This window comes from Amblyomma mixtum, chromosome 4 (assembly GCF_055824585.1).
Source record: "Amblyomma mixtum isolate Tamu chromosome 4, ASM5582458v1, whole genome shotgun sequence".
Taxonomy (NCBI): Eukaryota; Metazoa; Arthropoda; class Arachnida; order Ixodida; family Ixodidae; genus Amblyomma; species Amblyomma mixtum.
The window spans coordinates 26,045,529-26,106,476 of NC_143015.1; the positions used below are offsets into that span (position 1 = coordinate 26,045,529).

The window sequence follows — 60,948 nt, forward strand, 5'->3', positions numbered from 1 at the left end:
AAGTGAGGGGATTCGCAGCTAGTGGCGTTCTTAATTTGGGTGCTGACCCAGGGCTGCACGGCTTTAAGGACCGAGTCAGTGACCTGGGCCATAAGGTCGGGAAGTGCTTGCGTTAAAGCTGCCCTGAACATGTCCTGGAAGGACTCGCGGACTGCTGACATGATTTGATTCGGGAGGGCCGCCACTTGCTCCTCCAGTTGCTCGGTTTGGCGCTGCAGTGCCTCTACGCCGGCGACGCGACCAGCAGATCAAACTACCGTGTCCCCGCTCTGCCGCGAGACGCTAGTGAGGCAAGATGTTACGGATGATTCGTCATCCTCGTCATCTGGCTCAGCTTCTTGCATTGGTTCGGATGACCCGGCCTGTTTGGCCTCTAATTCTTGAATTTTGAGCGCTAGAATTTGGTTCTGGCGCCTGAGCTCCTCTACCTGCTGCTGTAGGGCGGTTTCGGTAGGGGAGGGACGGGTAGGGGAGGGACGGGTAGGGGGCCCGGAGACTGCCCTACTCCAACTTCTCACCTGTGGTTGGACGGGTGCCAGGGGCGGGAAGTCCCTGGCATCGGGAACCTGGGCTCCGCAGCGTTTGCAGCATCCCGGCTGCGGTCGCGGGCACGCATCGGCCCGATGGCCCACTGTGCCACAGCGGTGGCATGCTGGCACTGTTTTCTTGTACAGGCGAACAGGTAGCCGTTCGTAGCTGTACAACACCGTCCGTGGCACCTTGGTCCCCGCGAAGGTGATCACCGCAACCGGGGTTCCCCCTAGCTTGCGCACAGACACCACATTTTGTTCCGCACTGAGTTTTCGTTTAACGCTTTCAGACGTTTCGTCTGGCGAAACAGTCACGACGCCTCGACAGAACGCACCGGAGAGTTTAGGGTGTCCCCGGAACGGTAGCTCGCGTTCCCCTACCGGCAGCGCAATATCCCGGAGTAGCTTCTCCGCGGCGTCGACTGATTTCAGTGCACATACAAGGACGTTTTGGTCCCAAACGGGCCACACCGCAAGTCCAACATTTGCGTCGTCCACGAGGATGCTGCGGACTGCAGCGCCGGCTTGTCCAGGACCAAAAGTTGCCTTGAGGTCGACCGTGGTTCTTGGTTTCAGCACTACGACAATGTCATCTTTTTCAATGCGCGGCGTGTTCTGCGGCCGCCACCGGAGTTGCTGGGAGCTCTTCGAGGCTGCGTTCAGCGCACTCCCGCCCTGCGTGTGCGCAGAGCTAGCCGGCGCCCGGTGCTGGGTGGCACCAGCACCAGCGTCCCTCGATACCGCCGCCGCGTTCTTCTTTCCGCGCCAGACGCGGACCATATCTTGTAGGTAGTTGTCCTCGGTTGGTAGAGGATCCTCGCCTTGAGTCGTATCCTCGGATTGATGGGTATCCATTGTTACGATCTGCAAGGACTGCGGGTCGTATCCGGTGACTTTATTTGGAGCCGCCAGAGCCGAGGGATCCCCGACCGGGGCCATCGCAGGCCCCGGCGCCGTTAGGCTTAGCACCACCGCGGCGTGACGAAAGCTTCAAATGACCGAAAAGTGGTCAAAAATTGGCCCCACCTTAGCAAACGTGGTGTAGACGGGTGCCGCTGAGGTTCCTGGAGACGATAATGCCAGGCTTGCAGGGGAAAAAGTTGGTGTATCGCAATTGATTGCGATTTGTCACGGAGCCGACGCGGTATGCGACCGCTCCCGTCACCGACGCTAGGTGGCTCCCCCGTTCTGAGTCTATCGATAACATTGAAAAATGTGTTTTTTTAGAGGCAATAAAGATGAAGAAGCAAGAAATTCATGACTATTTCTCTCGGGAATCTGCGCGTAGTAAGTGTTTATCAGAGAAACTTTTTTGGCTGCGAAAGCACTGCCTCACGAGGTCAAACGGCTCACCGAGTTTGTGTAAACCTTCACCTTGGGGGTGGCCTTGGTCAAAACTAGCATAGAAACAGCCCACGCAGAAATGATGTAAATACTGACACGACTGGGATTCGAATCCTTGGCGGCGCGAACAGATCAGCTTCGCTGGCCAGTGCACGAGAGCACTATGCTATCGCCGCAGCCGATCGCGCCTCGTGTTAAACTGCGATACACTCTCAATTGCATTGCACTGCAATGTTCATTGCAGTGCAATGAACATTATCGTCTTCATCAACTAGCTAATACTACTATTGTCATGACTCAGCTTGAGACACGTCGTTCGACCAGTCGACGACCCCAAAGAAGGATGTCATGCTGAAAAAGCGCCTGCGGCATTTTCTCGCGCTTCGCGGGGCGGGGATGACCTTCCTAGAGAAGGATGCCTGGGGACAGCGACCGACGACGGACGGAACCAAGGGTGCTCGTTCGGGGAATGAAGGGACGGAGCCATGAAGTAATTACCCGCTTCCGTCAGGAGCCGGCCCCACCGTAGAGAGCTCACCTCAATTGAGGGCCGCGGCGTCGCAAGGATCACATGTGTTTTCGGTAGCCGCGTGCACTACTGTTGCTGCACTACAGGAATTAGCAGCGGACTTGCAGTTTCTCCTCTACCGTTCCCGCGAGTCGACTCTGCAACGAGTCACTCCGCCTGCTACAGTGCTGTGCAACTTTGGTTCTCACCTTGGAGAAATGTGCCTCGTGTTGGAATGGACAGCGCCTGATGGAGGGGCGGAACCTTACGGGATTTAAGGACGGTGCTGAGTGTGAAAGGACGCTCTTGGCCCTGGCAAAAAGGCTCATCCAGCCGCTCGACGCTATGAACTCATTCTTTATCTTTGCTCTTTTATCTTCAGTATGTCAATAAATTTCGTAAAAGTGCCATTAAACCCGCTTGTTTTCGTCTTCCCAAACTTCGAAGCTTCAGCCTTTCCTCAGCCCACCGCGGTTGCTCAGTGGTTAAGGCGCTCGTCTACCGAGCCTGAGTACCTGGGTTCGAACCCGACCGCGGCGGCCGCGTTTCGATGGAGGCGAAACGCAAAGAAATTCAGAGAAAATCCAGGCGCTAACCAAAAACGACACAGCTCCTGGATTTTTCACAATGAACGTATACCAACTAGCTCAGCTTTCTGCCCTGTTGCAAAATTCAGGGAGGCAGTTTGTTGACCTGTAGTGCAATTCTGTCAGTTGCAGGCGGTAGCAGTGTAGCTGGAGGTCCCATTAGGCTTGCGCGCTCCAGAATCGAGAGCGTATCTCAAAAACTAGGCTGAATTGCAGCTTAAACTTTATCGTCGAAGCAACGTAAGTCATAGCGAAAAGCAACAACACCAGTAGTTGCCGGTAAACATGCCGACCGGAATCGCAAGGACTGCTGAATTGGCTGAAGCGGGCGGCTCTCGCTTGGAAGGACGCCGCCATGTTTTCACGCTAAGGGCGCAAAAGCCGCAACTGCCGATTGCGTTCGTACGCTAACGCTGTTTCCCCATTAGCGTTCTGCGCATGCGCACTCTGGACCGACCCGCTATTCCGCTATGCACGCAATTACGCAAAGCCCGCAATACTAAAACTCTCTAATGTTCAGTTGTAGGTTTGTAAAAGTCGTCGCATTGCTTTAAATCCTCTTTGGCTCGTGCAGACACTGTTTCGTTGCACTAACGTGTATTAAAACGCCTTGAAGGGTCATGTAGATGCGAGCGCAAGCGCTGCCAAGGCCATCTCGTCGCAGCGGGCAACGTCTGCTTCGTCGTCTGTTTACGACGGTGCAAAGTAAGTTCGCATGACGAGTGGCAGTCCGGCTCAGCAGACGGTAGCCACAGTGCTGTGCTCTTCGACAGCCGGTAATGCCGCCGACAAGATTCGTCGGCCGAGGCAAACTGGTCGCGATGTCCGCGGACACGCCACTGTTCTTCGCAACTCAAAAACCAGGCAAGGAGAGTGGGATGCATGGCGTCTAGTATCAATTTCCTAGCCCGTCGCCCGCGCGAATCGCTCCAGCGCATTCCGTTGTTCGACTAAGCGTAGTAAATTGGGGCGACGTCACGATGACGTAGCAGAAAGGCGGATCCGTGTCGTCACGCCGCCGTTACCGCGGCTCGAGCCAATCAGCGAAGAGTGAATGCGACATGTCGCAAAAGGCGACACCGGGAGAATACCACCCCTGGTTCGACTCTGAACTCGACCAATTTCGCACTCGGTTTTATTTATTTATCTGGTCTGACTGCAAAAGTTAATTAGGCTGATTGGTTAATTTAGTAATTAACTGAACTAAGTCCCACTTACTTGGACCATCATTATACCTCCCTTCCATTGGTAGCATGGTTACTAGCCGAAGTACAATCGGCCACGTTTGAAATTCGCGCGCTGTGACGTCACGACCATTCCGACCAATTGAAAAATTCAGGGGGGCACTTTGTTGACCTAAAGTGCGGTGAGGCGAAAGCCTTAAGCGTGGTGTTGCTGCTTGTGTCACTGAGGTGTTGTTAAGATGTTAGGCTTCGCCTCTAAGAGTGAAACGCGACAGCGTCTTGCAACCCTGCCAGATCGCCCGTTCGGTTCTAATCCTTGCTCGACGGTAAATTGGTTTTTGAGGAAAGAAAATGTATCTGTCTCTCATATCTCGGTGGACACCTAAACCTCGCCGTAGTGGGAAGGGAGGAAGATGGGAGTGAACGAAGACACCGTATTCACTAGACGCGCCTTTGTTCATTCCAAACCATCGAGCTGGCATGGCGGAGAACACAATTGAAATCCGCCAAAAGAATCTCAGTGCAGATGACCGATCAGGCTCAGCAGTCACCGAAAGCGAAAGTGCTGTTTTCTTGAAAGAAAACATTCAAAAGTATTCACTTCAAGACGTAGCCCAGTTTGCAAATGGCGGAATGAGGCGTCATTATACACATTTTCAAGGGCGTAGTCATGCTAGGTTAGATAGAGCTTATGTTTCCCTTGAGCTGGCGGAAATTTGCGATAACTACATCGTCGAACCGGTTACATTTAGCGATCACTGTTGTGTCACGTTCACCATGGGAAGGAACGTGACACCTCAAGTGAAATTCAGCTGGGACTTGTGGAAGCTCAATGCAAAATTATTAAAGGATGATGCGTTTCTTTTAGAAGCAAAGAACGTGTTAGAAAAAGTTCGGTTGAATTATGGAAAAAGTTGGGCAGAAAAGTGGGTGGAATTTAAAGTTGATGTCAAAATGAGGGCTATAGAAAGGTCCGTAGAAATCAAGCACGCTGAAAAAGCGGAAAATAAGGACCTAAAACAGATGTTGAAAGAATTAATTATAGAGGAAAATAGAGCTCCGGGACTATACACTGACCTTATCAGCGAAGTTAAAGCAAAGCTTGAGGTTATCGATGTGACATTGTTTCAGGGAGCTGCAATCCGTGCACGAACAGATCGCTTGCTGGCAGATGATATGCCCAGTAGGCGGAATTTGACGACAGAAAAAAGATACGCTAGAAGAAAAGATATCGTAGAAATTGAAAACAAAGGCATTCTGACAGACAATCCCAAGGCGATAAGGGAGGCTTTCAGTGAGCATTACCGTGATTTGTTCGCTTCCAAACCGGCGGATGTACAGGCCTTTCAGGATGAATTTTTAAGTCTATTGCCCCGACTGACCAGTGAAGACACTGACATCCTGTCTGCCGACTTATCAACAGCGGAATTGGAATACGCTATTGATGAGGTTCACTTGGGGAAATCGCCAGGTCCTGACGGGATAACAGCATAATTTTATAAGGCGTTCAAACGCGAAACTGCTCTCACTTTTAAAACGCGTTTATGAAGAGTCATTTAGAATTGGTATTTTACCACCGTCGTTTTCCCGTGCACATACAGTACGTATACCGAAAACTGACAATCCTGCTCAGCTTAAGCAAGTTACTGGTTATCGGCCGATAACGCTTACTAATGTTGATTATAAAATTTTTATGAAAATATTAGCCAAACGTTTACAATCAGTTATGGACATCTTGGTTGGCCCCACGAGACGTGTGGAATTCAAGGGCGGACCACGTTCACGATTGTTCATGTCACTCGGAGTATACTGGAATGCTGTGACGCTGACTTTAGGCGAGTCGCAATGTTGCAAATTGATTTAGAGAAGGCCTTTGAGCGTGTATGTCACGACATTCTTTTTAAAATTCTCGAACATGTCTGTGTTGGAGAAGTTATTTTAAAAGGGGTTAAAATGGCCCATAGTAACTGTACCACGAAACTGGTTGTTAACCGAGAGCTCACAGACAGCATTGCCGTTAGAGCATCCGTGCGGCAAGGCTGCCCATTGTCACCGCTATTTTCGCTCTGTACCTGGAGCCACTTTGTCGGAATGTAATAAATAACAGCTGCATTCGTGGTTTCGAACTGGAAGCACGTGAAATTAAAGTCGGCTTATGCCGATGATGTGGCAGTGTTCTGTAGCGACTACAGCAGCATAGAACATGCGATGTCGGTTGTTCGCAAGTTTTGTGATGTAACCAATAGCGTTGTTAATCTGGACAAGTGTTCGGGCCTTAGGAATGGGAATTGGGCATCAGCGCCTTTGTTTCATGCAAGTGTAAAATGGTCACATGTTCCTTCCAAATACCTAGGTGTACCTCTTGACAAGTATCGAGATAACGATGACTTTTGGAAGGAGAAAATTCAAGAACTCTCCACGCGTCCACAGAAAGGGTCGGGAAAGGAACTGTCTGTATTCACGCGCGCAAACATATGTAATGTATACCTGGTTTCAAAAGTGTGCTATTTGTTGCAGGTCCTTTCATGCTCTCGACTTAGCGTCGTCTCTTCGCAGTTTTTGTTTGGCAGTCCTCGTGGGAGAGGACTAAACGTGATAATTTATTTCTGCGTTTGAGAAAAGGAGGTCTTTCCTTGCCACACTTGTAGTACCTGAGGCAGGTGGTGTCAAGGTTTATGTTCCTTCGAGATCAACGCGACCCTTTCCTGCGGACATTTATTCAAGTGAGGCTTTCTTCGGCTTTGCCAAACTATGTTATTTCCAGTGTGGACGGGATGAGATACAGTGCAAGTAGGTTTTTGAAAAGAGTGGTCTTTTCTTTCTGGTTTCTTAATGCTCGCTTCAGTTTGGAATATCTTTCTAATGTCACGCGCAAGAAATTGTTAAAAGATTTGCTTGACTCTGTCTTCCCGGAGCCAATATATCGATCTCTTTATAGTGGATGCCAAGCAGGAAATGTTTTAAAAATAGTACGAAAAATGGTGGTGCCAGCGGGTGTGACGACGTTTTTCTTCAAGTTACACACTGGGACGTTGCCGGTTAAAACATGGATGGAGGAGAAGGGATTGTTCTTACCATGGGGTGCTGACTGCTTGTTGTGTCACAAACCTGTGTCAATAGAACACGTCTTTATTGACTGCTGGGATGCGCTGCTCTTTTGGGACGTGCTCCAGCGTACAATAAAGAAAGACTTACCCTTGACGCCGTATGGGATACGAGTCCTGGACGTTGAGCCGGACCTTTATAAATATGATGTAATTTTCCTTCTTGGCCTGCACAGTATTTGGCGAAGCAGGATGGCTGTACGACACTGCGATGAAGATGCGCGTTCTGTCCGCGATTACTTCAAAGCAAACATATTTAAGCTTCGTGAAGTGTACAAGGAGCTATGTTTTGCAGATGAAGTTATCGAGTTGATGGGAGAGTTGTGTTCCCTGAGAGACGCACCCCACATCGGCTCCGCACAAAGACAGCGGAATTCGCCAATCGCCAGCATCATCAGCAAAAATTTCACCACCCACGGATCTGCGAATGTGAGCGCTGCGCGCCATCAATTTTTGGCCCGCCTACGCCCTTTTTCGGGCACCCACGGCCCTTTCTTCTCTGTGACCTCTCCGCCTGAGCTAGGCCTACTCCGACGGACGCTTCCGCCACCAACGCCATCATGGAGGTGCAGGTGCAGGGAGAGGTTCTTAACCCCAACGACTACGACCCAAGGGACTGGACGCACATTCTTAGTGTGCCTGCTCGCTCCAAGGACGTCCTTTCAACAACCCGACGCCAGGAGGGCGCAGCCTCTGCTACCGGTACCCCAAAGTCTCCATGCCTTGAAAAGTCAGCGCACCTGCAAGCAACGCGCACAGCTGCGCAGCGTTCGCGGCAGCAGCCACCGCTTCCTGCTGCAGATTACAAGATCGTTTTTAGATCACGAGACGGGCTGCAGCTGGACCTGCTTCCACCCCGACAACTACGAGAGGCCATCCTCCAAGCGGCGTCCCAGCTTAAGGAGCCAGCGCGTACCCAAATCAGGGTACACCCGGTCAACAACACCTGCACCGTCAGCACGCCCCTAAAGGATGACGCGCTCGCTCTGGTTCGGGTGAACACCATCACACACCAAGGCAAGGAATTCGCCGTAGCACCTTACATAGCCCCGCCGGACGGAGCAGTACGCGGAGTCATCTCCAATGCTTATTGGAATGAGACCCCGTCAGAGCTCCTGCAAGACCTGCTCACCGGCAACCCAGACGCCCTCATCGTGGACGCCCGCCGAATGGGCTCCACGCGTTCCATCTTAATAACTTTCCGGGCTGGACCTGTCCCACGCGCCGTCCTTTATGGAGGAGCCCTCCACAGGTGCACACCCTATCGAGGGCATATAGACGCCTGCACTAACTGCCGCGTCCCTGGTCACCGGGCAGACGTGTGTGTCCACCCAAGATCCCATAAGTGCCCCCGCTGTGGGCAGTCCCACCCAAAGGAAGATGTGCCCTCATGCACCCCCAGCTGCATTCTCTGCGGAGGCCCTCATATGACCGGCACCGGGAACTGCAAGGGACGGGGCCGCAAACTAGCGTCCCCGAAGAACGCTCTCTCTCCTCCGGGTGCATCGCGGCTTTCCCGCTGCGATCAACCAGGCACAGCCAGCAGACGCAGCTCGACGGCTTCCCGGTCGCCTTCTACAAGCCGGCAGAATGGCAGCAAGAACGCCACGCGTCTCACCTGGGCAGACCGCGTTTCCGGCAAAACCACCCGTCAACCCCCACCACCCCAGTCCTCCCAGGCAGACCCGACAGACCAGGAACTCAAGGCCTTGCGTGACGAGGTAAGCCGCCTTTCCTCTCTCCTAAGCACCCCCGCCCCCTCCATGCCCCCTCAACCCGCACCCCCTGTCATTAATTCGAGCTCATCACCCACAGACACTTCGAGCACCCCTCCTGCAAAGAAACAGCGCACCACAGACGCCACACCCCCTCCCGTGCCCCCAGAAATAGACGCTAAATTAGCAGCACTCGAAGCAAAATTTGGCCATAAACTAAAGGAGCTAGACGCCCGCCTCGAGGCCAGATTCAATCGCCTTGCCGCCGCCCTCACCGAAAAACTTGAGCAGCGCATGGACGCTATGCTTACCAAGATGATGGAGCTCTTGGAGCATAATCTTACCCATCGCTTCACCCAACTTCAAACCCCCTCCACTCCCCCCATCCTACCTCCACAAGCACAAAACACCTTCCCTGAGCCACACATACCAATTGACACCCGTCTTAATACCCTCCTCAATCCCCCCAACATCCAATATGGCGGGGGGGAACACTAATTATCTCCCCATTATAACTTGGAACTGCCGCGGCTTCCGGGCAAAGCGCGCACCTCTGCAACTTCTCCTTCCCACCATCACACCCACGCCCCACATACTTCTTCTCCAGGAGACTGCACACCGAGCAACCCTCCCCAGCTACACATCTACACACTCGGATACCACTAACACACCCAGGGCGTCCACACTCATCCACCGCAGCCTCACCTACAAAACTCATCACATTACATCTGAGACGCCCTGCGTGATCACGGAAATTGTACATCACACACATTCACTTCCTTCTATATTTATAGCAAACATATACCACCCCCCGTCCCTGCCGATGGCCCCGCTAGAATCACTTCTGCGAAAGCTACACCATCTAGCAGGGAAACATCCCCTACTCATCGGTGGGGACTTCAACAGTCAGCATACTGACTGGGGATACACAACCACGACACATCGAGGTCGCAGGCTCTGGCTGCTCCTGCAGAACCTCCAACTCACTGTGCACAACACGTTTCAGACGCCTACGCGGATCGGCAACAGTGTCAGCATGGACACCAGTCCGGACCTGACGTTGAGCCGCTGTATCCGCGGCGTTACCTGGAACAGAACACAACATACACTGGGCAGTGATCATTACATTATACAAATCACTGTCCCATACAAACCACCCCGTCACGCAAATATGACACACGAACTCATTAACTGGGATGCCTTTCGCGCTGCACGCACCGCCCTCCCAGACACTCCCATCGCAGACATCGATGCATGGGTGCAATCACTCAAGCATGACGTTCACCACAACACACGACACATTGACACTACAACCGAAACACCGACCCTTGACACACGCCTAGCCCACCTCTGGGAGGCTTATCACAGCATCCTGGAACGCTGGAAAGGCAACAAACACAACAAAACGCTTAAGAAGCGGCTGGCCGCGCTGCAGACACAAATCCAACAGCACTCTGAGGAGCTCTGTCGATCCAACTGGGGACAGATATGTGACGGCATCGCCGGAAACCTGTCCACCAAACGTGCATGGCAACTCCTCCGACACCTCATTGACCCCACACGCACCAAATCAGCAGCACAGCACCACGTGACACGCCTCACACATGAACACATTGACGATCCCGACACCCTTCTAGACACACTTCAAACCATGTACACATCTCCAGGCGGCCCCATACCTCTACCGCACTACACAGGACAAGCAAATCCAACAGTCGACACCGACATCACGGAGACGGAAGTCAGAGCGGCCCTCCTGACTTTCCGCGCCAACTCCGCACCTGGTGCAGACCAAATCACAAACTCCATGCTCCGTAATCTGGATGACCAATCGATCACCCACATTACGAAATACTTCAACCAGTGCTGGAGGGAGGGTAACCTCCCGCAGTCCTGGCGCCACGCGAAGGTAATATTTATACCAAAACCCAACAAACCACTCACCATTCAAAACCTTCGCCCGATTTCGCTAACCTCATGCCTCGGGAAGCTCCTCGAGCATGTTGTGTTAGCGAGACTCACAAGTCACATGGCGGACAACAATCTCTACCCGCATAGCATGGTGGGATTCCGCCCTCATCTATCCGCACAGGATGCCATGCTGCAACTCACACACGACCTTTTTGACCCGCTTCTTCCAGGTCACACCAAGGCAGTCTTAGCTTTGGATCTCTCCAAAGCTTTTGATCGCATTGAACATCAGGCGATCATGACTGCTCTATCCCCATTGAATGTGGGTGTGCGCACGTATGCCTACATTCAAGCATTCCTGACTGACCGCACGGCTGAGATACACTTCGGCCCTCTGTCTTCCACCTCCTACACACTTCAGAGTATCGGCACCCCTCAAGGGTCCGTCCTTTCCCCCTTTCTCTTTAACATAACCCTCATCCCCCTCGCCCGAAAATTGGCCACTATTCCCCACCTGAAGCACACTCTTTATGCCGACGATATCACCCTGTGGACCACCCACGGCAGTGACGGCGACATAGAGAACACCTTACAGGAAGCAGCCACCCTCACCCAAAATTACGCACGGACCATCGGACTGTCTTGCTCCCCAGAGAAGTCCGAACTGCTCCTCATCCGGCCTAAGAACCACCGCTGTCCCCGCTCCCCCATTGCCATTGAATTGAATGGTTACCCGGTACTTGAGGTTGGCACCCTCCGTGTATTGGGCTTGCACATCCAGAACGATGGCAAAAACACCACTACCCTCAAGAAACTCAAGCAGGTTGCAGGCGCGATATCGCACCTCATCCGCAGGGTTTCGGGACATCATAGAGGCATGAAGGAGCGCGACCTATGTCGCCTCATTCATGCCTTTGTCCTCAGCCGTGTACTGTACACTACCCCATACTTACAACTATCCAAACATGACATAAACGCTTTGGATGCTTTGATTCGCAAGGCATTCAAGGTAGCACTTCATCTTCCCCTCAACACACCCACAGACAGATTACTAGGCCTGGGCCTCCACAACACGATCGGGGAACTGGTGGAGGCCCACCGACAGGCCCAGTACATCAGGCTCACAAAAACTTCCACAGGTCGGTATATCCTGGACTCCCTGGGAATCAAAATACCGGCCAACGACCCAACCCTTCTCGCCATCCCACGATCCCTTCACCGAGAGCTTCTCATCAGGCCGCTCCCGAGGAATATGCACCCGTCCCACCATGAGCAGCGCCGCAGAGCCCGTGCGAAGGCACTCCATCGAGCGTACGGCCCCCAGCCGGACGCCGTATGGGTGGACGCTGCCTGCACGGGTGATGAAGCGACAGCAGCTGCGGTGGACTCCTCTTCATCCACCCTCTTCACACTACCTCTCCCTCCAGATACATCCCCAGAGGCTGCAGAGGAAGCCGCCATTGCACTTGCTATAACCCGCACGGAAGCCCGGTATATTTTAACTGACTCTAAAACTGCGATTCTAAATTTTGCTCGAGGCCGAGTTCATGTCCCTGCTTTTGGCATACTGGACTCGCCCGATGCACCCCCGCCCCGCCAAGTGGAGCTGATATGGGTGCCTGCGCACTCCGGGAATCCCGGAAACGAGGCCGCCAACCTTTTAGCCCGAGGTTCTTTAAACCGGGCTCAGGTGGCCTCGGATCGGGGATTCACGAAGGATCGCATGCACTCATTCAGTGAGCTGACCCAGGCATACAGAGCCTCTCGCCAGCTCTACCCCCCGCCCCACCCCTCCCTAGATAACAGACACGCAACACTCTGGCGCAGATTACAAACACATACTCTCCCCTCGCCCCTTACCCTAACCCACTATCATCCCTCCTTCCCCACTCCTGCTTGCGCCCTATGCCCAGAACCCTTCGCTTCTTCCCTCCACATCCTTTCCCTCTGCCCGGCGGACCCTCCCCCGCGGGACCTAGAGAACCTCAAGACCTGGGAGGACTGGGAGACCCTGCTGCATTCGGAGGACCCGGCCGTGCAGACCATCGCCACCGGCCGTGCTGCCAGTGTTATGGACCTCAGGAACATAAACACTTGAGTGCAGTGGGGTCGTGCGGGGACCCTGGGGCGTGCCCCGAATTCCTTTGTAAATAAAGTTTTCTCTCTCTCTCTCTCTCTTCCCTGAAACAGTTTTGATTTTCTCACGCGAGTGAAACACATGTCCGCTCTTGATGTTTGAGAGTGCAGCGCAAAACATCTGTTTATGATCTGTTGTAATCTGTCAAAACAGGCAATAAAGACAAAAAGAGCTGGCATGGAGGAGTGGTTAGCATGCTCGTCTCGCACTCCGCAGACCGGAGTTCGATTCCCGAACTCGGCCAATTTCTTTCTCGGTTTTATTTATTTTTCTGGCCAGACTAGAAAGGTTAATTAGATTAATTTGGTGATTAAGCAATTAACTAAACTCAGTCCCACTTATCTGGAGCATCACTATACGATCCCTTTAATTGGTTGCCTGGTTACTAGACAAAGTACAATTGGCCCCGTTTGAAATTCGCGCACTGTGACGTCACGACCGTTTCGACCAATTGAAAAGCGTGACATTTCTGTCGACAATTCCTGCTTACAACGATGAGGCATTAAAGGCTTCCGCCTTAAAAGCGTGACATTTCTGTCTGAGGCATTAAAGGCTTCCGCTTTAAAAGGCGCCCGTGTGCTGTGCGATGTCTATGCTCGTTAAAGATCCCCAGGTGGTCGAAATCATTCTTTCACACTTTCTTTCTTTCTTTCATTGTTTCTACCTTTCATATTTTGTGCTCTGACAGTGCTGCGCAGGCCGTAGCACGCTAATTTCAATTTATTGCGAAAACATCGATGCGCCTTCGTTTCTTACTCTCTAGCAGCTCCACTACGGCACCTCTTTCTTCCTGTCTTCTCTCACTCCCTCCTTTATCCCTTTCCTTATGGCGCGGTTGAGGTGTCCACCGAGATATGTGAAACAGATACTGCGCCATTTCCTTTCCTCAAAAAAACAATTTACCTATCTTTCCTCAGCCCGAAGACTCAACACGCTACCATACGGAACCCGGCTTCGAGATAGCCTGTGCGCCATGATGATACTACCGAACTAATACCGTCTCCAGATGTGCCGACGACCCAGCAAAGCAAAACCATGAGCCAACCAGGCTAAACGCATGCTTTCGCACGTCTACTCAGTTTAACTACGTTAAAAACCCTACCAATTTCTTTTGAAGCGATTCACTACAAGGGTCGGAGCCGAGCTTCGCGTAAACGCGACCGAGTGACGTCACGGAAAGGAACCGACGCCTGTCTCTCATGCCTCGATGGACACCTGAACCGCGCCGTAAGGGAAGGAAAATGAAATGAAAATTGGTTTTAAGGAAACGACGATCTCTCATATCTCGGTGGACACCCGAACCCTGCCGTAAGGGAAGGAAAACGAAAAGAAGATTGGTTTTAAGGTATGAAAACGACACCTGTCTCTCTCGCACCTCGGTGGGCACCCGAACCCCGCCGTAAGGGCCTTAAGGAAGATGAAATGAAATGAAAATTAGTTTCAAGGAAAGGAAATCTTAGTGTACACCCGAAAGGAATGGACACCACAGTACGTCTCTAAAGCACCGTTCTGAGACAGCTGGTTGGTTTGGTTGGTTTATGGGGTTTAACGTCCCAAAGCGACTAAGGCTATGAGGGACGCCGTAGTGGAGGGCTCCGGAAATTTCGACCACCTGGGGTTCTTTAACGTGCAACTGACATCACCGTATTACTAGACGCGCCTTTGTTCATTCCTGCAGCCGCGTGTTTACCACGGCTACTGCGCATGCGCGATGACGGCTATATAATGCGCGTGCGCGGGAGGTGGTGACGAAGCGCGGCTACGGCCGCTTATCTGTTTTTTCAGCCTGCGTCCGCTTCGGCAGACGCGGTTGTTGCTGCGACGCGCGCGTCTTTTCTTTCCTTTCTCTCTTTCTGATCTTTTAACTCTCCTCTATCTGCACGTGGCAGCGGTGGTGGCTCGGCTGGAGGCAGCTGGCAGGCCCGTGCAACTTTCTTTTCATCCTTCTCTCAGTCGCAACAACACAACAACAATAGGCGTGCGCATTTACCATGAAAGGAGAAGAGAGTGAGGCTGCTGCTAGACGACGCAGAAAAGCTGGGAGTTCGACCGCGCCGATTTCCGTCTCCTCCTCCGCCTCCGTACAGGCAGTGTGTGGACGGCCGATAGGATAGGATAGGAAAGCTTTTATTGTCCAACAGAAAGAGGGTAGCCAGAGGGCTACCCGCCTAGACGACGGCCGAAAGGTCTTGACTCTCGGCGGCGGCTTCGGCCAGTCGGACGAGTTGTAACTGAGTCGCCGGGTCGGAGCTCAGTAGTAAGGTCTCCCATTGATCTTTTGTGTTTATACCTCGTCCCTCCCGGGGAGCATGAGGACATTCCCATAGTATGTGGTCCAAGGTGTCCCTAAGTTCGCAGTTTGCGCATGTTTCTGAAAATTGCCCTGGGTACATAAGACTCCAGAGGGCCGGGTTTGGAAAGGTGTAAGTTTGTAACCGGCGCCAGTTGATGGCTTGGTATCTGGACAAGGATCTATCCGCTGGAGGAAGTCTAGCTCGTTGCAAACGATAGTGTTGTGTAATTTCTCTGTAGGTCACCATGCGATCCCTGTCTGTAAAGACCACCTCGCTCGGGTCCGCCCGGAAAGAAAAGCCTCGGGCGAACTCGTGGGCCGTCTCATTACCAGGCAGGGATGCATGTGCTGGTGTCCAGACTAGTGTAATTTTCTGGTCTATTACATGACGGCTTAGAATTGTATTTGTTAGAGGGGAGACCCGGCCCCTGCTGAAATTTAGTATGGCGACTTTGGAGTCACTGATGATGTATCTCGCTTTTGTGCCTACACAGGCCAGTGCTATGGCAGCTTCCTCTGCAGTCTCTGGGTTACCCGAGAGTATGGAGGCACTTATTTTGAGGAGTTGTTTATTATTGACGACCGCGACGGTCATCGTGTTCTTGCCATACTCAGCGGCATCCACGTAGACCACGTCCTCGTCTTTGTAGGAGCAGAAGCGTTTCTCTAGCTCCTCTGCCCGCTTGGCCCGGCGCACTGAGTGATGAATAGGATGCATATTCCTGGGTAATGGGCGTACAACTATATTGTCTCGAATGTTTCCGAGCATGTCAACTTTGGCTGTTGTTCTGTTATCTCGGCTCAGATTGAGTTTTTCTAGAATGGCCCTGCCGGTTGTGGTCCCGGCTAAGCGTTCGATTTGGGACGTTCTCACTGCTTCCGTAATTTCTTCCAGGGTATTATGCATTCCTAGCTCTAGGAGGCGGTGAGTGGATGTACGGATGGGCGATCCTAGAGCTTGTTTCGTGCATCGCCTGATAATTCCATTTATCTTTTCCTTTTCTGAAACTTTAAGATCAAGGAAGGGGGCAGCATACGAGATACGGCTTACTACGAACGCCTGTACCAGCCGTAGGAGATTCTGCTCTTTCATGCCGTGTCTTCTGTTGGCAATCCGCTGTATGAGCTGCATAGTTTGTTGCGCGCAGTTTTCCATCTTAGTTATTGCATCACCGTTATACCCGTTGCTTTGTATAATCATTCCTAAAATTCTGATTTTTTCAACATGAAGAATCTCCGCCCCTTGAGTTTGTAATTTGATGTTAGGGATGGTTCTAGTTTGTCTTTGATGCAGAGGTCGATAAAAAAGAAGTTCAGACTTCTGCGGCGAGCATTGCAAGCCCCTACGGTTGACATAGTTTTCGACCTCATTTATGGCCTTCTGTAGCGTACTTTCGATGTGCGCGTCGTGTCCACGGGTCATCCACATGGTGATATCGTCCGCATACATGCAGAAATTTAAGCCATTTATCCCCTCCGGTCTCTTCGGTAGCCGTATCATGGCCACGTTGAAGAGAAGAGGGGAAAGTACCGAACCCTGAGGGGTGCCTATGCTGCCCAAATGTATGTTTTGAGACTGACTTTCACCAAAGTGGATGCGCGCTATCCTGCCCGAAAGGAAATTGGCAATGTAGTTGTATGTGCGCTCCACGTTTAAAAAAGCCAGGTTTTCTAATATCGCCTCGTGTTTTACATTATCGAAAGCTTTAGTGAGATCAAGTCCCACTATTACTTTCGCATCCAGCGACTTAGTGTAATATGTCATGTTAGAGCTGTATCATGACATCTTGCGTGGACAAATGCGATCTAAAACCTATCATCGAATGGGGGTATAAGTCATTGTCTTCCATGAAATTGTTTAGTCGCGTTTGTATGACATGTTCCATCAGTTTTCCAACGCAAGATGTGAGGGATATAGGCCTTAGATTTTCTAGATTGAGCGGTTTCCCTGGCTTAGGTATGAAAATTACCTTAGCAGTTTTCCATTGTTTGGGAATCTCACCCTTCTCCCAACATTCTTGCATGAAATTGGTCAGCGCCATTATAGATTTGTCATCTAGGTTTCTAAGCATTTTGTTGGTTACACCATCGGGTCCGGGGGCTGATTTGGTTTTCAGTTTTAGTATTTCTGCTCGAATCTCAAATTCGTGAATAGGGGCGTCTAGTTCGCTGTTGGATTTACCCTCATAGCGCGGTAAGGAAGTTTTGGTGGCGGAGCCTATATATCGACAACGAATTGCATCGAGGAGTTACGCCTCCACCGTTATCGTGGCGCTCCCAGGGCATTGTGCGCGAACTGCGACAGCCATGACGTCAAACCAAGCATTTTAGCTTACCGCCGTTAAAATGCGGTGATCTGCTAATACAGGCCAGCTTCATTTTATCCTTAGTGGCACTTTAAAAGAATGCACCAGACCAGGTTAGTCTGTGTGGAGCCTCCACCTCAGGAGGAGTAGGGAGAAAGCATTGCTTGGGAACAGCAACCTGGGTCTCGCCCCACCAGTCACTTCCTCCAAAGGCATCAACAGCTTCGAATGCCATCACATTGCCAACACATAATAGAATCAGGTGTCCGTTTTTTTTTCTGGTTACTGGTTTGGAAAAAAAATTGGCCGAGGTTCAGCCCAGCTAAGTAGACGAGCGAAAGAAAAGCAAGCGGTATTTGTAGCGAATGGTGTGACGTCATCGCATGACGTCACATATGGTGATGCGAATCTCAGCTCAATGGAGGAAGGAAAACGCAGGAGAGGTCACATGGAGGAAGGAAAGAACTCAGGAGAGGCAGTTACGTCACATTTTTTTAAAGCCGCTCCCCCCTGCTCGCCTCCCTACTTGGCCGCCGTTTCGGCGTGCTTGCGCAGCAGACGACGCCGCTGCACCCAGCGTTGCCATTGGCTGCGCAGTCGGCCAAAGACTCCCAGTAATCCTTGCGAAAGCGCGACTTCCGGCACACTTTTTGGCGTGCAGCTCGGATAGCGAGGGCCTCTCCTGAGCTTTCTTTACATGGAAGAGGACAAAGTCGTGCGACCCTCCGATTGACTCGGAAATAGAGTTTTTCCATCCATCCTCCTTGAGTCCATGTCTTTCCTTCCTCCATGGGAGAGGCCCTTCCTATTCCCATTGCACTGACAAGTGTGGGGGAAGTGACGTCAAAATTTAGGCTTTAAAAAGTCGGGTCACTAGCAACGTTGTCGTTGTTGCTATGCATAGAGGATAGGCGGTTACCTCACATTTTTTGAAGCCGGCTCCCCTCTGCTTTCCACCTATTTGGCCACCGTCGCGGCGCCGAGTATTCGTTCCATGGTGGAAGCAACATGGCTACATAGCAACATGGTGTTGCTATGAAAACCCGGGCCACTAGCAGCGCACACGGCGTCGTTGTTAATAGGGGCCCGAGTGTATTCCTTGGTGGCGGTGGATGGGCATGGTGTGTTCGGCCATGCGTCATGCTAGCGTTTTGAAGTCTAGATGCCTCATTTTTCCCCTAGTTCCAAGCATGGTTCTAACGACTGTGGCCAACATAATGTGGAAAGTCTTGATCTTTGCAATGCATTGCTTAATATCTTCAATTGTCAAAGTAATGCATTAACAGCACAAACGCATTTTGGTCAAAAACATTTATTAAGGTTCTCTCGACCATTATAAGCAGCCACTGAACACACAGGGAGTGTATTGCCACAATAGCAATATCTCACTATAAACACTGTACCCCACACTGAAAGCAGAACAAATGTTTTGGCTAAAAAAGTGCGATGTGTGAATGTTAATTGTTGGCTGTCATATACAGATATTCTGGTCCTGCAGCAGAGTGTGTTCATAAGAGTGGCCTGCAGACATTTCATACATTGAAGAACAAAACTTGCTATGGTCGGATACAACTTAAAAAAACAGCAGTTGCTAACACTGGGCCGTAGTCTGCGGCATCTTGTATTACACCACTGTCCAATCGCAACAGTAAACGAAATCAGATTTTTAATGTTTGATTATATCAAACAATCTACATATCAAAATTCTAGGGCTCATAATTTTTTTCTTGTGATAAGCTTCTTGTTTAGGTAACAAGAACTTTTAAGCAACTGACTACTTTTCCGTCGTGGAGGAATTCTGTGTGCACAGGCTGAATGTGGCCGGAGCTTCACTGGAGATTTAAGTTGTATCCGACCATACCATCAGCAAATACAGCATGCCCTGCTGCTAACACAGTTTGAAAATATACACCATGTAAGTTTCATGCAGAGAGGACATAAATAAGCGCTAAAACTAAATATGCAGTGTACAATCATGCTATGGAACCAAATGATAGTGCAGAGTGAAAAATATGTACAGAAAAATGTCTCAGAAAGCACGTACATAAATGCATTACTCTACATGAAAATGTGGAGACATTCTTCACTTTGACAGAATAAATCTTGCTATCACCTGTAAACACAGGATGACCTGCTACTAGTGCAAGACAAAGAAACCAAGCCCATGTATACACAGAAAGGAAATGAATTAGCACTGTGATGAAATATGTGAAAGTGTACAGACATGAGAAAAGCAATAAAATGCATGTACGTGGTTCTATTCACCATAATTGCTCGAAATGCTGCACAAGACTTCTTCACTGGCTGTGGTGATGCAGAGGCTACAGCATTCAGCTGCTTAGCATGAGTTGCAAGTGTTATCTCAGCTGTAGCATTCACATTTCATTGGCGAAAAAAAGCAAAAATGCCCCTGTGCTGAGTGACAGTGTTATGAATTGCAGATAGGTGACATCAGTTGGTGACAAGTGTTCAGTGTGGTATCTATTGTAGCTACAACACAGCTTCAGGACATGAACTCCACAAAAAAAAGACTAATCATTACTAATATCAGGTTAAACATTGGCACACATATCAATTTATGTGTGATCACAATAAGTCATGGAAGAGAGTGGGCAGGTAGATGGGTTTCCTGACAACACAAAGTGAACAAGGCAGGATGTAGCCTCAGGGTGCTTGCGAGCGTTTAGACAAGAGGACTTTTCTTTGCCCGAACGAAGGTAAGTCCTCTTTGTCGAAATGCTGGCAAGCACGCTAAGGCTCTTTCCTCCCTTGTTCACTTTGTGATGATCACAGTCATGCCATGCTAGCTGAAAAGAATGTACGAGTGTTCTTCAAGCATTCTACATCACAACATAAAAAGCACACCTGTAAACATATGAAGAAAGCAACATATCTGTAATGTAATAGCAACATGTGTAAATGACATAAGATACCCATGTTCAGGTTTCAATGAAGAACCTGAATAATTTACATAGAAAAACTTGGAAAAATTTGGAAAAAAAATGGAGTCAGCCTGGAGATTTATGCAAAATACAAGTGTACAATTGTTTAACTGAGCAAGCTTCAAGAAATTTTTCGATAAACAATTGCTATCCAGTTTATACTATGGTGCATGTACTCCTGAAGCTGCCTGAATCACTTCTCCTATCAATCATTGCTCAATCAGTATCTAGCACGAGCAAAGTAGGACGTTATACAAGGTATGAAAAATGTATTTGCATCGCGATGTTCCATAATGCACTATCAGCATACAGATTTCTTACTAATAGCCTGTTTAATGCTGTGCTTAATCGCAGACTCGGTACATGCATGCTACACTTCAGCTCGATGTCAAGCTTGTCTTTCACCAAGAGTGTAAGTACTGCATCACTCGTAAGTCGGACTAGATGCGACGACGCCAAGGGTGCAAGGTGTAGGCCCACTTTTTTCGACACAGTTTATTTTTGAAGAAAGCGTGCAAGTGAACAGTGCACAGCAAGTTTCGTTTGGTGTAAGCAGATGAATCGATGAAATGCTCACATGAGAAACTGAAAAGTCGTGTACGCGACTTGCAGTGTGAAAAACAAAAGCTTGCCTTTGACACTCCACTGCCGAGTCGCGGCAGTCTAAAAAAACATGCTGACAACGCAGCGAACGCAACTACGCACTACACTTTTAGAAGTTTCTCTTTCGAGCAACATGGCATTACCTGAGCCACATGCAACCAGCGCCCCGAAGCTCGGCCTCGGCGGAGAAGGAAGAAAGTGAGGAGAGAGAAACAACGGGGAAGGAGAGGCAGCTTCGCAAAAGGGCCTCTCCTTAGTTCTTTCCTTCGTCCATGCTCAGCTTTAAATGTAAAGGTAAAAGGTCAAGTGACCACTGGTCTTCGGTCATTTGGTTGCTGGTCATTAGCGATGGCTATTCCATACAGGCATATCATGGCTATGAGCAGCAAGACACACAGTCCTACATTGTTAGTCTTGGGGGTATGTGCTTGGTTTGATCTTGGTCGGGCTTCAAGGTCGAATGCGCAAAGCCAGGCAAAGCTCTGAGTTTTACCTCGGGTAGCAGAGCTTTCGCTTTAGAAAAGAAAAACAGGTTTGCAGTTTTCAGAGGACAACACAGCGAGAGAAGATATGCCCGAGTCTGCCTGAAATAATTTGGTAAAACGGTGTCATTCCAGAGTTTCAATTTCGGTGAGCTGTGGCATCAAAAGTGCATACAGTACCTCCCGTCTTGTCCTGTGCCCTCACGGAGTAGTGACGCCCTTGCCGCTTTGTCGTCTGATGCTAGCACCCACGACTGGCAGTCTCTGTTATGCGCCTCTGTTATTCGAGAAAATCTAATTTGAAAGTTGTGTTGTTATCCATTTGCATCACATCCAAGGACTCCGGAACTTTTTTCCATCTCAATGAGTTTGGCTTGTTAAATTTACTGCATTAAATCAAATTACACAGTATACCGAACTAGTAGGTGCTTTTTTTTTTACGAATTTGATATATGCGGCTTTGACTGTACCACTCCTGTGTCCTCAACAGCCCCGTAATTTCAATTCTTGGGGAAACCCCTGAGCGGGTCTCCTGAGAACCCCTGAATGCCCGAACCTATAGTAGGGATGAGGATAAGAGATTAGTAATGCGGGCGATGCCAAAGGCAACAAACTGCCCCAGAAGCAAATTTACAGACACTTAGTTACAGTTACAGGCACTTAGTAAAACCAACAGAGGAATGTATACTTCAGATGATGGAAACAGGCACCTGAGGCCACTTCTTAGCCCCTCAAGTGCTGTCTCCATGTTTGTGGACACAATCTGGACATTATCAAATCCAAATGTATGAGGCGCAGTGCCCACATGTGAGCACAATAAAATGCACTGAAATCTAAAAAATTAAAAATCCCATGTAGAAACATGCCTAGTCAGGCAAGAGAAATGAATGCAGAAACCATTTTTAAAATCGATGCCTCAGTGTTTTATGGTAGCTATGGTATAGATCCAGTGAGTGTGTGCTTTCATTTGCCTGTTTCAGAAGCATGAATGGTTTAGAGTGCATGAGATACATGTGAAAACAGGAATAACTGAGACCTCGAAAGAAGTGTTTAATGTTTCATTACAAAGTGGACATAAGCAAACCCAAAGAATATTGCATAATAAGTCATCGTGGAAATTTTCTCTGCAACACAGCATGACTCCAATAAAAAGATGAAAATTACCCTTCACTGATAATTCGCTCCTGAAGAACACCAATGCAGTGTTTTGGCAGCTTACTACACTGTTTGACCTGCACCGAGTACGAGTCGAAAAGCCTTCTCGCTGGAATGCCGGAAACAGTCGCACTTAGCGTCTGCACGCCAGACAACGATAGCTTGTGCTTCAGAAAACTCGTGTTGTGTTCCGCACATGGAGACAGCTACCACTGTTCAGTGTTCGTTCAGGGTGCATCTCTAAAGAAAGTGGACGTTTTTGATGTTGAAAGTGTGGAAGGCCTCCTTCGCTCTGTTAACAAGATGAATTCATGCGCGGGATTGGAGAAGGATATGGTGGAAGAAAAATTTCCCAGGACTGGCCAGGTCAAGTACAGAATTCATGGAGCCAAGCTACACAGTGTGAAATGCTTCGGCACATCACAGAATGAAGGACAGTGCCTTCAGTACAGATACGTTCATAAACTTCTGCTAAAGCAAGCCTCCTATCGAAGGATGAGGGCAAAGAATAATCATCGTTTCACTGTGTTCAAAAAGCTGGTGACACATAACATGCAGCTTCGTCACGAAAGGAAGAAGGTGCGAGAACTGACATCCTCTTTGAAAACTATGAATGAAGAGAACATGTCCATATCACGTTCAAACCTGCAGCAAAGCTATTATGCTTTACCCTTAACAACAACAGCAGCAGGTAAGGGTATGCTTTGATGCTTCCAGGAGGAAAGGCACTCAGGGGATGAAATACAATGAACGGTGGCTTCTTGAATGTATTGTAATGAGAATGAAGAGCCCCAAGTTGTACGAACACATTCGTAAACATAAAGTAATGGTTCTGCCATGTAAAACCTGCCTCCCGGGTGCAGGAGGTATTTGAGAGCACACGTTATAGGTGACACCGCATCTTCCGCAAAAAAGCTAAAAATCTTTTTTCGCTGCAGGTAACCATGGCAGAGCTTCAGCTCACTCAAGAAATGAAGAGGCATGCTGTCATAGTGTCCTTGGCTGCAGGACACCCCGATTCAGAGACTACGACATTCTTGAAGGTTGCCCGATCATTCGTCTTTGAAGTTTGGAAAGGTTGCCAATGGTGATATGGATGCAGTTTCTCAAAGGAAACGACATTGTCGGCATTCTGACACTCTTAGGATGCCAGAATAGACCCCTTTCCACAAATTGCAGTGCCGCACCATCCCCTAGCGGATCCACGCAAAGCTTGATGGGAGAACGGAGCGATCGCCTGCTGCGTCGGCTGCTGTCGAGCGTGTTGCTGTGTTGGGACGCTGTTCTCAGGCGTTGTGCGTCTTCTCATGCGCGCTGTTGGTGTCTCTTAGCAAAATGTTGCAGCGGACTGCTGTGGTGGTTATCTATTAGTTTTCTGCAATTCTGTGGTGACTTCTTTAGACATTCGACATGTCTGCAAAGAAGAATCGCGGTGGCGGTCAAACATGCTGCGTGCCCGGCTGTAGTAACAACACGAGAAAGGACATCAACATTTCATTCCACACATTGCCCAAGGACAAGAAGCTGAAGCTAGAATGGGTGCACAGGATAAATTGGCAAGGTTTGCAAGGGTGATTACCCTGTGGAAACCTTCGAAACACCACAAAATATGTAGTGTGCATTTTAACACTAGCGGGCGCATCGGATACATGGATCGTCTCCACATGATTTTTCCACATCCAGTGTATACGGAACGGACACCTGCTGTGATTACGGGTAAGACTATCGCTTCGAAAGGAGACGGTTTTCTGCTGCTAATGCTTCATTATGTTCACCAGGCTCTGGGAAACAATGCCATATCAAGTGCGTCGTGGCGATGTCGCAGGAGGCCGATATCCAAGACGAACTCTGCATGTGCGGCACGGTTGAAGTGGAATCTCAGCAACGTAAGAGCCTTTTTTCTTTTGCATTTAAGCTTAATATGCTTCGAACGCGAAAAGTGATCCAGTCACTGTGCTTTGTTTTCTTTCGCCGGAAGGAAGGAAGCGGGTTTATGGGTCGGAAAGTTCACGTATTTGTTGATTCTTGACACAGCGCAAAATGCACAAATTGAAAGGGAGACACACACAAATGGTATTCGGTCGGCATAGAAACGGTATGCTTTCTTATCATTGTTGTTTTGTTTGTATTCGTTTCGCCATGAGGAGCAGAGGAAATGACGTCATTTTTTTTTTTTTTCGGGGGGGGAGGGAGTGCGGCAGTAGGCTGTCTCACTATGAGTGATTGTACGTATCTTGATGAGTTGGCTCTGCTACAACTGTTACTAATAAGTTCGTTTTCCAGGGAATGTTATTCCGCTCATTCAGGTTAGTTAAATTCGGGTGCTGTCTCACAGCTGCAGCCGCGCTATCATAAAGTATTTTGAAATTATTTATCTTAGCAGACAACGTCTCAGCCACTTGACCGGTGTTACTTCCAGCTGCTTCTCCGTCAAGCATCCATCCTCAGCAACCAGCAGGTAACCTCACAGTCCAATGTTGTGTATATGTACAGCAAGACCTATTGAAAAATGCAACTAAAATGGAATACATTGAGGAAATGCAGATGAGAGCTCAAAGAGGCACTGTGTTTTGTACCTGCTGTTCAGTACTCCCCTATTACTTGTTGGTGTAATTTTATTTTGCGTGTTTACTTTTGCCACAAATAATTTCGTATAAGTCTGGCTTCACTTTTCCACCCGACCTTGCTATCATATAAAAACTTTTACCTAATGCAGCCTACCATATTCGTTTTATATTGCTTCATTCCAGACTACGACCATCAGGGGTGGAAGCAGGCTCCAGCTTTTTGGACCAGGCACGGGAGCAGCAAAAGTCTTATTTTGGAGCAGCTTTGGAGCAGCAAAAGGCCGATTTCGGAGCAGGTTTGGAGCAATTTGTAGGCTATTTTGGAGCACTTTTGGAGCAGACTGGTGACATTTAAATGCGACTCAGAGCAATTTTGTTTTTCAACTCGTCCAAAAACTGCATAAATACCGATCATCAATCCTACAGGCCAGATTTCTTTAAAAGGACTGCAATTGTTCTAAAGATATTTGCTAGAGTTCATAAAAAAAATAGACATGTGGCAGCTGCTACAAACAGTAGTTGCAGTAAATTAGCTGTTATCAATTTCAGTTCAGAAAAAAAAAGAAAACAAATAATGGCGACAGTTCGTCAAAACCGTCAAAAGAGAGCAGCAGAATCTCGAATATACTATGTCAGGACCGAAAAAAAAATATCAATACCCGCCAACCGGTGGATTTTAAAATTCGGAAAATTGCCGCAGCCAAACCAACAAGAAGGTACTCACATAATTTGAGCCCTCGCATAAATGCGCACCAAGATTTTATTACCCAAGCGTATATATGAAAAAAAAAATGCACCAGCGTGCAACGCGGGTGCACGCAAGGCAGTCTGTGGAAAATCGGCGCGAACGCGTTGCTGTGAAAGGTGCGAGTAGCGAGGGGACGGCGGCCGCGCCGCTGTGAAGATGTAACCCCGTAACTGGCCAGCCCAAGCCAAAGAAACATCAAATGCGTGCGAGGTATGAGCACGACAGTACCTCGCACGACGGGTAGTAAGCCCGGTGTCCACTCCCTCGCAGCTCCATGTATAAGTTCGTAATTCGTTTGTTAAATTAGCTCCGGTAAAGAAAATTATATTCGCGCGCCATTTACCCGTACCACTCGCGCTGGTGGAAAGAAACATCAAATGCGTGCGAGGTATGAGCACGACAGTACCTCGCACGACGGGTAGTAAGCCCGGTGTCCACTCCCTCGCAGCTCCATGTATAAGTTCGTAATTCGTTTGTTAAATTAGCTCCGGTAAAGAAAATTATATTCGCGCGCCATTTACCCGTACCACTCGCGCTGGTGGTCGCTTTCCAGGACAAGCTGTCCGGAATCCTAAACAACCGAAACGTTGTCGGTTTGGTCTGCCACTAGTCAGCCGGGCCTATCGCGAGGACGCCGTTTTAGCGCCTTTATCTCCAGATACAGTGCCTAGACCATGCCTAGACATGGCCTAGAATACTGTACTCCAGAATTTTTCCTTCCTCCAACAGTGAACCCAACTGTCGATGCCAATGCGGTTGCGTCCGTTTCATAACGAGCGCCCAGTGTTGCCCAGCCGACAATAACACTCGGCTAAATTTGGCTCAGTATACTTGCAATGGGCGTAAATTGCCGTTCAGGCGCAGCTTGGCGCAGGAGATCAAATTGGTGCAGCATGGCGCAATTGGCGCAGCACTTCCACCCCTGGACCATACGTATTCCATGGGACCAGCACTTGAGACAGCACATCGTTACCCAGCAAGGGCTGCAGATCTTGTGACTACGTGTCAGCAACTACAGCAAGAAAATGAAAAGCTGAGACAGAATACCAGTTTCCTTGAAGAATAAATAGCAAAGCTGCGTTCTTTGCTGCACAGGGAAAAGATTGAAAGGGCTAGGGATAAGCTGATAACCAAGCAAGTCTTTCATATTGAAGACTTGGTCAAGGATGAGAAGCAGCTCGGAGAGTCGGAGAGACGGACAAAAAGAAGCGAGCGTGGCGCCGCGGGCGCCACAGAGCTCCGTTTTCCCAGAGTGCTTTGCACGGACGTTTGGTGGCACGGCGGAATTTGTGAAAAGGTCCATTCATCAGTTGCGTCCCAGCTATCATTGATGAAGACCCTGGCAAGCCTATAAGAGCCATCGCCAAGGAGGTGGAGGTTGACAAGGCCACTGTCAGACATGCGGTTCATGAGGACCTTCCCTACAAGTCCTATGCTATGCAGAGAGGACTGTTCATGTCCAAGAAAACCAAGGACAACCGCCTGAGCAGAGCTAAGCGCCTCCTGAACAAATTGAAACACCCAGAGGAGCCTGGGATGCTGTGGTTTTTCTCCGATGAAAAAAACTTCGTCCAGGACCAGAAGCTCAACCGCAGAAATGACAGGCACGCTGTGTCAAGGCCCTGAGGAAGTTCCAACCATGATGAGGACAAAATTTCCAGCATCGGTGATGGTCCTGGGCATTGTGAGCAGTGAAGGAGATGTGATGCCTCCACATTTTTTTTCTTCAAGGTAGCAGGGTCAATGCTGTTGCTTACACTGAGGTACTGAACATGGTTGTGAAGCCTTGGATTACTTCTGTGACATGTGGGAAGCCATATGTTTTTCAACAAGACTCTGCGTCATCCCACACAGCCCATACAACCCAAGAATGGATGGCTGAAAACCTCCACGACCATGTCACTCCAAACATGTGGCCTCCCAGCTCCCCAGATCTTAACCCAATGGACTATTACGTATGGGGCGTGGTTGAGAGGGAGTCCAAGAGACACCCACACACCACCACTGCGGCCCTAACCCCCGAATGCAGAAACGTAACTTCACTTGAACTTGACTTCCGTCGGTCTCAAGGCAGCTCCATCGTGTTTTATAAACCAAACTCGACTTGAAAGGTGACTTGCGATCAACTTGGCTCGATCCCATTCGGTCCAAATTTCAAGTCGGCTTAGGGGCTAGCTTGACGCTGACTTCGTATTTCTTTCCAACATGGCCGCCCATTCGCGGCGCCATTCGCGGTGCCATGCCATAGATGTAGTGTTTTCGGAGGCCCATTCATAGCCGAAGATCCCCCGGCCAGCGTTATGCGATCGGGGGAACCCCATGGAGTTGTACAACGACAAGCAGTTCCTCGCCCGCCATCGGTTCTCGAAGAACGTTGTGCGGGAGCTGCTCACCATGTTGCCTCTGAGCGAAAGTCCTGACAACAGGGGACAGCCTGTGCCTTCGATGCTGCAGCTGCTCCTGGCGTTAAGATTTTACGGGGAAGGCACGTTTCAAACTGTGACGGGGGATCTGGTGTGGATCTCGCAGTCTACGGTGTGCCACACAGTTGGCAAGGTCACCTTGCTCATTGCCAAGCACTTGCGCCCGATGCTTAAGCAGTTTCCAGCTGTCTCGCAGTTGGGAAAGCTGATGCGGGACTTCTATGAAATCGCTGAATTTCCTGGAGTAACCGGCTGCGCAGATGCGGAAGACTACCAAAACCGCAGGGGCTATTTCTCCATTAATGTGCAGGTAAGCAATGAAAATTGAAGTTCTCTGAACAGTTACGACTCTTGATCTCACGAGTATTCATTCGTGCAGTGCACGTGCTGTCATTTTATTTCTATCCCCGTGGTGCTACAAACGTACTACAATCACAAGCATGCTTGCCCGAAAGACGCGGGTTCGATCCCGGCCATGGCACTCACATTTCGACAGAGGCGGAATGCTAGAGGCCCATGTGCTTGGTGATGTAGGTACACGTCAAAAAACCCCAGGTGGTAGAAATTTCCGGAGCCCGTCATTACGGCGTCTCTCCTAGCCTGAATCACTTTGAAACCTTAAAACTTCTAAAACCAAACAAGTATGCTTGTGTCGAGCACTGGTGGGTAGCGAAATACGTCTCTTCGGAATATGCAATCGAGGTCCAGCATTTTCTTTTAAAGCAAATACTGGGTTATAATGTAGCGTAGTTCTCAATGAACAGAAACACTGTATATCGTCATATTTTTTTTCTTGGTTGCGCATGAGAGCCGGTTTTGCGCGTGTTCAGAACAGCGCATTCTTAGCGATAGGCTGTCGTATCAACAGTTGCATTACGAGTTGAAGAAATAGAAGGCACCATATGTCTGCCTGCTTTTGCTGACTGGTCTTACTGCTGGTTTTGTACAGGCTGTCAGCGGACCCCAGCTGCAGTTCTTTGACATTGTTGCCGACTGGCCAGGTTTCGTCCATGACAGTCGGATATTTGACAATTCTCACCTGCGGGTACTCTACGAGGAAAGTCGGGTGCCTGGAGTCCTGCTTGCAGATGCTGGCTATGCAAGCCACCCTTTCCTCATGACACCGCTGTCAGACCCTGGCCCAGCAAATTCGCGGCAAGGAAGGTTAGTTAATGTGTTGCCAATGTCATTGCATGACAAAGTTCGACCATCCTGCAGAGGCGCCTTGAGTATCAAGGTGATGGTGTTTGGTGTCACCACGGACCCTTTTAGCTCCCATACCAAAGCTATCATCAGAACTGTGGCAATAGGCTTTAAGGTGAAGGGTAGAAATGATGAACGGTGGCGGTCGGGGCCATGGTCAAGCTCCGGCCGACGGGCTCTCCGCCTGTTTACCAGTTGGGGGGCTCCGGGACCTTCCTTTCTTTGGATATGGTTTTTAAATTTTTAGCTCATGTAGACTTTTTACAAGATCTCTCTTATTCCAAGTATCCTCAGCCCCTCCTCATTGCTGAGCAGAAGGCTGAGCTTAGCCTTAACTGTCAGATGCCTCGCCCTTCTTGCTGAATAGAGGACTGTGGTTGAGGCTACCTGGCTTCGCATTTTACATACAATTCTTGCCACAATTTTTATGTGCTACACACCACTTTAGGCCATTCCATCTGATTTACGCCCTGCAGACACACTATAATCATGCACATACTCACTACTCTTTTAGGCCCTACATACCCTGTTTTGCTGTTAACACGTATACATATTTTAATTTGAGCCAGACAAAAACCTTGTTTTTGGTGCTCTTTGGCCTTAGATGCCCTTGCGCCAAAAAAAAAGATCATCATCACAAAGTTCGACCACACTTTCGAGCTGTGGCATTAAAAACTCAATATTCCTTTATCCATGAATGTACCAAAAAGCCCATATAAAGACCCGTAATGTGGTCGAGCGAGCATTCAGTGTCTGGAAGCGCCGCTTCTCTTGTCTGCATATGGGGCTCTAGCACAAGCCGAAACAAGCTGCAGTAATCATTACTGGCTGTGCAGCACTGCATAACTTTGCCTGTTCGAGGAAGGAGCCGCAGCCTCCTATTCAGAGTGCTCCCGTCCAGCCTGGATGCAATGATCATCCAACACCGACACAGTTTTTGCTTTCCGTAAACTACCTCGCATTTTGCACCTTGGCAAAGGCACGTGCAGGCGGAAATGTATTTTCAGGCATGATCAAGAGCTCGCTATCTGCCGACGCCACTGCATCAAAAAACATCCATAACAAGCTCGATGAACACATGGACATTGGGTGCCTTAACGAAGTACACGATGTGCTTAAAAGCACCAACAATTTGCCAGACCACTCTTGTCTTGCTTCAGTCAAGAGTGATGCCCGCATCACATATTATGTAACTAGATATGTTGCCCCCAACATGTTGAAGAAGACAGAGTGTGAGGATTATGCCAAATCATTGCTTTGCTCAGCCACTAGATCTGACCATCTCAATGAAGCCTGTTTAACTATGGAGGTGGACAGAGGAGGGTTGCTGTATCCAAGGAGCTTGAAACCCTCATCTTGAAGATGGAGGATTCGTTTACTCATTGTTTCAGCTTTAACAAGCTCAAAGCGAACAGCATTATGGATCTGGTATCATGCTTGGCAAGAAATGTGGTGAACTTTGTTGGCTGTCCTGAACACAACAAAGACGTGAGAAATCGTGTAATCAAATTTTACGCACCTACAAGATTGCATTTCCTTGTTCAGACTGAGAACAAAAACAATTGTTCACTGAGAACAAAAACAAACACAAAATTAAAAACAAAACAGACAAGAACAGACAAGGAAAAAAAGAGAAGGCGCGACTGCTAAAACTATGACGCGTTACATAGTTTCCTTTGCTGCCTGTGCATATTGTCGCGTCTACAACAATAGCCGCTCAGCGCCTAATCGGCACGCAGCTCGTGCGCCACGCTGTTCGCTTCTGAAGAAGAAACTGACGTTCCGCCCTGGCCGTCTCAGTGTACTGTCGCATCCTCTCGGTGGTGGCGTCTCTCTGCCATCTAGACGCGAGCTACCAGCACCAACTGATACGTGACACTGATGGAGCTAGCGGGCTCATCATTCCAAGTCCAGGACCCCTCCAGACAGCTGCATATCGAGTCCCAACTAGCTTCCGCTTGTCTGCAAGCCCATTCACCACAGCAGCCACCACCTCCTGGGAGTGGTCCCAGAGTTTGGTTTCCTTCACAAAGAGGTTTCCTTCACGTTCTCATCGACCTGGTGAGCATCCCACCATGGCACAGGCTAGAACGTCACACTTGATGCTTCAGCAACCCCGTGTTCCAACCAGCTTCCATGGCGCCACTTTTGGACACTTTGAAGACTGGCTTGACCAGTTTGAGCAGGTCGCTGATTTCAACCAGTGGAGCCCTGCGCAGAAGCTGTGGAACGTATATTTCGCACTCAAAGACTGAGCCAAGACTTGGTTCGAGAACAGGGAGGCCGATATTCAAAGCTGGGATACCTTCTGCCAGCAGGTCCAGGACGTTTGCTAGCACAGACCGCCGGGTTCGTACACGGCCCCTCCTGGACGCTCGCATACAAAAGCCTAATGAAAGCGTTGCAATGTTCGCCGAGGACATGACCCGCCTTTGTCGGCACATTGACCAAGAATGGCGGAAGCCACAAAGCCCCGCCACATGATGCAAGGTGTGAAGGACCAACTCTTTGCTGGTTTGGTCCGAAATCCCCCGCAGACTGTAGCCGATTTCATCAAGGAAGCGAACGCCATTGAGTGGGCCTTGCAGCAGCGCTGCCGCCGAAATGACTCCTTGTGCGGTGAGCCATGCAACAGTGCAGCCGCTTGGAGCGTGTCCAGCAACAATTCGTTGTTGTGGAGCTCATACATGTGGTGGTCCATGAACAGCTCCAGAAACTGACCCTCGCCTTGCCTGATCAAAAAGCTGCCGCTCTTACTGAAGTTGTGCACAACGAGATCCGCCAAGCATTTCCACCGCCTCCTCCAGTCATGCCGGAGCCACGCCCCATGAGCTACGCCGCGGTTCTCCATTCCGAGTTGCCACCTGTGCAACGTTTGCCATACCACCCGCTACCGCTATTCTACCAGCGGCCCCAGCGAGGGCCTGCACTGCATCCACCGACCCAGAAGGCGGCTGTTTGGCGCTCTTCTGACCAGCAGCCGCTCTGCTACCATTGCAGGGAAACCAGCCACCTCTATCGCCATTGCCCCTACCATGCAATTGGCCTCCGGAGTTTCCCACGTGATGCTCCCACAGCCCCCGTTTCGGTGAGCGGCCCCATGAAATAAAGGAACACCTTGCTGCCTGTGACACTACCTCTAGCCACCAACCACAATCTCCGTCTGCCACACGCATCACGTCGCCCAGCCGCCAGGCTTTCGCAGATGGACTGTGGGGACGGTCTCCAAGCCCATGCCGGGGATCACGTCACCCAGCCGCCAGGCTTTCCCAGATAAACTGCGGGGCCAGTCAATTTCCCCGCGCCGGGGAAACTGAAAGCGGCGACCTCGGAGGAAGGTTGCTGACAGCAGATATTACAAAGACCCCAGAATGCCGCCGGAGTGCGATGCCGAGATCCCGATGCTGCCGCAGCCTGATTCTGTGATGCCGAATTTCCCTGACACCGATGCAGTTATTAGCGCCGGCCTCCACATTCACGTAGACGGGCACCCAGTGACAGCTCAACTAGTAGATTTGGGTGTTCCTTGCAGTCTTGCTATTGCAAAGAATTATCCACAATCCCAGACAAGTGTGGTACTAGTCCAAGAACAAGTTGTTGTTCACACCAATTTTTGGAGAAGTGACGAGCTGTAACTGATTCTAGCTATTAATGAGAATGCTGCACTTTGTGGATAATGCCGGCATTACCGACCTTACTTGCCACCCACAGCCGGAGCTGTGCAAGATATGGCCATTTTTGGATCGACTGTTGAATAACTGCCACTTGGCATACATACCAGAGCGAGACATATCAACAGATGAAAGTTTGATGCTGTACAAAGGCAGGCTCGGATGGGTGCAGTACATCCCGCTGAAAAGAGCAAGGTTTGGCCTAAAATGCTTCATGCCTTGCAAGGCATCATCGGGATATATATGGGATGTCCTCACCTATACTGGAAAAGGCACAAATCTGGGCACCGCAGCAAATCTTGAATCCCATCCACCAACAGACACCAAAGTAGTCATGAAGCTCCTCAAGCCCTTGCAAGGCAAGGGTTACTGGCTGATCATAGACAACTTCCATACTTCGCCAGAGCTCGTCGGTCTCCTTATCCACAACCACACAGATGTCTAAGCCCCGTGAGACCGAACAGAAAAGATATGCCTCCAGAACACCAAACGCAGAAGCTCAAGAAAGGAGAGGTACAGGTTCACCAGCGTGGTAAACGTGTTGCTCTGCAATGGCGAGACAAAAAAGTAGTGTCTGTCATAAGCACAGTGCATATTGCAAGCATGGAGACTTTCAAAGATTCGACAGGGCAAAATGTCACGAAGCCAAACATCGCGCATGAATATAACCAAACAATGGGCGGTGTGCACAAATCCGATCAGATTCTAGCCAACTACTGTCTCCAGAAAATGCCAAAAAATATACAAGAAAATTTTTTAGCCACCTGATTGATGAAGCTACTTTCAACTCGTTTGTCTTGTACCAGAAAGATGGAGGGAAGATCAGCCACCTTTACAACCACCTCAGCCTTACTGAGTCAATCCTGAATAGGTACCTTGATCCTTCAAGCAGAATAAAGCACGGCCGGCCATCTGATGTCGTTGATCCTGTTCGTCTCAAGGAGCGGCACTTTCCTGCCTATATCCCTCCAAGCCAAACCAAAGCAGCGCCACCCAGAAAATGCTTCAATTGCTATTGGAAGCGAGGAGAAAATGGAAAAAAGTTCAGAAAAGAAACTCAGTTTTGGTGCAAAAGCTGCAACAAGCCACTCTGTGTCATTCCGTGTTTTGAAATATATCACACAGTCCCGAAGCTTCCCAAGTGAAATACCAAAATGTTGGTTCACCCGCACAAGCGAAAGTTATGACACATTTGTGACTGTTTTCATTATTGTTTATCACTGGCAAGCAGCTGATTTTGTATGCAGTGTTGACAAGTAAACTTCATTGTGCTAATCTCACTTAGCATGTGGTGCAGTTATTCTGTCAACATCGAGCAATTCATTTTTACTCAGCTGCCAGCCCTAGCCACACGAACCACAGATCTGGTGACATCGAAGGCTTCGGTAAAACGATGGAGAGAGCTTAGTTGAGCGCATAGCCCTGCTGATCAAAGAAGGCATCACATCCATGTTGGATGTGAAAAAGTGTCTTCACTACCATGTACATGATGTGCTTTTCCCGAAATGAAAAACCTGGCAGCATCAACATAGCATTTTTTCGTTCTGCTAAGAACGAAACTGCCAAATGGGCAATCTATGCAGTTAAGCCGATGTCTGTGTTGTGAATGCTATTAAGGAAAGGCAAATTGATGCTTTCCTTGATGTGTACACATTTGAAATTGTGGTGCCTTGTTTCTAGGTGGACTTACCTCTCAGCCATGTGGGCGAATAAAAGAACAGAAATTAAAATCGGCCAAGATTAGCAGGTTAAAAAGAAATGAAGCAGCAGCCTCTGAGAAGAGACTGTTGCCTCAGCTGCCAGCACTAGCCACATGAACCATGGATCTGACGACATCGAAGTCTTCGGTAAAACGATGGGATAGAGCTTAGTTGAGCGCATAGCCCTATTGGTCAGAGAAGGCATCACATCCATGTCGGATGACAAAAAATGTCTTCACTACCATGTGCATGATGTGCTTTTCCTGAATTATGAAAAACCTGGCAGCAGCAACACGACATTTTTTTGTTCTGTTAGGAACAACTCTTGTCGATCAAACAAATGCACTTAATCTGGTCAAAAAAATCCAGTCTGAGCAACCTGAAATTCAGTAGTGTATCAGCCATATGCAAGCAAGCACACAGGTTGCAGCACGTCTGATGACATGGACGAGAATGTTGCCAGTGAGTGTGAGAATGTTGCCAGTGAGTGTGAGGCATTGCCGAACTGGGGTAGTGCAGAGTAAGGCATAACCCCGGGTCGACGCTTGGCCAATATCGCGATGCCTTAAACCGTCGGTTCCCGGCACTTCAATAAAGTTACTCCTATCCTATCCTAATACTTTTTTGTTTCCAGCCGAAGCTCACGAAAAACATGCTTGTAATGTATGGAACTCCAGTCGTTTGTTTGGATTCTACCATAAGACCACCGATTATGCAATGCCACTTTTTCTTCTTTGTGGGGATGCAACTCGTCCCCTGTGGTTCGCTTCCCCGCAGTGCACCCCCAACTCATCCCCAGTGGTTCGCTTCCCCTCAATGCACCCTCATTAGTTGTGTTAATTTAACTAACAGGGGAGGGCGCTCGCGTCGCAGCAACACGAGCACCACGGATGGCATGTTTGCTACGCACGCGCAGGGGAGAGACGGTCCTCTTCTGCTCGGGACAGGAAGCGCACTGACGCTCGGCGCGAGGCTCTGCTCTTCGCCAGCTGGCACGAACCCTCGTGGGGAGGAACGTTCACCCCGCATCTCGTCCCGTCCGGCCTCGGAGTTTTCCTCTGCCCTACCGTGGGCGAACATTCGCTCGTAACCGTGCTGGTGAGTCAAATGTCCTCAATTCCTCAGCGTATTTTGTTGCTGGCAGGCGTTGTTGTTGTGTTAGCAATAAATGCCTTGTTTGTGTCAGCCAGTGTGTTGTTCTTTTGTTTCCACAGAGCAAGGCCCGCCGTGGTCAGTGTCCACTTGGTAGTGTACGCAACCACAGGGTGTGGTCCGCGCGATTTTGAACTGTGTCAGCCGTGGTTAAGCGGGAAGAACGTATTTGTATCTCCCCAATTATTAAAACCCCACATCTTGTAGTTAAAACACCGTTAGGTTGCGCAACTACTAGCATGGTCATTGTACAGTTTGCAATTGCTTGTTGTATAGCGCAAGCTTTAAATGTGTTCAGACAATGGTGTGAAAATCTATCTCCGCAATACTGGATGGTGGATTACAATCAGGGAGAGATGGGTGCCATCTGGCAAGTGTTTCTAGGAAGTAAAATATCCATTCTGTGATTTTCACAGGGGCCAGGTGTGACAGAGATGGCTCTGCAGAAAAGAAAGCACTGTGTCACATCCTGATGGTGCCCTTAACCTTATGAAGTGCATAGCCAACGCCTCTAATCCAGATGCATTTGAGAACTAACTGGATGGTCTCATGACTTCAGAGTACTGGCGAAATTAAAAGTTCCAAAATTATTTTCAAATAGTGCGGCTGTCTATGAAAGAGCTGTGGGTTCTGCAACAGCAGCTTACATTTGATGTGCTTACCAGAGACACAATGTGCTTACACAAGAGACACAATGGAATCAAGGCACATTATGTAAAGAGCAAAAGCAGGAAATGATCCCTTATCTCCCTTATTACAGCCCTTGTTTACTCATACTTGCCACACGGTGAAAAAAAAATTGACTGCCCCAAAGATCACAGTCGGCACTATACTGACAGTACAATGAAAATGTCCCTACATATATAAGCAAGGATGCCCTCGCAACTTCATGAAGCACATGTTGTGGAGGCTTGAAAATGCAGAAGAATGCAGCTGAGCTGCCCATCAATGGGACATTTACCATTATATCCGAGAGGGCTGATGGATCTCACGTTGTTGACTTAAACAAGTCCTCATGTACAGTACGGTCCATTGTTAAAGGGAACATGCAATCGCATGCCCTCCGCGCTTCACGAAGCCCTGCCGCCTACATGCGGCAAAAATATGCGGCATCAGGTGCATGCGCGGAATGACCAGCCATCATGCTTTCTGCGCATGCGTCTTGTGCCGACAGTTCGCACAAGTTCTCAGCGGCAGCGCCCCGCAAAGCGCGGAGGCCACGTGATCGCATGTTCCCTTTAACAGTGGACCGTACTGTACATGACTTGATTTTTACAAGCACAAGTGCCCCTGCAAACATTTCTGCACAGTTTTTAAATAGTTGAAAGAAGTACTTTACTGTCACAGCCTCAGGACTATCTCAATAGGCCACACACAACATTGGCTCACTGCACATAAACATAAATAGGCTTCAGTGATGCCAGGTAAGAAGTAACCAGTGTTGTGGAGCTGACCTCAGAGACTATCGTGTCGGGACCATCACTACAAACAAATGCCTTCGGCACTGCACCAAAAACATGTTGAACAGCGGGAGAAATGTAATCCTGTTCTTTTCAGCGCCACAATAACAAACTGCTGTCTCAAGTGAGCAAATTGCTTGACCATGATTTTGCTTGGTTAGCAAGCTGACAAAGGCTGGCAGACAAAAATTAGAAAGAGTTGAGCTGTACTAGAAAGCTGTAAGACAGTGCGAACCCTATTGAAGTGCGCGATCTTGAATTGTAACTGCAATTTATCCGTTGTTTATTTATTCTCACTAATTTGTGTGTGTGTCGAGTGTCCTTACTCGCTCCCCCTTCCTTTTTTCTGTCATCTCTAACATATCAGAAGTGGGATAAAAGCCAACAAGAACCGGAGAAGACTGCCAGTGCGAATTCAGTGACCTGACCGTGTCTGCAGAGCGAATCATGAGTGGAACACCTAGACGAGGAGAGGACACCAGCGACGCCAACGAAAGCGTTAATGTGACGGAGCTGCTAAGCGCAATGCAAGAAAAGGACAGGCTTCTGACAAGCCTACTAGAGCGACTCGTCCTGCCGGGGTCATCAGGAACTCCGAGCACGGCAACACCCAGCTATCATGTGATGCCTGACCTGGGTAAGAACATCGCGGATTTTGATGGAGGTGGAGATGCAGCATTGGCTAAGGAGTGGATAGAAAACCTCTAAACCTTACACTGCTGGCCAGAAGAGTTCCGGTTAGGAACGGCTAAATGCCACCTCTTTGGACCTGCCAAGGACTGGCTGCGTTCGCGCATCGAGGTGTCCACGTCTTCGGAAAGTTTCTTATACCACTTCCACCACACCTTCTGTGGCCAGACCCGAGTGGCTGAAAGGTGGAGGAAGATGCAGGAATGCGTGCAGCAGCGCAACGAGAGCACGACGGCATACTTCCACTCGAAGGTTCGCCTCTGCCGGGAGGCCAATCTCGACTTCTGCGACACCCGTGAGCAAGTGTTGACTGGCTTACGTTCAAGACAACTGTATACGATGCTACTAGGACGCACCTACGAAGACGACGATCTCCTCCACGACATCTGGAGTTTGAGCGCATTGATCGTGAGCGGGAGCAGATCCGGCAGTACCCAAGAGAAGAGGCCTTTCAGTGCGACCACCACGAGTAACCCAACAAGACTTCTTGCACGCAAGAGCACCTACGAGCGGCCGAGCAAGGACTGGAGACCACCCCTGACGAACGATAAAGGCGAGATGAAGTGCTACAACTGCGGCCAATTCGAGCACATCTCCCGCGACTGTCCGGACGAAAGGCGTGAGATGCGATGTTGCGGAAAAAGCGGCCACACACAGCGTCATTGCTCTGAAAAAACTACAAGCAACGAAACCAATACAGTGACTGACTCCGAAGGGGAGAAAATCGCTCCGGGAGCGCTACTCAAGCAAGTGACATGGAATGGGACCACGACACTCGTCGGCATGATTGATAACGGGAGCTCCGGGTGCCTCTTGCACGCGTCGGCGGTGGCACGCAGCGGCGCAGTGTGACAAAAGATTCCACAGTGCTCTAGTGTTTCGGCAGCCAAGGCATACCGTCCGCAAGAGTGATTGGAAAGTGTTACGCCTACCTGCAAATTGACGGCGTCACAGGCAAGAACATTCCAATTTTTGTTGTCCCGGACGATGCTTTGTCACTCGATTTAATCGTGGACAGAACTTATACAGAACTGCGATACATAGCTTACGAATGACTTGGTGGTTGCCTCTGCTTTGGCGTCAGCAAGAATCCCCATTCTCCCATTTAGAGCCGGTGAATGAGTCAAAGTTGCGTGTGCAGACTACTGGCAAGAGTGTCCTGCACCCTAACACGATCAACTGGTTCTCACTGTCGACGACATCTGACCTTTCCGGGCCGGTTTTGCTTGGTACCTTTGGGAACGAAATCCTTCTTGACATGAAAGAGGGGGAAAATCAGCATGCGGGTTTTACGAGCGGAGACCAAGAAGTGGTAACCAGAAAAGGACAGCGATTCGGGCGCGTAACAGAGGTCGATGTTGTTGGTGTTCCTGAGGAGCTTGATTGCCGAGTAGACGAGCCAGAGATTCTCTGTGTGAAAGCAGACAACGCCGCCTAGAAGACTTCAGGCCTGCGCGCTCCCAAATGTCATGTGAGCAACGTCATACTTCACGCCGCACCGATCATATCTACAAAGTTAACCCCATCTTCGTTCGTACGGAAAAGTACAAGAATTCGCCTCTAACCTTGTCAATAAAAGAATGGAATGAGTTGCCCTCCAGTATCGCTACCATAAACCATTTTTCCTTATTTCAGTCGGAATTGCTAACATATCTGGAATCCCAGCGCGTTCAGTAACCAGATTTGCTTTTATATCACTTACTAGCAAACTAGTATGTTCTCTTTTTTTGTTATTTGTGCATTTTTTGTAACAGTTTTTACGTTGTGTTCTTTTGTAACAGTTTATACGTTGTGTGCTTTTTTGCCTGTGAAAATTGTGCTCTGATTTGTCCCCGCCTATGTAATGCCCCCAGTGGGCCCTTAGGGTATTTGAATAAATAAATAAATAAATAAACAAATAAATAAATAAATAAATTAATTAATTAATTTCCGGAGGCGATCGCCTCTTCGAGGGTCCAGAGGCGCGCGCAAGAAATGAACCGACAAACCCCGCAGTCGGCGCAGCAGTTCCCGCGCTGGACCAGCGGCAGGAAGCCCGACGTTGCGTGCATCGTTCTGGCGTGGTTCTGTGTTTCTGTGCTGGGTGCACATTCCTGCGCATGATCAGCGCGCGTGGTGGTGGCCAAGGAGTGAAGTGCGGCTATCAGCATGCCGTACAAGTGCTGTGTGCCGAAATGCCGGGGAAACTACGACGAAGACTCGAAAATTCAAGTCTTCTCATTTCCGAAGGACGATGCCCAGCGGAACAAGTGGCTGCGTGCCATACCACTCAAGGACTACCAAGTTACAGCTTCTTCAAGGGTAAGAACTGCTTTAATTAGCTTGTTGTGTACCTTCATGCCCGCTTTTACGCTGCGCAAAGTTCATTGTCAGTGCGAGCACATTGAGCGTTAGGCCTAGAATCCGTTGTGTCGCATAGAAGGACGGGGCATTGGAGGGACTCTCAGAATGCTTCCTACGGCTGACAAGCGAAATTCTTTCGTGTTCATATTCCGCACAGAGGTGGCGTAAAGCAGGCAGAGGTGATTTTTACTAGTTGTATGCCATATATTTGCCAAACTGTTTGAGAATAATAATCAAGTATGAGGGATGTCTTGCAAAGAAAGGTTTTATAAGAAATGTAACGCCATCTCTCGCCGCTGAGTGCAGTCAAGAGCTTTCAACGTTTCGCTTAGTCTCCTCTCGTTCTTTTGCAGTTGGGAAGAAATAGCACTGCGATTTGAGCTGTAGGGAAGCTATTTTTCAGTTGGACATCGCCGTAGACGGTGTCATACAAATTCGCTGTTAATTTGCCGTAATAAAAAGGCTGACCACTAAATACTACGTTCTGTGCAACGATCCGCGCAAGCATGAACCAGCTGATGATGCCAGCGGTTTTGAGCGGCCCAACTGTTTATGCTATCGGCAGGAAAAGTAAATTGATTACGGAAGCGGATTCAAAGCTTTATTTCTTGAAACCAGACACATGGCCATCTATTTACGCAGTTCGTGACCCTAAGCTTCGTTGGCGATGCTTCCCGTTCTCGTCATTTCCTCAATTTGATGTCAAGTTGAGCAGCCATAACATTTAGATTTGCTCTCGTAGTTCATTTGTTTCAGCTGCCTGTTGTGCGTTCCTCCATGCTCTTCAGTCGCTAAGAATGATTTTCGCGGAATGATCTTGCCGAGCTTAATGACAAGAATAATTGTGCAATAGAAGTATGCCTTTTCGACCTTTTATCACGTTAACTGAGGAGCACATGTGTTTTCTGGCCCCGCTGCGGTGGCTTAGTGGTTAGGGCACTCGACTGCTCAGTCCAAGTACGCGGGTTCGATGGTTCGATCCAGTGCGCGGCGGCCGCGTTTCGATGGAGGCGAAACGCAAGGTGCCCGTGTACTGTGCGATGTCAGTGCACATTAAAAAACCCTAGATTGTTGAAATTATCTGGAGTCCTCCACTATAGCGTCTCTCATAGCCTGAGCTGCTTTGTGACGTTAAACACCAAATACCATGTGTTTTCAGTGAAAAGTGTTCGTTCAGCCTGTGCTTGCGTCAGGAAAGAATCTGCCAATACCAGAAAAACTACCTTGAGCACGTATACATAACTAATGTCCTTTCGGAGACACTGTGGTATCTTTTGTGATACAGGCCCCTGATTTCGTTTTTGCAGGTCTGTGCGCTGCACTTCCATGAGAGCTTTATTATAAAGAAATCAGTCTATCATGACCAAAGGACTGGAAAGGTTATCGAGACCACTTTGCCGGTGCCACGACTGGACCCTGGTGCTGTGCCTTCAATATTCAAGGACTGCCCATCGTACCTGTCCACACCACAGTGTTCCAAAACAAGAGAGGAGCCACACGATCGACGGCAGCGACTGGAGTCCTCCCACCTTGCAAAGGCATTGGCGGACTCATTGTCGTCATATACGACGGAAGCTGGTAGATATCAGTTCCAGACAATAACGGAGCTAAAGACATGTCTGCCCTGCAGGGATCCTCGTTGCCAGAGAAGTGGTCAGTAGTGCATACCTCATCAAGTGTAATGTTCCTGTTGATAACCGGAGGCACCATGCCAAGCATTGCAGTTTCTGTTGTAATCAGTGACAGTATGGACATCACTGTGAGCCATCAGAAGGTCAAACTTACACAAGTAAATAACTATCCTGTCCCCAGTAAAGTTTGGGATATCAGATGCATCCAAGAAATTCTAGAGAATTTGTCAAATTTTGAAACACAGTGTATGATTTCTGAGGATGTGGTAAAAGCTATCGAAACCCTCCTCCATGTTTTGGAACAGCAGCTACCAGTGGAAACTCGAAGTGTCCTTAAAGTGCTGAAAGAACAGCTGGAAATAATCACTATGAAAATGCCCAGGTATTCACCACATTTGATGGTTATTGCTAGTCTGCTCTTTACAATATCGCCACACGCTTACAAAATCCTGCGACACACAGGTGTTATTACACTTCCTCACCCTGCAACTATCAGAAACCTTTGTGCGTCATGTGAGCTGTCTCCACAAGGAGAGGAAGATGAAAATTTTTTGTCTTACATGAAGAAGCGTGTGAAGTGTCTCCAGCCTCACGAGCGCATACTGACTTTGATGATTGATGAAATTCACTTGGAACCTTTTTTCGATTATAAAGGTGGCAGTGTTTGCGGAACTGCCTTTAACTCGTCTGACGCTGCCACGACGGCCCATGTTTTTATGGTACAAAGTTTGGTTTCGTCTTTCAAAGAAGTCGCTCACATCCTTCCTGTTAAAACCATTGACGCTGCTATGTTGCATAGTGTCACCCGAAAAGTGGTGACTGGTTTAGAGTCACACGGATACAAAGTAGTATGTGTTGTTACTGACAACAATGCTATTAATAGAAAGACCATTAATGTAGAGCTACCCAGCTGAACAAGCAGAGCAAAGAGATGCAGGCAGCCACACTGCTAGTGACAGTTCGTGAAGAAGTTAGAAAGGCATACAGCACGTTCAAGGTTGAAGAAGAAGACAAAAACGAAGTCAGCGTCCTGCTAAAAAAGTTGGATTTCGATAAGCCCGAAACCTAACATTTCACAAATTCCGATTCGGCTCAAGAAACGAAAAGGAAGGTGAAAGCTTCAGTGAATGGCTGACAGAACTACGACTACTGGCAAAAAACTGCGAACCTGGAGAGCTAGAAGACCGTATGCTGCGCAGCCGCATTATTTTGGGCATTCGAGACAGAAACTTGCAGCAAAAGTTGGTCACTGAGAAACCGTCCTATCAGAAGGCTGTCGAAAACTGCCGCGCCCTAGAACAAGAGAAAGAACATTTCCACAAGATAAGCGAAGCAGCAGGAACCACTTATGAAACGAGTTCATGCAGTAGCGGCTAAAAACGACGTCTGCAATAGATGCGGTTATCAGAGGCACCGTAGCGGTGCAGATAAGGTATAACCCCGGTTCGACCCTTGAGCAATGTCACGAGGCATTAAACCGTCGGTTTCCGGCATTTTAATTAAGTTACTCCTATCCTATCCTAATGCGTTTTTGTTTGCAGTCAAAGTTTGCGAAAAACATGCTCGTAATGTATGGAACTGCAGTCGTTTGTATGGATTCTACGATAAGACCAGCGATTATGCAATGCCACTTTTTCTTCTTGTAGTGAAAACAGCATTAGGTTGTGCAACTGCTAGCATGGTCATTTTACAGTTTGCAACTGCTAGTTGTAAAGCTCAAGCTTTAAGTGTGTTCCGAAAATGGTGTGAAAATCTCTCTCCGCAATACTGGATGGTTGACTACAGTCAAGCAGAGATGGGTGCCATCCGCCAAGTGTTCCCCGAAAGTAAGATATCAATCTGCGATTTCCACAGGGGCCAGGCATGGCAGAGATGGCTCCGCAGAAAAGGAAACAGTGTGTCACATCCTGATGATGCCCTTAACGTTGTGAGGCGCATAACCAACACTTCAAATTGAGTTCATTTGAGAACTCACTGGATGGTCTCATGACTTCAGAGTACTGGAGAAATTAAAAGTTCCAAAATTATTTTCAAATAGAGTGGCTGTCTATAAAAAAGCTGTGGGTACAGAACACAGAACAGAGTGCTCCAGGCACATTATGTAAAGAGCACAAGCAGGAAGTGATCCCTTACGTCCCTTATTGCTGCCGTTGTTTACTCATACTCGCCAGACGGTGAGAAAAAATTGATAACGTCAAAGATGAGACTGTCAGCACTGTACTGACAGTACAATGAAAATGTCCCTACACATATCTGCAAGGACACCCTCGCAACTTCATGAAGCACATGTTGAGGAGTCTTGTAAATGCAGAAGAATACACCCGTGCTGATGCAACTGAGAGGGCTGATGGATCTCACATTGTTGACTTCAACAAAACCTCATGTACATGACTTGATTTTTGCAAGCACACGTGCCCCTGCAAACATTTCTGCGCAGTTTTTAAATTTGTTCAAAAAAAGGACTTTCCTGCCACGGCCTCACGAATATCTCAACAGGCCACACCCAACTTTGAACCACTGCACATAAACAGAAACAGGCTTCAGTGATGCCAGTAGAGAAGCAACCAGTGCTGTGGAGGTGACCTGCAGGCATTCTCTCTTGCCATTAGCGTTTCTGAAAGGTTCTGAAGCCTAGCTCGGGCTGAAAGCATATGATCAAGCTCGAATTCATCTGACTCCATGCGTTTCGAAATTGAACAAAAAGTAATTTTGCTTAGCTGCCTGCACATTTCGCCTTATGCCTCATAGCAGCATTCCCTACATTGCATTGCTTCTAAGTGGGCTTGTAGCGCAGTCTATTGATTCACTATTGATCCAAAGGCAGGCGCAATGCTGAGCCAGCTTATCCGGCACATCGCGTGAGCTAGTTACTGTCGCTAACGTTTTCCTCTTCTTTTGCTGCCTTTTTTGGGGAATATATGGGAACCAAGTGCGATCGAGTTTCGCGAACAAAGCTAGTGTGGGTTGGAAACAAATCTATCGCCTAATTACAAGCTATGAGGCTACGCTTTAAATAAATTTTGTGCCTTCATTTTTGGGTAAATGTTGTTCTGCTGTCCACACGACACATGCCCTGTCTGTCCCGGGGCCCACAGATATCGTTTACTGCCAGCTAACAGCGCCTACGATTAATGCATACCCACGGCCGAGAAAGAACAAAATCACACAATATATATTTTCTAGAGGGCAGATTAAAATGACTGTCTTTATTTTATATACGGGTGCAGAAAAAAGTAACCCGAAAATAGCCACACAGCCAAGAGCGAGCTCGGACGAAATGTAATCCAGACTAGAGCGTCAGCGATATATATGATTACATTTTTTTACAACAACACTGGCGCGCAGTACATGTCCTGAAGCTATGACTAAAAAATTAAAAACGCATTAGAAGCACATGTTACATGCCAGAGCATAGTGGAAGAGCAAATGCATAGCGCTCTAGTAAAAGTACTAAAAGTAGCACCAGTGATTGCTGCTAAAGAAGAAATTATTCTCATTCACCTTGGAGCATTCACCATACCGCCGCGGCGGTATGGTGGCTAGCATACTAGCACAGTAGTGGAGAAAAGTGCTGCCTGGAGAACAAACTACCCGGTAGGGCATTTACCTCAGCCATCCGCAAACTAAAATGGCGGCGCTACAAACGCTCACTTCTAGATACAGTTTGTTAGCAAAGTAATAACAAGAAACAAAAATATATTTGTTTTACGTTAATAAATTAGTGCGCGGACATTCCTTTGGGCGAGAAAATGCGTACTCAAGCAAAAAAAGTCGAAAAACTAAAGTGTTCTTTTCGAGACGTGGTGTTAAGCGCTGGCGATCACAGCGCCGCCGCTGCTGGGTTCTCGCGGAGACGTGCGCCTGCTGCACTATTCATTTCAGCGAGGTGTCGCGGCGACTTGCGTGAGGCTTGTGCGTTGTTCCACATGTTTTTATTTGCCTATCAATATAGCGACATGTACGTACGTGCTTGTGCGCTACGTTGGCGAGGAGAAGAGCTACGTGCTTCAGCACACAGACGTGCGGAATTTTTTTCCGCACGACATTGAAGATTTCGACCGCAATAAGGTGTACGAAGTATACTGGGACGGCGACGCGACTACCTGCGGAGGTTTCTACGAAGCCAAAATCATCTTCATGACAGGTAAGCGCTGTGTTTAGGCGCGTTTTTAAGTTGTTTTCTAGCACCCATAAATTGATGATGTGCACTGCAAACCGCAGATACGGAAGAAGAAATGCGGCATTGGAGAGGGCGCCGCAAGAAAGCACGAAAATGCGCCAGCTAAGAAGACATTCCTCCGAGGAAAAAGGTGCGAATAGCAATCGCTTTCAAGTGAATTTTCTGTAGGCTGTGGTGCTTGGCCATCAGAAACCCTGCTACTAGCAACTTGCATCGATCCTGGCCGCGGCGGCCGCGTTTGAATGGAGGTGAAAGGCACGATGTCAGTGCACGTTAAATAACATCACTTGTTCGACATCAGTCCGAAGCCCCCCACCCTCATTGCATAAGTGAACACGACGGTGGCAAATTTTATGCTAAAACAAACGATGTCCAGAAAGCGCGAGTCCTTATGTATCACATGCAGAGTTCAATGTGAACGTCTGCATGAGTTTCGAGACATGTTCGCCCGTGGTAAAAAAATATAAATTGGCACTGCGTCCACGTATGTTTTAATTGCATGGCAGTAGTTCGCAGTGCGAGTCACAGTTGTTTAGCAAGATTTTTAAAAAGAGTTGCTTTCAAGATAGCATGTGCTCCTAATTGCGGGATAATTTGTATTGTTTCCCGCCTTTGTCAACAGTTTCATACAAGGATTACATGCTTTCAGTAAGGCTTGGTTGTGGGTTTGTTGGTACCACATGACGAATGTGACGCACTGTCCAACTGCTCTTAGGGCATGCAAAAAGATCATTTGCAAACGAAATGCAGGACTGACAATGAATAGTGCCTTCGTTCTTGTAGTGATTTGTCAGCGGGTTATACCACGATATACCGCTTGTCTTAAATATCTACAGTGACTAGCACTGTCTTCGGTGCAATCACGTTGAGTACATAAGGCAATTTGAATGTTTGGTCTCCTCGATTTGGCTGCACTTTCTGTACTAGTTCACAAAAGTGCCGTGTAAAAAGTTCCTATCATTTCGTTCAAGTGACAGTCGGGCAAGTGGTATCTTGCTGTAACTGGTTCATTGTTTCCTGCTGAAATGCTGTACATAAATTTTCCAATGAAATTAGGCCTTGGTGAGCTCGCATTTGTTATTGTGTTACTTGATTTGCATTCTGATTATCTTGCTGTAGGCAAGACTACAGGGTCAAGCCAAAGGAGTCGCAAAAAAAAACGACGAAAAGCAACTGCTGGGATTCAAGAACCAGGAGCAGGCAACTCGAAGGTGGCTCAATTAGAGGCGTTGGTGGACGACCTCAAGGCTGAGTTGGAGGCGTCGAAGAAAGCCATGGGTGAAAAGGAAGAAGTGCAAAAGCTGAGGAGGCTCAATGAAAGCCCCCAGAAAGCACTGTGTGCGAAAATTCTTCGGAATGGTATGTAAACCACTATATAGTATGCTGTTTCTTCCATGCACCGGCTGTTGTCAAAACTAATCTACTTTTGTGAGGTCGAGTTATACTTGCTTATTCTTGTTGGTGCATTTTTAGGATAATGTTAACACCGCTTTAGAAGGGCACTAGAACGAAGTGCTGGACATGGTTTCACTAACAGCTCATTTGGGGGCAAAAAAATTGTGGCAGCAGTATGAAGTCTTGTAGACGCATCAAGTGGGATGAGGAAACGAAGCATATGGGAACATTCCATTTGCTTCAGTAGAAGTCATGTGAAATACTGAGCAGATTTCTGCACAAGACTGATGCAGCAATGACTTGCCGAAAGTGCTTTTTTTGTCACAAAGTGCATCTCATTTAGTTTTAGGGTTACATGGTTACATCTCTTTCGGCCATTTGTTCAGATTTTACCTTGATATGGCAGTCATGACCCAGTACCATTCATGATAATTTGTGCCCATGTAACCATTCATTTAGGTACAGCCCTGGATGACCAGCATAATAATATCATTGTGTACCGCTGGGCTAGTTGCTGTCATGAGTGCTAAATAATGGAAATATTTTGTGCATGAAGGCAAGACAAAAGAAAGGGAAATTCTGCTGCCTTTGCTTGATGCGCATATTCTTGAGCCAGTGTGCAAGTTTTGGCCTTTTCCTTTAGATCATTCACAGATGAAGAATCGGGGGTATGTGCCCTGTGCTGTGGAAGAGGACGAGCTGGGCTGCGAAGGGGATGATACTGCTGAAACTGTCAACTCTGCAGAGCACGACAAACACAAATAGGCGGCAGTGGTGCCAGCACAGAAGCAACCAGTTGTGCGGAGCTGACCTCAGGGACTATCGTGTCTGAACCATCAGTACAAACGAATGCCCTCGGCACCGAAAAGTTGTTCAATAGCGGGAGAAATGTAATTCTACTCTTTTTCAGCGCCACAGTAACGAAGTGCTATCTGAAGTAAGTTAATTGCTCGACAATGCTTTTGCTAGGTTAGCAAGAAGTGTGCCAGAATGAAGGAAGGGCTTTCCTGTCACGTTATCACGAATATCTCATTGGCCACACATAACATTTGACCACTGCACGACAAACACAAATAGGTGGCAGTGGTGCCAGCACAGAAGCAACCAGTTGTGCGGAGCTGACTTTATGGACTATTGTGTCTGAACCATCACTTTGTACAAAGAGAACGCCTTAGGCACTGCACCGAAAAGTTGTTGAACAGTGGGAGAAATGTAATCCTATTCTTTTTCAGTGCCGCAGTAAAGAAGTGCTATCTGAAGTGGATTGCTTGACCATGATTTTGTTCGGTTAGCAAGCCGACAAAGAGCGACAGACAAAAGTTAGCGTGCCCAGAACTAAGCTGCTCGATATTTTTCATGGAATTATAGTAAATAGATTTGTGTGTCTGGCATAAAACAGGAACTAGAATGGGAACCCCTTGAATTAAGGAGGAGAAAGCTAAGGCTTAAATTTTTTTATAATATATATTATAATTGGATTGCTATTCCTAGATGAGTACATTTTTCATCCACACTACAGATCCGAGTGGGTTGATCATAGCCATAAAGTGAACGAATTCAAATAAAGAACCGAAATGTTCAAGAAGTCATTTTTTTCACACTGCTCAACAATGGAATGCTTTACATTTATTTCTTGCTAATATTAGACAATGAAGTGTTCGCATTGTCATTGTGACTCACCCTTGTAATTTTTTTTCTTTTTTCAGCTTTGTACAACCCTCCCCCGCTTTCCACTGTAATGCCACTCTGGCGCTGTGGGTGAATAAATAAATAAATAAATATATAAATAAATAAGCACACCTTAGCCATGTGGGCTAATAAAAGGGCAGAAATTAAAACCGACCACAATTAGCAGGTTACAAAGAAGTCAAGCAGCAGCCACTGAGAAGAGACTGCTGCCTCAGCTGCCAGCCCTAGCCACATGAACCATGGATCTGGCGACATCGAAGTCTTCGGTAAAACGATGGGATAGAGCTTAGTTGAGCGCATAGCCCTATTGGTCAGAGAAGGCATCACATCCATGTCGGATGACAAAAAATGTCTTCACTACCATGTGCATGATGTGCTTGTCCTGAATTATGAAAAACCTGGCAGCAGCAACACAACATTTTTTTGTTCCGTTAGGAACATCTCTTGTCGATCAAACAAATGCACTTAATCTGGTCAAAAAAATCCAGTCTGCGCAACCTGAAATTCAGTAGTGTAGCAGCCATATGCAGCAAGCAAGAACACAGGTTGTAGCACGTCTGATGACATGGACGAGAATGTTGCCAGTGAGTGTGAGGCATTGACGAACTGGGGCAGTGCAGAGTAAGGCATAACCCCGGGTCGACGCTTGGCCAATATCGCGACGCCTTAAACCGTCGGTTCCCGGCACTTCAATAAAGTTACTCCTATCCTATCCTAATACTTTTTTGTTTCCAGCCGAAGCTCACGAAAAACATGCTTGTAATGTATGGAACTGCAGTCGTTTGTTTGGATTCTACCATAAGACCAACGATTATGCAATGCCACTTTTTCTTCTTTGTGGGGATGCGACTCGTCCCCTGTGGTTCACTTCCCCTCAATGCACCCTCCTTAGTTGTGTTAATATAACTAACAGGGGAGGGCGCTCACGTCGTAGCAACACGAGTACCACGGATGACATGTTTGCTGCGCACGCGCGGGGGAGAGACGGTCCTCTTCTGCTCCAGACAGGGGAAGCGCGCTGACATTCGGCACGAGGCTCCGCTTTTCGCCAGCTGGCACAAACCCTCGTGGGGAGGAACGTTCACCCCACATCTCGTCCTGTCCGGCCTCGGAGTTTTCCTCTGCCCTACCGTGGGCGAACATTCGCTCGTAACCGTGCTGGTGAGTCGAAAGCCCTCGATTCCTCAGTGTATTTTGTTGCTAGCTGGCGTTGTTGTGTTAGCAATAAATGCCTTGTTTGTGTCAGCCAGCGTGTTGTTCCTTTGTTCCCACAGAGCAAGGCCCACCATGGTCAGCGTGCGCTTGGTAGTGTACGCGACCACGGGGTGGGGTCCGTGCGATTTTGAACTGTGTCAGCCGCGGTCAAGCGGGAAGAATGTATTTATATCTCCCCAATTATTAAAACCCCACATCTTGTAGTTAAAACACCGTTAGGTTGCGCAACTACTAGCATGGTCATTGTACAGTTTGAAACTGCTTGTTGCATAGCTCAAGCTTTAAATGTGTTCAGACAATGGTGTGAAAATCTGTCCCCACAATACTGGATGGTGGATTACAATCAGGGAGAGATGGGTGCCATCTGGCAAGTGTTCATAGGAAGTAAAATACCCATTCTGTGATTTCCACAGAGGCCAGGTGTGGCAGAGATGGCTCTGCAGAAAAGAAAACACTGTGTCACATCCTGATGGTGCCCTTAATCTTGTGAAGTGCATAGCCAACGCTTCCAATCCAGATGTATTTGAAAACTCACTGGATGGTCTCATGACTTCAGAGTACTGGCGAAATGAAAAGTTCTAAAATTATTTTCAAACAGTGTGGCTATCTATGAAAGAGCTGTGGGTTCTGTACTAACAGCTTAAATTTGATGTGCTTACCACAGAGAATTGAATCAAGGCACACAGAGTGCTCAAGGCACATTATGTAAAGAGCACAAGCAGAAAGGGATACCTTACCTCCCTTATTACAGCCCTTCTTTACTCGTACTTGCCAGACGGTGAGAAAAAATTGACTGCGTCAAAGATGAGACTGTCAGCACTGTACTGACAGTACAATGAAAATGTCCCTACACATATCTGCACGGATGCCCTCGTAACTTCATGAAGCACATGTTGAGGAGTCTTGTAAATGCAGAAGAATACACAAGTGCTGATGCAGCTGAGCTGCCCATCAACGGGACATTTTCTGTTCACTCCGAGAGGGCTGATGGATCTACATTGTTGACTTCAACAAGCGCTCATGTACATGAGCACAATTGCCCCTGCAAACATTTCTGCGCAGTTTATAAATTTGTTGAAAGAAGGACTTTCCTGTCATGGCCTCACGAATATCTCAATGGGCCACACGTGACATTGGACCACTGCACATAATAAACAGAAATAGGCTTCATAAATGCCAGTAAGGAAGCAACCAGTGTTGTGGAGCTGACCTCAGGGACTATCGTGTCTGAACCATCACTACAAACGAATGCCTTCGGCACTGCACTGACCAGTTGAACAGTAGCCTCTTCAGACTCCTTGTTCCCCTACGGGGACACTGGTTCTCGAGCTCTGACGAAAAACTCAGCTTTCATACAATATAGACCTGATGTCCCTGACGGAGGACAAGCACTGTGGCGCCATCTGTGAAGAGCGCACAGAGTTTGCTCGCTTCGTCGAGCAAAACAACATGGCTACCATCAGCACGAGCACGTTTTACACGCGACATCAAGGTAAGTGCTCTTTGATTATTGATAACTGTTTTGCTGGCCATTGTATGCAATATATTTAGAATCGCTATGGTTTGCTGAACATGTTAGCGCTTTTTTTTGCACCAAAGCGTAGTTTTTCGGCACTTTACGCGCATTGAAGAAAATGTCCCTGATCTCTCGGTCCCCGCTCGGTTTCGCCTGATGACATATTTTTGGTAAAAGTTGGCCGCCTAGAATTAAAACAGATTTTTGTTTTTCATTTCAGGCCTGACCATTAGCAAAGCAGAGAAGGTATTAATATCAATTTGTGACCAAGATAACTCCAACATATCTGACTCGGAAAGTGAAGGAGAGAATTTTGACGCATACAACTGCGATACTGAGAAGTACATGGATGCCTCGTCAGACAGCGACAGCGAAGAACCAAGAGCTAAAACATCACAGCGCCGTATTTTGTGGCGAACAGCGCTATCAGCTCCAGAAAATGCTGTGCCAGACCAAGAAGCAGGCTGTGTTTTTTCTGAAGTTAGGTGTGATTTCTCACTCCTTGATTACTACAAACAGCACGTGAAAGATGATATGCTTGAAGAAATGGCTGAGAAAACAAGCCAGCAGATACACAAGAATAGAGGAATTGCGGCGAAAATCAGCGCTCAGGAAGTGAAGTAATTTTTGGGCTGCTCGATGCTGATGGGAGTTATAGGCTATCCACGAATCCGGTTCTTCTGGAAAAAAAAGGAATGGCTGTGAGCGCAATAGCTGACACCATGCCAAGAGATCGCTTCTTCCAGAATATGTCTAACCTATGCTGCCAAACTGAAGACGATGTCACCGACAAGGACAAAAAGTTGCAAAGGCATTGGAAGGTTGCACCCTTTGTAGAAATGGTTCGGCAGGGTTGCTTGTCCCTGGAACGCCAAACTGCTTTTGCGTGGATAAGGAAATTATCCCATTTTGCGGCCATTGCCCGGTCAAGCAGTACATTCCGAACAAGCCACATCCAGTGGGGCTGAAGAACTTCGCTCTAGCTGGTAAGGACAAACTGATTTATGACTTCAGAATATACAAGGGCAAGGACACCTTTCCCGACCTCAGCCTTGGTGTGTCTGGAAGTTCAGTTCTGGCACAAGTGGAAACTGTTCCATCATGTTCGATGCTCTACATTGACCGCTGGTTTACGTCCAGTTCTTTGATGGACAAGCTGATGAAGAAGGACATATTTGCCACTGGCACGGTGATCAAAAACCACCTTACAAAGGAAGTGCACTTCATGAATGACAAGGATTTTGTTAAGCAATCAAGGGGCACAACTGCAGAAGTCATCAGATTTGACAAAAAGTTTCTTGCACAAAGTGGCTTGATAAAAAGCCTATCCTGATGCTTTCTGCAGCATTTGGCGTTGATCCGGAGCACGCCTGCATGTGGTGTAAAAAACAAAACAAATACTTGGACGTCCCCCGCCCTGCTGTCAAAAAAAACTACACTGACAAAATGGGCAGAGTAGATCTAGCTGACCGACTGCTAGCTCTCTACACACAAAGAAGCCGGACTAACCGGTGGACCCTACGTACAATCCTCCACATGTCGGATTTTGCCTGCGTCAACGGGTGGCTCCAGTACAGAGCAGACAAAAACACCATGGGCCTCGCCAAGAAGAACATTATGGACTACCTTGATTTCAAGATGCATGTAGCGGAGGCGCTCATATGCGAAAACCTGAGACAGGAGCTTTCTCATGAGGATGAAATGGACATCCAGCCAGAAAAAAAACAAATGCGCTTCCCTCACAAACCTTCCGGAAACAAGGGGCACTTCATCTCCCACTGAAGGATGTAATAACCAGCGGCCAAAGATGCCGAAATGCAGGGTGTGGCATGAAAACACGTCACCGATGTGCTCAGTGCAATGTCTACCTGTGCATTGAGATTGGACGAAATTGCTTCTCCAACTTTGTTCATAGCGTTCACCTGAAAACGTAAACAATAAATTTTTGCTTTTTTGAAGTTCTGAGTGGTGTGGCATTCTGGCTTTGTTGAGGACGTGTGCACAAATATGTCTCCTAGAACGCACAGCCAATATGTCAATAGTGACCCAGATGTCCCTGCAGGGGGACATGCATTTTCAGACACATCGAGATCGCGGTAACTGAAATTGAAAATTATTCGTGTTCTGAAGACACAAACAGCAAATATACCGTATAAACCGCAACATAAGTCGAGATTTTTTCTTAAAAATAGCAAGCTAAAGTCACCCCTCGTCTTATATAGCGGCCTTTAGCAGAACGTGAGTCGCAGTCTGGCAACATGTGGCGTAGCTGCTCGCGAACGGATAGCCGAAGCTGTATCGACATCCAAACGTCTTTGTTTCCATTTCCTTTCTTCTTCGCTGGCCGTTAGTTTTCGCGTGCGGTGTTTTGTTCGCCCTCGTGCGAAATTCCGTTTCAACAATGAATAGCGCACGCGGAGGCAGTATACGGCGGCATTCAAGAAAAAAAGTCATCGAGTTCGCTGAAGCGAACGACAACATGGCCGCTCAGCGCCTGTTCGGCGTCTCGGAAAAGAGCATGCGCTATTGGCGAGGCCAAAAGGATAAGTTGCTCGCGTGCAACCCCAGCAAAATGTCCTTTCGTGGGCGTCGTGCAGTGCACCCACAACTGGAGGACACACTTGTGGACTTTTTGCAGCATCATCGTGCGTGCTCACTACCCGTGACAGTGCATCTGATTCAGTGCAAAGCCCTGGAGCTTGCGCGTGAAGCCGGACTATGCCGAGAAGAATTCAGCGCACCGAAGGCATGGGTGCGCCGTTTCATGAAGCGCAAGGGATTTTCCCTCTGTCGGCGTACATCAATATGGCAAAAGCTGCCGGAGGAGTACGCTGATAAGCTCGTCAGTTTCTAGCGGTTCGTGATTCGCCTTTGAGAGGAGCATAACTACATGCTGGGGCAAATTGAAAATGCTGACGAGACCCCTGTGTGGTGTGACATGCCTTCGTCTACCACCGTCAGCGAACGCGGCGCCAAAGAGGTGAAGCTTCTGTCGACAGGCAGTGAGCACTCGCGCTTCACTGTCATGCTCGCGTGTACAGCTGATGGCAGAAAGCTGCCACCTTTTGTAATTTTTAAAAGAAAAACGATGCCGAAGGAAGCCTTCCCTTCAGGTGTCATCGTGCGAGTTAATGAGAAGGGCTACATGGATGAGGCTATGATGATCGAGTGGATCCGCGTGGTATGGAATCGCCGGCCCGGTGCACTGCTGCACCCTCGGAGCATGCTGGTGTTGGACGCGTTTCGTGGCCACCTTACGCAAGCAGTGAAGCGTGCCCTAAGCGAGGCTAGGACGTACCTCGTCGTTATTCCTGGTGGAATGACGTCCACCCTTCAGCCACTCGATGCCGTACTGAACAAGCCCTTTAAGGACAGAGTGCGGCATGAGTACAATGAGTGGATGACCGGGGACAACCCGAAGGCGCCGACGGGCCGCCTGCAAAGGCCTCCGCTTGCGACCGTCTGCAGCTGGATGTTGTCGGCCTGGCGTTCTTTGCCAGACGCCATGGTCGAGAACACGTTCAAAAAGTACTGCATAAGCAACATGCTTGATGGCACTGAGGACGACGCACTTTGGGAGGCAGCGAGCGACAAAGGATCGTCTTCTGACGACACTGATGACAGCTCAGAGTGAGGTCGCCGCTCCGGTGGTTCACGGACGCAGCCGAAGCCGATAATAAATGCATTTCGGCAATATTTGCTTCTTTTCTTTTTTTTCAATTATTTTCACTTCAAGGTAAGGGGGTCGACCTATATTCCCACTCGACCTATATGCAGTTTATACGGTAATAGATGAAATAAACATTTTCTCTCGGAACTTTCTTCTCGGGTCTGAGGAGGGTAGAAGAAATGTACTTCTCTTCTTTTTCAGTGCCACATAATCAAGTGCTCTCTCAAGTGAACTGCTTGAACATGCTTTCGCTCAGTTAGCAAGCAGTGTACCAGACTGGAAGGACTTTCCTGTCACTGCATCACGAATGTCTCAGTGGCCCACACATAACATTGGACCACTGCACACAACAAACAGAAATAGGCTGCAGTGATCCCAGTACAGAAAAAAACCAGTGTTATGGACCTGACTTCGTGAACTATCATGTCTGAACCATCACTTTGTACAAACAGAATGGCTTCGGCACTGCACCGAAAGAGTTGCTGAACAGTGGAAGAAATGTAATTCTCTTCTTTTTCAATGCCACGATAACAAAGTGAGTAAATTGCTTGACCATGATTTTGCTAGCTTAGCAAGCCGATAAATGCCAACAGACAAAAATTAGAAAGTGTCCGGAACTTAGCGGCCCGCTATGTTTCTGCAAATTATAGTAAATAAATTAGTGTGTCTGCCATAAAACAGGAATTAGAATGAAACACCTTGAAGTAAGAAGGAGAAAGCTAGGGCTTAAGTTTTTTTCATAATATATATTATAATAGGATTGCTATTCTTAGGGAGAAGTACATGTTTCATCCACACTACAGATCCAATCAGGTTGATCACAGCTATAAAGTGCATGAGTTCAGATCAAGAACCGTAATGTTCAAGATGTCGTTTTCTCCTCGCACAGTTCCGAGAATAGAATGCTTTATCATCATTTCTTGTTAATATTACTGACAATGAAGTATTTGCATTGACATTATGACTGTCCTAGTAATTTTTCTTCTTTTTTGCTTTGTACAACCTACCCTCCACCTCCTACACTAATGCCACTGTGGTGCTGTGGGCAAACAAATAAACAAACATACCTCAGCCATGTGGGCAAATAAAAGAGCAGAAATTAAAATTGGCCAAGATTAGCCGGCTAAAAAGAAGTGAAGCAGCAGCCTCTGAGAAGAGACTGTTGCCTCAGCTGCCAGCCCTAGCCACACGAACCATGGATTTGGTGACATCGAGGGCTTCGGTAAAACGATGGGATAGAGCTTAGTTGAGCGCACAGCCATGTTGGTCAGAGAAGGCATCACACCCATGCCATATGTCAAAACGTGTCTTCACTACCATGTGCATGACGTGCTTTCTACAAGTGATGAAAAAAAACTTACAGCAGCAACAGGGAATTTTTTTGTTCTGCTAAGGACATCTCTCAGAAGAAACCGGATTAGCACTGTCGACCAAACAAATGTACCTAATCTGGTAAAAAAACTCCAGTCTGCGCAACCTGAAAGTTCAGTAGTGTATCAGCCATATGCAACAAGCAAGAACACAGGTTGTAGCACATCTGATGACATGGACAAGAATGTTGCCAGTGAGTGTGAGGCATTGACAAACTGGGGTAGTGCAGAGTAAGGCCTAACCCCGGGTCGACGCTTGGCCAATGTGACGACGCGTTAAACCGTCGGTTCCCGGCATTTCAATAAAGTTACTCCTATCCTATCCTAATGCGTTTCTGTTTCCAGTCCAAGTTCATGAAAAACATGCTCGTAATGTATGGAACTCCAGTCATTTGTTTGGATTCTACCATAAGACCAGCGATTATGCAATGTGACTTTTTCTTCTTGTAGTTAAAACAGCATTAGGTTGTACAACTGCTACCATGGTCATTGTACAGTTTGAAACTGCTTGTTGTATAGCTCAAGCTTTAAATGTGTTCAGACAATGGTGTGAAAATCTGTCTCCTCAATACTGGATGGTGGACTACAGTCAGGCAGAGATGGGTGCCAACTGGCAAGTGTTTCCCGGAAGTAAAATACTCATTCCGTGATTTCCACAGGGGCCAGGTGTGGCAGAGATGGCTCCGCAGAAAAGAAAACAGGGTGTCGCATCCTGATGGTGCCCTTAATCTTGTGAAGCGCATAGCCAACGCTTCTAATCCAGATGCATTTGAGAACTCTCTGGATGGTCTCATGACTTCAGAGTACTGGCGAAATTAAAAGTTCCAAAATTATTTTCAAACAGTGTGGCTGTCTATGAAAGAGATGTGAGTTCTGCACTAACAGCATAAATTTGATGTGCTTACCACAGACAACAAAATCAAGGCACAGAACAGAGTGCTCCAGGCACATTATGTAAACAGCACAAGCAGGAAAGGATCCCTTACCTCCCTTATTACAGCCCTTGTTTACTCATACTTGCCAGACGGTGAGAAAAAATTGATTACGACAAAGATGAGACTGTCAGCACTGTACTGACAGCAGAATGAAAATGTCCCTACACATATCTGCAAGGGCCCCCTCGCAACTTCATGCAGCACATGTTGAGGAGTCTTGTAAATGCAGAAGAATGCACCCGTGCTGATGCAACTGAGAGGGCTGATGGATCTCACATTGTTGACCTCAACAAGCCCTCATGTACATGACTTGATTTTTGCAAGCACACGTGCCCCTGCAAACATTTCTGCGCAGCTTTTAAATTTGTTCAAAGAAGGACTTTCCTGTCACGGTCTCACGAATATCTCAACAGGCCACACCAAACTTTGAACCACTGCACATAAACAGAAACAGGCTTCAGTGATGCCAGTACAGAAGCAACCAGTGTTGTGGAGCTGACCTCAGGGACTATCGTGCCTGAACCATCACTAAGTTGTTGCACAGTGGGAGAAATGTAATTCTGTTCTTTTTCAATGCCACGATAACAAAGTGAGTCAATTGCTTGACCATGATTTTGCTCGGTTAGAAAGACGACAAAGACCGACAGACAAAAAATAGAAAGAGTCCAGAACTTAGCAGCTCGCTATGTTTCTGGGAATTATAGTAAATACATTAGTGTATCTGGCATAAAACAGAAATTGCAATGGCAACACCTTGAACTAAGAAGGACAAAGCTAAGGCTTAAATTTTTCATAATATATACTGTAACAGGACTGCTACTCCTAAAGAGAAGTACATGTTTCATCCACACTACAGATCCGAGCGGGTTGATCATAACTATAAAGTGGACGAATTCAGATTAAGAACCGAAATGTTCAAGATGTCGTTTTCTCCTCACACTTTTCGAGAATGGAATGCTTTATCTTCATTTTTTGTTAATATTACTGACAATGAAGTGTTTGCATTGACATTGTGAGTGCCCTTCTAATTTTTTTTTTTGCTTTGTACAAATTACCCCCCACTGTAAAGCCACTGTGGTGCTTTGGGGGAACAAATAATTAAACAAATAAATAAACAAACATACCTTAGCCATGTGGGCAAATAAAAGAGCAGAAATTAAAATTGGCCAAGATTAGCCGGCTAAAAAGAAGTGAAGCAGCAGCCTCTGAGAAGAGACTGTTGCCTCAGCTGCCAGCCCTAGCCACACGAACCACGGATCTGGTGACATCGAAGGCTTTGGTAAAACGATGGGAGAGAGCTTAGTTGAGCGCACAGCCAGGTTGGTAAGAGAAGACATCACATCCATGTCGGATGTCAAAACGTGTCTTCGCTACCATGTGCATGGTGTGTTTTTCTTGAATTATGAAAAATCTGACAGCAGCAACAGGGAATTTTTTTGTTCTGCTAAGGACATCTCTCAGAAGAAACCGGATTAGCACTGTCGACCAAACAAATGCACCTAATCTGGTCAAAAAAATCCAGTCTGCGCAACCTGAAAGTTCAGTAATGTATCAGCCATACGCAACAAGCAAGAACACAGGTTGCAGCACATCTGATGACATGGACGAGAATGTTGCCAGTGAGTGTGAGGCATTGCCGAACTGGGGTAGTGCAGAGTAAGGCATAACCCTGGGTCGACGCTTGGCCAATGTGACGATGCGTGAAACCGTCGGTTCCCGGCATTTTAATAAAGTTACTCCTATCCTATCTTAACGCGTTTTTGTTTCCAGTCAAAGTTCATGAAAAACATGCTCGTAATGTATGGAACTGCAGTCATTTGTTTGGATTCTACCATAAGACCAACGATTATGCAATGCCACTTTTTCTTCTTGTAGTGAAAACACCATTAGGTTCCGCAACTGATAGCATGGTCATTGTACAGTTTGAAACTGCTTGTTGCATAGCTCTAGCTTTAAATGTGTTCCGAAAATGGTGTGAAAATTTCTCTCCGCAATACTGGATGGTGGATTACAATCAGGCAAAGATGGGTGTCAACTGGCAAGTGTTTATAGGAAGTAAAATATCCATTCCGTGATTTCCGCAGGGGCCAGGTGTGGCAGAGATGGCTCCGCAGAAAAGGAAACAGTGTGTCACATCCTGATGGTGCCCTTAACCTTATGAAGTGCATAGCCAACGCTTCTAATCCAGATGCATTTGAGAACTCTCTAGATGGTCTCATGACTTCAGAGTACTGGCGAACTTAAAAGTTCCAAAATTATTTTCAAACAGTATGGCTGTCTATGAAAGAGATGTGAGTTCTGCACTAGCAGTTTAAATTTGACGTGCTTACCACATAGAGTGGAATCAAGGCACAGACCAGTGCTCAAGGTATATTATGCAAAGAGCACAAGCAGGAAGTCATCCCTTACCTCCCTTATTACAGCCCTTCGTTACTCATACTTGCCAGACGGTGAGAAAAAATTGACTGCGTCAAAGATGAGATAGTCAGCACTGTACTGACAGTACAATGGAAATGTCCCTACACATATCTGCAAGGACACCCTCGCAACTTCATGAAGTACATGTTGAGGAGTCTTGTAAATGCAGAA

At 47.9% G+C, this 60,948-nt stretch overlaps 1 protein-coding gene and 6 pseudogenes across 2 annotated transcripts; all 7 read left to right on the forward strand.

Moving 5' to 3' along the window:
- Positions 1-7,594: 7,594 nt before the first annotated feature.
- Positions 7,595-12,877, forward strand: LOC149345940 (uncharacterized). Of its 2 annotated transcripts, none has more exons than XM_089586283.1 (2): positions 7,595-8,978; positions 12,797-12,877. In XM_089586283.1, exons 1-2 carry the CDS (start codon positions 7,818-7,820, stop codon positions 12,860-12,862), a joined length of 1,227 nt encoding a protein of 408 aa, XP_089442409.1. In that variant the 5' UTR covers positions 7,595-7,817; the 3' UTR covers positions 12,863-12,877. The 2 variants fall into 2 exon arrangements, with proteins under 2 accessions (XP_089442409.1, XP_089442408.1); XM_089586282.1 differs by lacking the exon at positions 12,797-12,877 and adding an exon at positions 9,073-9,767.
- A 19,318-nt stretch (positions 12,878-32,195) lies between these two features.
- On the forward strand, positions 32,196-40,548 carry LOC149345941 (uncharacterized; annotated as a pseudogene).
- A 3,246-nt stretch (positions 40,549-43,794) lies between these two features.
- On the forward strand, positions 43,795-44,613 carry LOC149345942 (uncharacterized; annotated as a pseudogene).
- Positions 44,614-50,940: 6,327 nt separating this feature from the next.
- Positions 50,941-52,019, forward strand: LOC149345943 (uncharacterized; annotated as a pseudogene).
- A 217-nt stretch (positions 52,020-52,236) lies between these two features.
- Positions 52,237-54,166, forward strand: LOC149345944 (uncharacterized; annotated as a pseudogene).
- Positions 54,167-57,120: 2,954 nt separating this feature from the next.
- Positions 57,121-57,659, forward strand: LOC149345945 (uncharacterized; annotated as a pseudogene).
- A 1,826-nt stretch (positions 57,660-59,485) lies between these two features.
- Positions 59,486-60,024, forward strand: LOC149345946 (uncharacterized; annotated as a pseudogene).
- The last annotated feature ends 924 nt before the right edge of the window (positions 60,025-60,948 follow it).

Bases quoted from the DNA above. Each gene is read 5' to 3' on its own strand.
- LOC149345940 (XM_089586282.1), top strand. From the start codon at position 7,818: ATGGAGGTGCAGGTGCAGGGAGAGGTTCTTAACCCCAACGACTACGAC. The intron at 8,979-9,072 runs GTAAGCCGCCTT...CATCACCCACAG, and splicing joins TCAAGGCCTTGCGTGACGAG to ACACTTCGAGCACCCCTCCT.